Source organism: Argentina anserina, chromosome 3 (assembly GCF_933775445.1).
Source record: "Argentina anserina chromosome 3, drPotAnse1.1, whole genome shotgun sequence".
Classification (NCBI taxonomy): domain Eukaryota; kingdom Viridiplantae; phylum Streptophyta; class Magnoliopsida; order Rosales; family Rosaceae; genus Argentina; species Argentina anserina.
This window is the reverse complement of record NC_065874.1, coordinates 16,780,935-16,852,830: the sequence shown is the minus strand read 5'-3', so window position 1 is coordinate 16,852,830 and position 71,896 is coordinate 16,780,935. Positions and strand designations below refer to the sequence as shown.

At 38.3% G+C, this 71,896-nt stretch overlaps 6 protein-coding genes across 7 annotated transcripts; 3 read left to right on the top strand and 3 right to left on the bottom strand.

The window, feature by feature from the left end:
- Window positions 1-30,891: 30,891 nt before the first annotated feature.
- Window positions 30,892-39,239, top strand: LOC126788979 (heterogeneous nuclear ribonucleoprotein Q-like). Of its 2 annotated transcripts, XM_050515022.1 has the most exons (10): window positions 30,892-31,095; window positions 32,292-32,327; window positions 32,913-33,408; window positions 33,493-33,609; window positions 33,855-33,995; window positions 35,138-35,311; window positions 36,325-36,532; window positions 36,639-36,811; window positions 38,156-38,241; window positions 38,854-39,239. In XM_050515022.1, exons 3-10 carry the CDS (start codon window positions 32,947-32,949, stop codon window positions 39,053-39,055), a joined length of 1,563 nt encoding a protein of 520 aa, XP_050370979.1. In that variant the 5' UTR covers window positions 30,892-31,095; window positions 32,292-32,327; window positions 32,913-32,946; the 3' UTR covers window positions 39,056-39,239. The 2 variants fall into 2 exon arrangements, with proteins under 2 accessions (XP_050370979.1, XP_050370978.1); XM_050515021.1 differs by lacking the exon at window positions 32,292-32,327.
- Window positions 39,240-40,040: 801 nt separating this feature from the next.
- On the bottom strand, window positions 40,041-40,931 carry LOC126789007 (DNA polymerase II subunit B4). The gene is made up of 3 exons (XM_050515050.1): window positions 40,760-40,931; window positions 40,556-40,674; window positions 40,041-40,376 (listed from the first exon to the last, which is right to left on the bottom strand). Exons 1-3 carry the CDS (start codon window positions 40,921-40,923, stop codon window positions 40,180-40,182), a joined length of 480 nt encoding a protein of 159 aa, XP_050371007.1. The 5' UTR covers window positions 40,924-40,931; the 3' UTR covers window positions 40,041-40,179.
- A 916-nt stretch (window positions 40,932-41,847) lies between these two features.
- Window positions 41,848-43,714, top strand: LOC126788994 (probable calcium-binding protein CML48). Its single transcript, XM_050515038.1, has 5 exons — window positions 41,848-42,337; window positions 42,413-42,459; window positions 43,095-43,270; window positions 43,442-43,460; window positions 43,583-43,714. Exons 1-5 carry the CDS (start codon window positions 41,848-41,850, stop codon window positions 43,691-43,693), a joined length of 843 nt encoding a protein of 280 aa, XP_050370995.1. The 3' UTR covers window positions 43,694-43,714.
- A 4,701-nt stretch (window positions 43,715-48,415) lies between these two features.
- Window positions 48,416-50,650, bottom strand: LOC126788986 (glucan endo-1,3-beta-glucosidase 14). Its single transcript, XM_050515030.1, has 3 exons — window positions 50,365-50,650; window positions 48,825-49,864; window positions 48,416-48,736 (listed from the first exon to the last, which is right to left on the bottom strand). The coding sequence occupies exons 1-3, from the start codon at window positions 50,423-50,425 to the stop codon at window positions 48,680-48,682; spliced, it is 1,158 nt and encodes a 385-aa protein (XP_050370987.1). The 5' UTR covers window positions 50,426-50,650; the 3' UTR covers window positions 48,416-48,679.
- A 10,709-nt stretch (window positions 50,651-61,359) lies between these two features.
- On the top strand, window positions 61,360-63,018 carry LOC126787179 (probable E3 ubiquitin-protein ligase ARI8). The gene has a single exon (XM_050513101.1). It carries the CDS (start codon window positions 61,360-61,362, stop codon window positions 63,016-63,018), a length of 1,659 nt encoding a protein of 552 aa, XP_050369058.1.
- Window positions 63,019-63,294: 276 nt separating this feature from the next.
- Window positions 63,295-65,278, bottom strand: LOC126789008 (ferredoxin, root R-B1). The gene is made up of 2 exons (XM_050515051.1): window positions 65,131-65,278; window positions 63,295-63,905 (listed from the first exon to the last, which is right to left on the bottom strand). Exon 2 carries the CDS (start codon window positions 63,895-63,897, stop codon window positions 63,436-63,438), a length of 462 nt encoding a protein of 153 aa, XP_050371008.1. The 5' UTR covers window positions 63,898-63,905; window positions 65,131-65,278; the 3' UTR covers window positions 63,295-63,435.
- Between the last annotated feature and the right edge of the window lie 6,618 nt (window positions 65,279-71,896).

Sequence of the window (71,896 nt, the reverse complement as noted above, 5' to 3'; positions counted from 1 at the left end):
ATCATAGGTCAATTCATTATTGTAATCAACAAGACAATTTATAGAGATTTGATATTACAAAAAATTGAACCCAAAATTTTGCAAAATGATACAATTTGCTAAAATATGCATACTTAAAAGTGTCCCAAACAAAAGCACTGTAATAGCGATATGAGCAGGCAATAAGTCATCCTTAGCTTAAAAGATAAAGTCATATATAGTAGATGCCCGAGGTAGGGCTGGGCACGAATCGGGTCCGATCGAGTTTGACCGAACCTGCATTCAACCCAGATTGGCCAGTTCAAGCAAAATCACAACCGACAACTAATTTACTAATGTGCTGGGCCAAAAACTTCATGTTACTGAATTTTCGGATCGGCCCGGATTGGTTTCGGGTTAACTCCATCAATTTTCCTCTTTCTTTTATAATTTTTATAATTTTTTCCCATATCTAGTTAGTTTGTCAATGAAAGTAAAGTGAAAAAACTTGGAAAGCTAGATTAGATCGATCAAATAATTGTTATGGAAAGATATCAAAGTTAATACATCTTTTTCTTTCCTAGATCGAATCCAAACTTAAATTTCCGGCTTCATGCTGCTCCATATGACTAAATATGTGCTCATAACCTTCAAATCTAGATCTATTTTCATAAATCAAAAACCATAATTTTGGAATAAAAATAAAGATGAGCACCTATGAAAGGCAAGAGATTTGAATCTTAGAAATCTCTATGATGATAGAGAGGCGAAATATGGAAAGAATCCTTGGTATTTGATATAGAATCTGGAATGATGGAGAGAGTTTGTGAAAGAGGGAAGATGAGACGAGCATATGAGAGGGGAGAGAAGTATGGCAAGAAAGAAGGAATAATAAGTAAAAACAATTAGGTATATAATTAATAATTTAATTTTATTCAGCCTGTTCAATTTTATTCAACCGGTTTTGACTCTTGACTCGATTTAGCACTTGTTAAATCTGGTTCGGGTTGGAACACTGAAGTTTTACACCATATCTCATCCAGTTCGGATACCAAACTTATTTTTCGGTTCGGTCCGACCGGTTTTATGGCATGGGTCGGTTTCTACCCAGCCCTAGCCTAAGGAGGTTCTATCATAAAACTTTCCTCCAGCAAACTTCTGAAAAACTAAATTCATTTTGGCTTGCTTGTTATTCTCAGAGACAACAAATTTTGCAGCCTCTATTGCGTTGGAGTCGTTATGATTTATCCAGTCTCGTTCACACAGTCAGTAGCTGACCATAGAATTCATGCTCAACCACAATTTGATGTAAATTTAAGGGTTGAAAACAAAATAACTTAATTTTAAAAAGATTCTCCTTACCTTTGAATTTGTATCCAATGGTAGTTGAGCATGAATTCCATTATCAGCTACTGACTGTGTGAACGAGACTATGATCTATCAGTTGCCAAGGTTTGAATTGGGCAGCTACAGCGAGAGGAAGAAGAAGAAGAATGAACTTAAGGAGTTGTTACTCATCTTTGGCTTATGTTGATTATATAGATAGGAAAATGTTTTGCACCTGCACCACAATATGGTGTTATAATTTTATATGACATGTCACATCATCAAGTTAAATTAGTAATTAAAATTTCATTTTTAAATAAAAAGACAAGCATACCCATGTAAATAAATTAATTTTTCCTTTCAAAAAAATTTAATTTTGTATCCTTATGTATTAAAGATGATTTCAGCAATAATTAAGGAATAATTAATTGTCAAAAATAAAAGAATCTTACCAAAAAAAATTTCATCCAATTGACTAAGTCAATTGTCTTTGAATTTGCGTATCCTCTTAATTAAGAATCTTACAAAAAAAATCTTATTTTTCTGTTATTAAATATGTTAAGAAATTTTTCAAATTTAATTCATGACTTTTTCAATTTTTAAATTTTATTTACATTTATGAATTTTATTGATGACTATAGTTAATAACTACAATTACCATATATTCTCCATCGAATTATTTATTAGATTATAAAAATATGAAAAAAATTCTAACAAAATTATTTAGGATACACATGTCTATATTTTAATTGGATGAATTATTTTTTGAAAATATTGTTTGCAAAAATACACATACATATATATATTTCAAGCATACTTTCGTAAATATTAAATTTTAGGCAAAATTGCCAAAATACATCCCAAACTTGGCTGAAATTGTCAATTTGCACCCCCAACTTGCATTTGAGTCAATTTACGTCTAAAACTTAGTATATATTACCGATTTGCTCCATATCCGTTAAATTTAACTGTTTTTATCCAATTTTGAGTCGCATCTCAAACACATGAGGGGTAATGTAGTCATTTTCTATTTATATTTTTCTTAAAAATAAATAAAAATATTCTTTAAAAGGAGGATTATTATTTTTAATCAAATTATTTATTTATATCTTTTTTCTACATACTTAACCATACTTCGAATTATATATTCAACATACCCACACATTTAAATATAGTGTATTGTGTATATGTGTATATATATATATATATATATTTTATACGTACACATTTATTTTTAATTTTCTATGTATTTATTTATATTTTCTAATATGTTTTAACGTACTATATCATGTAAAATAATAAATATAAAAATTAATAACATGTTTTGAAAAAAAACAAAAAAAACATAGTAGCAAGTGTTCCTCTTAAGTAATTTTATTAATTTATTTCATTATTAAATATCAATAAATATATAATGACAATACTACCCCTCAAATTCATGACATGTGATTTAAAATTGGATGAAAAATATTAAATTTAACGGATGGCGTGCAAATCAATAATTTTTACCAAGTTTAAGAAGTAAATTGACTTAAATGCAAGTTCGGGTTGCAAACTAACAATTTTGACCAAATTTAGGCAAAAATGTCAATTTACACCCGAAATTTGACATTTTGCCTAAATTTAATTATATTTTGAAAGCAATATCGTGATGAAAAAATAAAATAAAAAAGAACCATAAAATATAATTTTTATAATGATTTAGAGTCATTAGATGAATAAGAATATGATTTTATTTTCATTTAAAAATGACATTTAATAATTATTTTAATTACTGACGTGACAAAGTGACAGTGCATGCCACATAAGATTATGACGCCGAATATGACGTCATATTGTGGCGCCCTAGCAGTACTCTATATAAATATTGATGGTCATTAGTATGTGGTATCACTGGTGTGTAATTAAGGGAAGGATTCGATTGTATGATTAATGATTTATTCATAAATATTCACCGTACCTTTATTTTAAATGATCCAAATATTCATTGTACCTAACGGTTCCAAATCTCATATTCGTATACTAAGTACATCTGGCTATGGATATATTTACTTCAAAAAATTTGCAAATTTGAATTAATTCTTTAAAACATCTTAAGAAAGATGTAAGTCATTTACAAACAAGAAGAAGATGTAACTTGTAAGTCATTAATTGTACCGAAAACAAAAATGCAAGTCATCATCAATCTCTACTTGTCGGCGAAGTTCTGTCATCTCCACTTTTACCAACACAAAAATTAATAGATATTTTTAACATATAACATAGAACAAAACATAAATTTCTAAGAGTCTCAAATACAAGCTGACACAAATACTAAAAATATATTAAAGCACTATAAGGGCAACTCCAACAATGGCCTTAAAAATCAAAACTAGTCTCATAATCAATTTATTGATCTCCAACAACTCAATATAGAGGGACCTAGTCTTATAATTATAAGATCTAGTTTTATTTCAAGTCTTATATCAAAATATTTTCCAAGACCAAGATTTAAATAGTGATTTAGGTCCCACGACAATTTTTTTTTACATAACACTCAAAGAATCACATATATAATTAACTATAGTGAATATAACACCATTTATAAGACCCTATTCTTGGAGATGAGATTTATAGACTCATGAATAGTGCAATAAAGGGGTTCTAAAATAAAAATAGCACCCTAAATAAGAGTTATTGTTTGAGCTGCCCTAAGAGAACCGAAATTGATGACCAAAAGCAACAATATCACGGTACATGTGGTAGTAGACGGACCAAACCCAAAAGATTAATTATTGTATATACCCATAATAATATCTACTTATTCCCCCCTGAGCCTTATGCAATGTAACAAAGTTCCAGAGCAAATGCTAGAACTAAAGTTTGTATGTTAAAATCAAACCTGTGTATAATTTGTTGGAGCAAACCCAAGACGCTCGGAGCAAAAGCACCATCATGGAAGTAGTAGGGTGCGGGATTATCAAGAGGCGCAACTCGTTGAGATCTTTGAATTCATGAAAAATTTGTTGCCGGATTCAACACAAGCTTCGCCCCACCTTCAAACACTCAGCTCACTTGAAGGCCTTTGTAGCACTACTAGCGATGTTGGCATGCACACATCAAACCCTGATTTTGGGTCCTTCAATGGCTCCAATTAGGATACCGTTCCGAAAAAAAATTGTAGATTGCTCTCTTCGATGGCTTGTAGGCTTTCTCTGGAAGAAGAGTATACGACGAGATGAGCGTGTTTATTAAAAATTGCTTCAGTTAGATCTTCATAAGAACATAAATGACAGTATTTAATCATTATACATGAAATTTTTCGATGAAGAGAACCCTCCTTTTATAGGGTTTTCGAGTGGTTGAACTTTGACGTGGAAGTATGGGCTCTGTTTTTCCGGGCATGTGTTTACTTTCTGACACTTTTCTTACTCACAACGCCTATTATATATGGTTTCAACTAAAATTCTAAAAAGTGCTAGGCGGTATGCAGGCGGACAGCCAGCTCCTAGTACCTAGATGGTTAGGCGGCCTCCTAAGCGGCGCCTAGGCGGTTTCGAATTATTAAATATTTATTTATTTTTATACATATATTTAAACTATTTTAATGATTAAAAAATATTAATTTTAAAAATACTTAAAATAGTCTAAATTCACAAAACTTAAGTAGAAAGTCCATAAAAATATTTGAAGAAAAGATAAATAATGAAACAAATGCAATAATACTAAATCTCAAGTTCTTTCTCTCCAAATTATTTCTTAACTCATTCAATATCGGACTCAAACTTAATATTCATATTTCTTTCCTCTTCTTCTGTTGATGAGATTTAGTTTTTAGAAAATAGATAAAGAGTGAGAGCTGCAGCCTCTTTTAGTTTTTTTTAATGTCAAATGATGGTTGACCGCCTAGGACTGAATAGGACCACCTATGACCGTCTAGGACTGAATAAGGTTGCCTAGAACCGTCTAGGACCGCCTAAGCGGCCACCTAATTCACAAAACGCCACAGATGGCCGCCGAGGTAAAAAACGCGGTGATGGGTGACCTCATAGCGCCTAGACGGCCGCCTAGACCGCTTTTTTTTAGAACACTGGTTTCAACAGAAGTGGTGAGAGATGTCACAATCTCATGACTGGCCCAGACTTCCCATGCCTTAATCATGGACATGGCCATGCAGAGAACAACCTCCATAGGATTTGACTTGAGCTAAGTCCATAATTTAAAGGATTGCTAAGTCCTTGATTGGAAGAAAATGACACACTTTTCAGAAAGTTCCATGCTTTGACTAGAATTCGTCTGTCCGATCGATCATGAGCATACATTTGCTTGAAAATTATAGTACTGACCTAGGAAACTACCGAGCTCGATGAGCATCGTTCCGACCTTAGAACCCAGACGTGCGTCGGAAGTGAAGTAGGAGTTCTGATTTTAGCCTCCACATGCCAAGGATTACAAAGTTTATATTTTGCGTGCATCATTTGGGTACTTGACTCATCACTCGGAGTTGAGCCGTTGAAAAGTCCGAACGGGAATTTTCAACACGTCTTACGTGTTCAGAGCTGAAAAGTTATAAATGTTACGGATATATTCCGACACGAACAAGCCCCCAGCTCCCTGTTCGACATTACTTCTAATGTTGGACCGGGTGCTTCACCTTGAGGAATTAGGTACCTACTTTCAATTTTGTAAAAATTAAATGTAAATTACACTATTGACTACCGAGCGTAAATGACCTCCAGTACATGCATGGATGAATGTGTTTTCATGGAAATAAGTAATAGAATAAATGAATTTCAAGAGCCTTCTTGTACACCCACACACAACCGTACACAAAGGGGAAAACTAGGCCAATAGGTTAAATCATATATGCATTTTTTTTTTTTGCAAAAGAAACAATGAATTCTTGAAAGTTGGGGGACTCAAGGAGAAGGTCGAGAAGCTTAAGCTCATACTCGAATCTGAGCGAGATTGTGAAGGCCTTCCAGGAATCAAAGGAGTACCAAGATTCCTAAAAGGCAGGCTTGAAGAATAGTTACTCTGAGGGTTATGCTGACTTACTTAACTTGTGCGAGCTACACTTCGGCGTGGGTGGAATGGACTAGGTTAACTTTAATGGCCTGGAGAAGACGCATTCGGATGACAAAGGTGAACCTACCAAGGCAGTTATTGGTACCATGAATGGCAGTGAGGGCGTTCGTGGGCATGAGGATACTGTGGTGTTGGAGGCTGAACTCCTTGTCGACATACCTGACATGGCTAGTGCCCAGAGAGATGCAAGTATCCCTGGAGGTGGCGAATCTTTGGGTGAGAATGCTCAGGCTACTGAGGTTGATCCTTGAAAGCTCGCGGGTTAGACTCGTGCAGCTTCTTATATTATATTGAAGTTCTTTTAACTTTGTACAAGTTACGGACATAAAACCCTTAATTTTGCTAGTTTAGAAGGTCGACTAGCTCTTTTGTAATAGGGTAGGTAACTTCAAATACCTATGGTATCCTATGTAACTCTGATATGTATGAGGATGAGCAATTAAACTAGTAGTGTTCATCCTTAGACATATTTTGCTACCTAATTAACTTAGTCGTATTTTAAGTTTTATGTTATGGCTTGGTAGACTCGTGACTTCTTTGATAGCTGGACGCTAAGTATATACCAAGATTATTTTGTTGCTCTCCAGGAGTTTATTAACATACAAGGAGTTTATTAACATACAAGGATATATTCCTACATTAAATCACTTCAAGGATAGATAGACTTTTGTTGAGATAGCTATACCTTCGTGTTTCTGCAAAAAATTTCTTCTTTTTGTATGCATAAAGTTGTGTGGAACATGTACCTCGTTTGGTCCGCGTCTGGGCATTGACCCTAGTTCAACAATGATGAGTTGACGTAACTAGAATTGATTGGTCATATGCTTAGTATGGGAATCTTTGCCGAATTGCTTAATTTGATGGATATGATATCAAACTAATTCGATTATTGCAAATTTCAATCTCAACACGATTATGACATGCTAACTTAATTAAATACCATAGGCACAACAAAAATAAAATTAAAGGCTTGATAGATATGATAGTAGCATTACATGAACTAGTGTTCTCTCATACAAACTATCAACAGGGGCTGGGACACGCAAAACCTGAAAATACAAAAGCGAGTAAAGTCTCCTCCTTATAAAGGTAGAGGGTGCATGAAGGGAGTCTAGCCTGGTAAAAACGAAGTAGCGAAGTCTATTCGTGATGGTAGATCTTCAAGTTCTAGATGTTCCAAGGATGAGCAAGCCTCTTGCCAGCTAAGTTGGCTAGCGAGTAAATCCCTAGACGATTGATGTTGAAAACTCGATATGGTCCCTCCCAATTAGCACAGAGAGTTCCAGTGGGTTTATATTTCGAGGCGAGCGTGACCTTTTTTTTAGACCAAGTCCCCCATTGAAAGCTTCGCTCCCTAACTTTACTATTGTAGAACTTGGTAACACGTTGATGGTACGCGACATGGCGTACCTCTGCGTCCTCCCTCTTTTCTTCTAGTAGGTCTAGACTGAGACGTACTTGCTGATAATTTTCCTCCACATTAAATGTTTTGACTCAATGGGTTGGGGTTTTTAGCTCTATCGGGAGCAATTCTTTTGAGCCGTAGGCCAATGAGAAAGGTGTATCTTTGGTGGAGGTGCATAGTGTTGTCCTATATGCCCAGAGAGCCCGAGGGAGTAAGTCGGCCCAAGCTCCCTTGGCTCAACCAATGCGCTTCTTGATAATTTTTTTTGATGATTTTATTTATAGCTTCTACTTGGCCATTAGCTTGTGGGTGGTATGCCGCTGCATAACACATCTTGATTCCTAGTTTTGAACAGAAATCACATAATGATGCCCAATCAAATTGTTTACCATTGTCCATGACCGACGCATATGGGACTCTAAAGAGACAATGATGTTTCTCCAAATGAACTTTTGGGTTTTGAGGGTAGTGATGGTGGTCAAAGCCTCGCCTCTGCCCACTTGGTGTTATAGTCAACACACACTATCGCGTGGGTGGCCTTGTTGGTACTTCTACGCATAGGCCCGAGGAAGTTGACACCCCAGATTGCGAATGGGACTGATGAGCACATTGGTGTTAAGAACTCTCTTGGTTGGTGAGGGATTGTGGAGTTTCTCTAACGAGACTTTCAAGTTTGGACCATCAACCTTGCATCTCCATTTATGGTAGGCGAGTAGTATCCTTGTCTAAGTGTCTTTAGAGCCAAAGATCGCGCACCAAAGTGGTTTCCACAATGCCCCTTATGGATGCTTGCCATGATAATCCTTCCTTCATCCAGAGTGACAAATCGTAAGTTGGGGGCGGAATATCCCCGTTTGAATAGGGATCCATTAACTATTAGATAGTGACCGACCTGATACTTGATCTTTCTTGATTCGAGAGGATCATTTGGTAACTCTCCTTTAGACAAAAAAAAAATCATAGATAGGATCCATCCAGCTTCGTGCATTATTTATTTCAAATACCTCTGGCTCCTCCTCGATCCTTGGCCTGTTCAGATATTCGATTGGGGTATTTCCTCCCACATCATGATCAATAGCCGAGCTAGCCATGCCAGCGAGTCCGCCCTCTTATTTTCTTCCCTTGGTATCTAAATGATCTCGTATGACTTGAAGTTTGTCAAAAGAGATGTTACTTTCTTAAGGTATGCTACCATGGCAGGGTCTTTGGCTTGGTATTCCTCCAAAACTTGATTTACTACAAGTTGAGAATCGTTGTGCACTAAAATGCGCGTTGCTTCGAGCTCCCCTATGATATACAAGCCGGCAATGAGAGCCTCATACTTTGCTTCGATGTTGGAAGCCTTGAAGTTAAAATGGAGGGCATACATAAGTTCATCACCCAACGGACTTGTGAGAACTAGGCTAGCACCATTCCCAGCCTGGTTAGACTATCTGTCAACGTAGAGCGTCCAGGGTTAACCCAAGCCATCACCTACTAACGCAAAAGCATCCTCTCATGGTAGCCGAACCCAATCTCTTGGTAGGTGGATAAGTTTTTCAGCTTCTGTGAGAGGGTAAAGTGGGTGAATTCCAAGATGAAGTCAACGATTGCCTGACCCTTGGTGGCAATGGACAATAATGGATGTCGAACTCCCCCAATTCAATCGCCCACTTACTAGCCTGCCGAACATCTTTGGCTTCCAAAGTACATGCTTCAGTAGTTGATTTGTTATCACTTTGATGTAATGAGCTTGAAAATAAGGTCTAAGATTCCTTGTCGACGTAACAAGGGAAAAAGCCAATTTTTCAATCTCTGGATATCGAGATTCCGCATCCGCTAGTGCTTTATTAACATAGTAGATCGCCTCCTCCTACTTCTCTTCCTCACGGATGAGTACGGAGCTGATTGCCATGGTAGACACCAAAAGGTATATGGGAAGTACCTCGCCAGATTTTGGCTTAGAGAGAATGGGTGCCTATCATATGTGTTCCTTAAGGCTTACGAAAGCTCTTTCACATTCGTCGGTCCATTCCACAGACTTCCCAACTCCCCGTAAAGCTTTGAAAAATGGCATGCATCGGTCGGTGGATCTTGAGATGAAGCGATTCAAGGCCGCTACCCTACCGGTGAGGCTTTGAACCTCATTCCAAGTTCTTGGGGACTTCATGTCGAGTAGCATCGGGATCTTCTCGGGATTTGCTTCAATTCCCCTTTCACTGACCATAAACCCCAAGAACTTTCATGAGTGGACACCAAACGTGCACTTCTCTGGATTTAGCTTCATACCATATTTCTTCAACATGTTGAAGGCCTTCTCCAAAATTTCCACATGATTGGTGGTGAGTGTGCTCTTGACAAGTGTATCATTGACATAGACCTCCACCTCCTTACCAATTAGGTTAGTGTACATGTCATTCACAAGGCGTTGATATGTTGCACTTGCGTTTTTAAGCCCAAATGGCATCCTAACGTAGCAATATAGCCCTTTGTCAATGATGAAAGCGGTATGCACTTGGTCATATTTTTGTAACTAAATTTAGTTATATCCTGAATAGGCGTCCATGAAACTCAAAAGCTTATAGCCGAAGCGTCTACAAGCTGATTGATGCGTGGAAATGAAAAGCTATCCTTAGGGCATGTCTTGTTTAGGTTGGAATAATCCACGCACATGCCCCATTTTCTGTTTTCCTTTTTCACCATTACAAAGTTCGATACCCATTCTGGATAATCGACCTCTCTTATCGATCCGTTCTTTAGTAATTTGTCCACTTCTACTTTTACTGCCACATACCTTTATGGATTAGCCAATATTCATCATTGTTTGATGGGTTTTGCCCCCTGTTCAATGCTAAGCTTATGGGTGATGATTATGAGATCAATGCCTGGTAGGTCATGAGGGGACCAAGAAAACACCTCACTATTTTCGCTATAGGCAATAAATGATGCTCTCCCAAACTTCATCGTTGAGTTCAGACCCTTATCTTCACCATTCTCTCGGGTTGATCGTCCGAGAGCGCGACCTTCACTTGCTTCTCCATCAGCTCAGGTTTTAGCTTTCTCTTCTCCTCGTATACCTCTTAGGGTGGGACAACTTAATTTGCGTGTTGCTCACCCTCAGAGGATATCATCAGAATATCTATCATTTCGGGTCCTGCGTTAATCTTGGAATCAGAGGCGTAGCAAGCTTGCGCTACCGCCTGGTCTCCCCTTATAATATCCCAGAAATTTATAATTATTGTTCGGATATATTTAAATTGGTGGTGATCCGATTATATAGTACGAGGGAGAAAAAGAAAGTGTTTGAGCGATTTATACTTAGAAATATTACCATGAGGGGTCAAGAGTTGACTTTTTATCTGTTAGGAATGTCAGAAAACTTTAATCATGAAAGTCGTAGAGTTCGTCAATACGATTTCGTGGACATGCAGCACACCTAAATCGGAGTTCGTATGAAGAAGTTACGAATCAAAAGTATCTTAAGATATTATTAAATGATATTGGGTAACAGATGTGTTGCCCAGTGTCACATGAGTACACATATCTTAAGATATTATCTGTTATATTTCCCTTGTATGTGATGTATTTTATAATGTTAGTTTACTCATACGAGCTGCAAAACTTATCGGGTTTGTGTTTACAATCCCGGTGCACCAATACGATGGTGTAGGGGGTAGTCCTGCTGTTGGAGATTAGCTGGTTCAGAGAGCTTATTCGGAGGATTATTGAGGGTTTCATTCTTCTGTTTGTGGTGAGGATTGAGTGAATATTATATTTCCAATTGTTTTAATACTTGAGTGTATAAACTGGTAATGTATTATTCAAGTCAACTGAGTCGTACTGTGAACTCAGTTTTCGATACACTGTTGTTGTAAGATGATTTCATTATATTTGAGATTATTTTAGAGTTATCATAGCTTCGAATTTGAATTTTTATTATTCGAAATTTCGGAGTTGTGACACCCCTAACCTTCCTTATGTCACCGCTTGTCGGGAATTTCAACGTTAGGTGACAGTATGAGACTCTAGCCATGAGATCTCCCAACGCCGGACGACCAAGGAAGACATTGTAAGCAGACAGACAATCACTCACCACAAATAAGGTCGTGCAGGTGCCGACATTGGGCCATGTCCCTAAGGAAAGTATTTGTTACGCCCCCAAATCCGATACCATTATTATATGGAAATATAGTTCCCGAATTAGAGGTGTGACCTTAAAACAAATAAAATTTCCTCAATAAAACTGATAGAAATATATGTCTGAATAATACTTTTATTAAGAAACAAAATCAGAGTTATTTAACAATACAACGGATCCGTCATTTTATTTAGTAAATTCATCTTATTCCCAAAACATCTACTCATTACCTGAAAATAAGAGTGTAGCATCACGAGTAACACAAACCCAATAAGTACATAATACATTCTTATAATAATTTGGCTAATGAGAAATTCAAATATGAACAACTAAGTAAAATGTACCAAGAACCAGGTTTATTTGGTCACAAAAATTCTTACTTATGCATATAGATATACATATCAGCATCAATATATTCAATCAATTGTGTGAATTTTCAAGAAAACTGGCAATTAATCACAAAGTCACATGTTAGGGTTCACGTTTACCCAAAACACGGATAACGCTTAACATACCAAGGCCAACACCAAAGTATGTATAACCAAGGTCAATTCTCTTTTGTGTATAATAGTGCACTATCGGTAGGGACTAGGGCCCAATGATAACTTACAAAGCACAAAACAATTTTATCAGCAATTCACTTAAGCACGGGGTAGTACTAATCACCCAGCTTCACACCTCCAACTCAATAACGTCAATAGAATATCACAAAGTTTAGTAATTAAGACAATATTTAAATACTTAAAAAAATATAATCGTACACCAATATATAAATACTTATCAATAATTCAATGTATGCATGAAATAAACAAGTTAATAAACTTCAAAGTAAGTGTGCAAATAAAGTAAATGTACTTTAAATTAAAAGTAATTTGATAATATTAGTTAGTAGTCAAACGATTAGTAGTCATTTCTCCTATAAAAAGAAAGTCTTTGTCCAAAGTAGCAATTGTCATTCAAATAATAGTGTCAAAGTCCGTCAACTTTCTGTATCGATAACTCAATCAATAAACATCCAAATTAGGTAAGTGAGGAGTCTATGTTCAAGTATTTTTTTGTAAGGAATCCAATAGGATAAGTCATACAGTCCAGTTCAAAGTAGTTTAGACACAGTAGCAGTGCAGAAACCGATCATCCAGTTATCATCTTAGATGTCTATATATTATACTTGTAACAAAAAATTTATCATTTCTTCTGAAATTTTCCAGATTAAAAGTAAAGGTCTTATACTTTAATTTGATATAAAGTTTGTGAAAAATGGTTAAGAAATGAGTGAGATAATAGTTTTTAAAGTTATGAGTGCTACAAAAGATTTTCAGTGAGTTTATTAACTCTAACTTTGATTAGCCATAACTTCTCCATTTCTAAACATTTTTGAGTGATTCAAAAACCTAAATTGAAGCATTGTTTTTTGTGGAATTTAATGTTATTGTTACCTTGAACAAACTCAGATGGTATAAAATACGAAAATATATCTCTTACCAAAACATGGTCTTTTCCATTTTATCCGTAGCTATGCACTTTGATAAATCTAAAGAGGCAAAAGATTATAAGGATGTAATGTACTTACCTTGAAGTTTCAGGGGTGAAATGAAGGTATTGATGTGGATCCAAAGTTGAATTACTTTAGTAATGAAGAAACTTGTTTAAGAGATAAATGGTGAAGGCTAGAATTTTAGTTTGAGAAACATTGGATGGTTGAGTTTTCTATCAACTAAGGGAACTCTAGACTTGCATGATTTCTGATTTTGAAGTGTGAAGAAAACTTGAGGCAGCTCACAACTATAAATAGGCCAAGAAAGAACACAAAAATTCAATTCTCACCAACCATTCTCAATAATTAATATTGAGTGATGGCCTAGCTAGTTAGTGTGGTTATTGGCAAAAAACAATTGTGTGATGGGGTAAAACATAAAATAAATCAGCTAGGTTCAGAACATATTGACATAAGGATTATATATATATATATATGTAGATATAACAAACATATTTATATGTGTTTTTCTAAAAAGTAAAGGAATTTAGTATATTCCTTTCATAAGGTTTTCAATATGTTTGCACTATCTAATACTAATATAATGCATAAAAAATAATACTATTAGTGTTAGTCTTAAACTCAAGAATGTGAACTAACGTATTCAAATCGTGACCTAATACTTACAAAAATAAATTATCTATCTTTAAAAGTATGTATCTTAGCATCATTGGTTTCTAAAGAGAAATATTAGAAGAAAAATTGAATTAATTCTAAGTTAATATAAAGTTAAAGTACTAAATAGTAAATAATAAATTTCGGGGTATTACAGTATTAACGGCATATGACTGACAAATTGAACCCTTGAACCTTTATAAGCAGTTACTAATGTGGTCCCCCTTGTTAACATTGATGGATCCACGCCTAACTTGGCGATGTCGTGGCTGAGATAATGTTCACTCTGCTGCCTCCATCAACCAACACGCGTGCTACTTCACAATCAACGATTAAGGTGGTGATAATGATTGGGTCATTTTAAGGGTAGATGAGGCCTTCACCATCTTCGTCGGTGAAAGTGATTGGCTCAGGAACTAAATGTCTTATCCTAGCTAGTCGAAAATTCACTAAAAAGATGTATGTATTTGTAGAGCGAGCATATGCTTTGCGAGCACGATTTGAATATCCTGCCAAAGTTGGTCCTCCATATATCGTATTGATGACTGTCTAGGGATTGTTTAGGCGCACCTCTTGGCCAACCAGCCTTGTGTTGTCAGTTTGACCTCCATCCCTCTTAATGAAACGTTGTATGCTTGGCGTGCCTCTATCAATCAAAAATTGATACGCGTCCGCTAGATGTACGCACTTCTCCAAACTATGCATGTACTCCCTGTGATATCGGTAGTAGAGCGACTCATCAACCCTTTTCTTTGTTGGGGTCTGATCTTCCTAGGCTCGTGGAGATCACGAGAGACGACAACGAAGATTTCTGTTTTGACCCAAGTAACGGTGTGTACTTCCCATAACTTGATAATGGCACCTTCTGACATGACCTGCTCTAAAATATACCCTAATATCAAGGCAGATTGTGCGGGGACCACTATCAAAAGAGATATACTAAACGTGTCGGCATAGTCTCACTTGAAAGTAGCCAACCCTACTTACACAAAAAGACACTCCCTATATCTCAAATTCAACCTCAACACCTGGGGCCTCCGTGCTCCCCACAATTTCACACCCTCCACAAACACAAATCACAAATATAATTCAAAATGCATGACAGAGTATGCAATGTTCGTTACCTAATCTCATTGGACCCCTGGAGTTCGTAGCTCGTCTTATACCGCAACCGCTTAACCCACTAATACGACGGGGTCGATAACAATCATACAATGTTCTACAAACACTAAACCGTATAAAATATATTTAAAACAACGTCCAATCAGGAAGCAATTATGAGAACACACACGCTCAACGAGTCACCCATTCTCTCTTTTCTAAATCTCTATCTAGTGATTTGGTAACATCGCCACCGCTTCTGATTCCTCCCCTCTCTCTCTCGGTTCTACCATATGCAAAGACCAATAGTACATCCCCTCTCTTCTAGTGACTTGGTAACATCGCCACCACTTCTGATTCCTCCCATCTCTCTCTCGGTTCTATCATATGCAAAGACCAATAGTTCATCCACTCTCCCCTAGTGTCTCAAAAATCTGCCGGTTCATCCCCTCACTTCTGGTTCTCCCGGTTCATCCCCTCTCTTCCATTTTCCTTCAGTTCATCCCCTCTCTCTTACTTCCCCTGGTTCATCCGCTCTCTTACGGTTCTCCTGGTTCATCTCCCTCTCTTCCAGTTTCCCCCCGGTTCATCCCCTCTCTCCGGTTCCCCCAGTTCATCACCTCTCTTCTGGTTCTCCTGGTTCATCTCATCTCTTCCAGTTTCCCCCAGTTCATCCCCTCTCTCCCGGTTCCCCCGGTTTATCTCTCTCTCCCGGTCCCCTCGGTTCATCCATTCTCTTCCGGTTCTCCCCTAAGCAGACTAGCCCCGCTAGCCTGAAACATATCTCATTGTACCCTGAGTCTCACTCATGCACACATAACAATATTGCCATACCCCGAGTCCACTTGTAAATGCCGAAGCCAATTAATCTGACTAACTGAGGTAACCAAACCTACAACCCGAACGATCACACTGCACTCGACATTTACCCGCATGCCTTTACCTGATAATAAATCTCATGATCCTAACACTAATTCCGATAGAAGTCAAAATTAACGTCATACTAATTATCTAATGATATAAACGATAATAATCCATATTCTAATCTAGAATATTTTTGGCAGCACCCAAACCTCAGTTTGGCTGCCTACGTACCCTATAAAAGGGATCAAGTCATTCGTAGTTCAATTATTCACCATAACACGCAAACCTCATAACCATTTCGATTCGTATATCACACACATCATCATATCATCACATCCGACATACATAAACATCATCATAACTATCATCCATCAAACACACAACACCATAATTGTTATCAATCAACACAATCACATAGCCACAAACATCAAATGAACACAAAGCTTACGTCAATAAGACAATATCTCTACCAACGATAATCTAAATTAACGACCTTATACGATAACCAAATTCAACAATTAAGACATCAATAAGTTCGTATCGACGTATATTACATGATGGAGTGACTCACTACTCCAAAACTGGCAACACGCGCCACCGCACGCGCTGCAACAATGGTTGTGCATGGGCCCCACCCGCCACCACTCTCCAACCTCTCCAAATCAACTCGACCCTAAGATGAAAGTTATAGATCACCAGAAAACAAACCTTTTTCACGACGGCGTCGAAGCCTAGATCGGCCGGGAAGTGGCCGGAAAACGTAGAGGAAGATCAGAACAATACACCGATTTCAAGATCGTGATCTAACTCGATTTTTCGCCCAACTCCGATCGAATTCTGCCTAGAATGAAGGATCACGTCGACTAGTGGCAATCCTGAATTCCTGAGTCGCCGGAGAATGGCCGCACAACGATGTTGTTTTCCGCCGAAGCTTGAGACCGTGGCTGCGCCACGGCAGTTGGCGCGGTGTGAGACTGGTACCAATCGACGGGAAATCTCTAGAGTTATCTACATTGTACATAGTCCTAGAAATCTCTAGAACTAGCCAAGTAGGATGAGGAGGCCTATAAATAGCAAGGCACCCCTCTCATTTGCTCTATCAAGCAAGAAGCAAGCAATCAAGCTATCAAGCATACTTGTAAGTTTTCTTGTTCAATATAAGTTCTCTTTCGAGATATTCTCTTTGCCTTTCAATTGTTCTAGCAGGGCGTTTGCAAGATTAAGGTTGACTTAGCACAAGGGAGTTGCTAAGGTCACACGAGTTGCATAGCGAAAGAGTAAGCTCGTGACAGTTGGTATCAGAGCCAAAGTTCGATCAAGAGCTAGCTCAACACAATGGCAAAGAATGGCAATCCTGTTGGTAGTGGTTCCGACGGCACGCAAGAGAAGGGTCATGAAGAACTTGTTAACCCGACGGTTCCAAAGAAGGAACGAATGAAGGACATGTTAGCTGCAATCGACTCACGACTAACTCAAGTGGAAGAGAGCGTGAGTGGCATGGGAGCCCAGGTGGAAGACTTGGAAGCGGAGGACGCCGCAATCCACACTGTGATCAAGGGCATGATGCTCAAGCTATAGGAGTCCTTGCGGGGTGAGATAGACAAGGTTCGCGAGGAGTTCATGGGGGAACTCGCCCGGATGCGTGAAGTGCAAGAAAGGGAACACAATAGCATGCTTGCATGCATGGAGGAGATGCAGGCAGATTCTGAACGCATGGAGGCAATGCAGGCAAATCTTGCCCTATGCAAGCGCGCACTAGCCGTGGGGGCTAGCACCAACAGTAGCGTAGAAGCCAAGCGGATCGAGGTGCCAAAGCCAAAGAGCTTCGGAGGCATGCGCAACGCTCGAGAAGTAGACAAATTCTTATGGGGGTTAGATCAATACTTTGGGGCCGTAGGCATCATGGAGGAGGATGCCAAGATAAAGACCGCGACTCTTTATCTCACCGACACCGCCATGTTATGGTGGAGGGAAAGGCGAGGAGATGTCGAAAGAGGTATGTGCACCATCTCTACATTTGATGACTTTGTTAAAGAGCGCAAGAAACAATTTTATCCTGAGAATGCCGAGGATGAGGCAAGAGCTCGCTTGCGAAGGCTCAAGCACACCGGGCCTATTAGTGATTACATTAGAGATTTCACTAACTTGGTGCTTGAGATTCCCGACCTATCCGACAAGGATGCTCTCTTCAATTTCATGGATGGTCTCCAATCATGGGCTAAGACGGAGCTTAGGCGACATGGAGTACAAGACCTTGCTACCACCATAGCCGTGGCCGAAGGCTTAGTTGATTTCTCAAGTCCAAGAGAGTCCACCAAGCCCAAGGAGAAGAAGAGCAACTATGCCAAAGGTGGGGGAGACAAAATCCAACGCAAGGAAGAGCCCCGCCGTGAGAGCTACTCGGCAAGGTTCAAGGATAAAGGCAAGTCAAGGGACATGCAGAGCTCGGACAATCCAAACGACAACAAGTGCTTCCTATGCGATGGTTCGCATTGGGCTAGACATTGCCCACAAAGGAGAGCACTAAGCGCGCTCTTAGGAAGTCATCAAGGCGAGAGTGAAGCCGAGGGTGGCAATGGAGGTGCACACTTGGGGTCTTTGCAGGTGCTTAATGCAATCCGTTCTACACTTAAGGTCCAAGCCAAAGGTTTGCTCTTCACAGATATCAGCATAAGTGGGAAGCCAACAACAGCCATGCTCGACAAGGGGGCAACCCACAACTTCATTTCCATTGAGGAGGCACGCTTGCTAGGACTAAAGACAAGCAATGGAGGGGGTTCCATCAAGGAGGTTAACTCACCTGCCCGCCCCATACAAAGAGTAGCTCGAGGACTCAGGACAAGCGTGGGAGCTTGGTGTGGGAGCCTAGACTTCTCGATAGTACTGATGGATGACTACAAGGTAGTCTTGGGGTTGGAGTTCCATGATCAAGTCAAGGCATTCCCGGTACCATTCACCAATAGCTTATGCATTATGGATGGCGAGAGGTCATGTGTGGTGCCAACAACCCGAGGAGCAAAGCAAGACATCAAGGTCTTGTCGGCATTGCAATTCAAGAAAGGCATCAAGAGGGAAGAGGAAAGCTACTTGGCCATCCATAGTGAGTTTGATGATGAGGAGCCAAGGCCACAAGATAACATGCCCAAGGAGGTAGCAGCAGTTCTTGAAGAGTTCAAGGATGTATCACCCATGGAGCTGCCCAAGAGACTACCCCCAAAGATAGAGATCGACCACGAGATCGAGTTGGAACTAGGGACAAAACCACCCACCATGGGTGCATACCGCATGGCGTTGTCGGAGTTAGCGGAGCTAAGGAGGCAGTTGAAGGAGCTTTTGGATGCGGGGTTCATTAGACCTTCGAAAGCCCAGTTCGGTGCCCCGGTGTTGTTCCAAAAGAAGAAGGACAGATCTCTACGTATGTGCATCGACTATAGAGCACTCAACAAGATCACGGTAAAGAACAAGTACCCTATCCCTCTCATTGCCGATCTCTTTGATCAATTAGGCCATGCACGATATTTTTCCAAGTTAGACCTTCGTTCGGGGTACTACCAAGTGCGCATTGCGGAAGGAGATGAGCCGAAGACCGCATGCATCACAAGGTACGGTTCTTATGAATTCTTGGTCATGTCATTTGGTCTAACTAATGCACCGGCGACATTTTGCACGTTGATGAACAAGTTATTCCACCCCTACCTTGATCGGTTTGTGGTCGTCTACTTGGACGACATAGTGGTGTATACCAAGACCTTGCAGGAGAATGAGGAGCACTTGCGGAAAGTGCTTAAGGTATTGAGGGAAAACCAGCTATACATCAAGATGGAGAAATGCTCATTCGCCAAGCCGGAGGTGTCGTTCTTGGGGCACAAGATCAAGGACGGCAAGCTTATGATGGAGGATTGCAAGGTGCATTCCATCCAAGAATGGGAGCCACCCACCAAGGTGCATGACTTAAGATCTTTTCTTGGGCTAGTTAACTAGTACCGCCGCTTTATCAAGGGATATTCGGCGAGGGCTGCACCATTAACCGACATTCTCAAGAAGAACAAGGCATGGGAATGGACAACGGAATGTCAAGAAGCATTTGAAGACTTGAAGAAGGCAATATGCGAGGAGCCCGTGCTTAGCTTACCGGATCACTCCAAGCCATATGAAGTGCACACCGATGCTTCCGACTTTGCCGTTGGCGGAGTACTAATGCAAGAGGGACATCCAATTGCTTATGAGAGTCGGAAGCTTAATGACACGGAGTGGTGCTACACCGTGCAAGAGAAGGAGATGACTGCCATCATCCATTGCCTTCGAGTATGGCGACATTACTTGCTTGGGACCAAGTTCCTTATCATGACCGGCAATGTAGCAACAAGCTACTTCCAAACTCAAAAGAAGCTAAGTCCAAAGCAAGCAAGGTGGCAAGACTTCTTGGCAGAGTTTGACTACACCATGGAGTACAAGCCCGGGAAGGCGAACGTGGTAGCGGATGCACTAAGCCGCAAGACGGAGTTTGCAAGCATTTTGCAAGTCACTAGCCCGCTGATAAGTAAGATCAAGGAGGGACTAAGGGTAGACTCTCAAGCACAAAGCCTCATTACCTTAGTGAAAGAAGGCAAAACTTGGAGGTTTTGGCTAGACGACGACCTTCTCTACACGAGAGGCCGCCGCATCTACGTACCGAAGTGGGGAAGCTTACGAAGGGAGCTAACCAAGGAATGCCACGATTCCAAATGGGCCGGCCACCCAGGTATGAAACGCACACTTGCCTTGTTAAAGTCCATGTATTATTGGCATAGGATGCGAGACGGGTCGAAGAGTATGTGCGGACGTGTCTAGTTTTCCAACAAGACAAGGTTGTCCAGCATCAGCCGGGGGCCTTGCTAGACCCCTTACCCATACCTGAGAGACCATGGGAAAGTGTCTCTATGGACTTCATCACATGCCTACCGATGTCCGAGCAGTTTGGGAGCATCATTGTGGTGGTGGACAGATTCAGTAATTATGCAATCTTCATGGCCACATTAGCTGACTGCACCGCGGAGGAGACATCAAGATTTTGGATAGAGACTCGCGCTTGTTAGCGATAGAGACTCGCGCTTCACGGGAAGATTTTGGACGGAGCTGTTCAAGATATTGGGGTCAGACTTGAACTTTTCAACAAGCTTCCATCCGCAAAGCGATGATCAAACAGAGCGCGTCAATGCTCTCTTGGAGCTATACTTGTGGCATTACGTGAGTGCCAATCAAAAGGATTGGGCCAAGCTTCTAGCTGTGGCGCAGTTTTCCTACAATCTGCAGCAAAGCGAGGCTACCAACAAGAGTCCCTTTGAGATCGTGTTGGGACAGCAGTCTATTACCCCTCTATCCCTTGCCACTCACTATGAAGGGAAGAGTCCAGCCGCATTCAAGTTTGCCAAGTCATGGCATGAGAAATCGGAGTTAGCTCGAGCGGCATTGCACAAGGCTGCCAAGAGGATGAAGAAGTGGGCGGACAAAAAGAGGGGGCATGTCGAGTTCAAGGAAGGCGACCTTGTACTTATGAAACTCTTGCCGCAACAGTTCAAGGCCTTTAGAAAGGTGCACAAAGGCTTGATCCGCAGATATGAAGGGCCGTTTGAAGTTATTAAGCGCATAGGTAAAGTTTCATACAAGCTCAACCTCCCACCCAAGTTGAAGATACATCCGGTCTTCCACATGAGTATGTTGAAGCCCTACAATGAGGACGAGGAAGACCCATCGAGAGGAATATCACATCGGGCACCTACGGCGGTAATCACCAACTTCGACAAGGAAGTCGATGAAGTACTCGCAGATCGGGTCACTCAACGTCGAGGCGTACCAAGTTATAAAGAGTACTTCATCAAGTGGAGAGGTCTGCCCGATACGGAAGCAAGCTGGGAGTCCGAGGATACGCTTTGGCAGTTCAAGGACAAGATCCAGCAATACAACGAGGCGCGATGAGGGCATCGCGGGATTTGGTGGGGGAGAATGTCACATCCCGCTAACTTAAGCCAAATTTTACCTTGAGCATTCTAGATGGATCCGGAATATGGCGGAACTCTTTGGAAGAACCTAGAAGTTGTTAGAAGTCTCAAGAAGCCTTGAGACATTTCCGGACATCTCTAGAACCTTGGAGAGGTTAGAAGAACTATACCACTCAAGAATTCTCTAGAACACTCAAGGTTCATCTTAGAGTTGTATAAAATTGTATAGAACTCTCTAGAGTCATCTACATTGTACATAATCTTAGAAATCTCTAGAACTAGCCAAGTAGGATGAGGAGGCCTATAAATAGCAAGACACCCCTCTCATTTTCTCCATCAAGCAAGAAGCAAGCAATCAAGCTATCAAGCATACTTGTAAGTTTTCTTGTTCAATATAAGTTCTATTTCAAGATATTCTCTTTGCCTTTCAATTGTTCTAGCAGGGCGTTTGTAAGATTAAGGCTGACTTAGCATAAGGGAGTTGCTAAGGCCGCACGAGTTGCATAGCGAAAAAGTAAGCTCGTGACAATATGCTATCTTCTCATCCCTTCCCTCGCATCGGTGGTACTCTCCCTGGAAATGAATAACATAGTCACGTAAATTTTCATTTGGACGCTGGCATATCAGAGTTAGATCATTTGGAGTGTAGACTCGATCTAAGACGATCATAAATTCATCAAGGAACACCCTTTGCATATCTCCAAAGCTCTAATGGTACATGTCGGATACGGCGAAACTAATTGAGAACTGAGCCCTTGAGTGTTTGTGGAAAGACTCGACACCGATCTACCTCGGTTGCATTCTTGGCATCCATGGCCAACCGAAAGTTGTCCAAATTATCGTACGAGTCACTGCCTCCGTCGTAAAGATCGATCTTTTGGAACTTAGTGTTCTTAGAAGTCTTGTGCTCCTGACACCTTACTGCTAGGTGCCTCTGATCATCCTCAAACTGTGACTCCTCATGTCTTGACGCACTATCTTCGGGTTCACTGATCTATTCATCATGCGCTTCTGACTCTGAGGCTTCCTCAGAATCTTTGTTCTTGTTGATTTTTTGCTCCATGTGTCAAGTTCTCTCTTGATGCGCAAGGAGTCCCTCCTTAGCCTCCTCCCATTGCTTCGTTAGACACTCATTCTAAGGGCTTGACTCTCACATATTTGGTTGATTAACACCATTTGAGTTTAGATGTTTTCTAATACTTTGGAGAGAGCTCCGAATTAACCCCTTAGGACTCTCGAGGAGCGCACGTTTCTTCTAACCCTTCGAGCATTGGGGACACTTTCTTTAGTGGGTCATTAGGTCAGCTGTATCCTTAACCTCCATCTCGGTACTCACATGCACATCGGAGGCTGGCTCTCGATCAAACCCTTGATCTGGTTCTGAGGCGTAATCCGCCATGCTTGGTATTGAAAGGGAAGGACAAAAGTACACCAATGGAAAATTCAAAAAGAAATGAGAAAAGACTTCAACCATTGCAACTTAAGCATGTCGGGGCACAGTGCTAAATATTCATCGTTCCCACAGACGACGCCATTTTGTTGGTGCAAAATATTTGCCCCAGCAAAGTCAACTATCACTTGTTGATGTATCACGTTGAATATGGGATTGGAGATCAGAATTCGTTTGTCCGATCGATCATGAGCATACCTTTGCTTGAAAATAATGCTACTGACCCAGGAAACTACCAAGCTCGATGAATGTCGTTCCAACCTTAGACCCCAGACGTGTGTCAGAAGTGAAGTAGGGGTTCTGATTTTGGCTTCCACATGCCAAGGATGAAAAAGTTTATATTTTGAGTGCATCATTTGGGTACTTGACTCATCACTCGGAGTTGAGCTGTTGAAAAGTCTGAAGCCTGCGAACGTTTGGACTTTCCAACGCGTCTTACATGTTCAGGGTTGAAAAGTTGTAAATAATGTTACAGATAAATTCCGACACAAACATAGATGCCGGAACCCAAGCCAAATTATGGTGTCGTACGTAGAGCTTATTAACATTGAGAAATATAGTTTATAAAAAACAACTATAGTACTGGTTTGTATACAAAAAAGAAAAACTCATACAAAAATTAACAAGTTTGATGCAAGTTGTGAGGTATGTCTTATCATTTAGCCTGTGGATCTGATAGCCATGGAGGCTTGTAAGCCTGATGAACTTTTTCCTGGCCCGGACCACGAGGAAGACTACCAAAGCCTAATCTGTGGGTAGAGGACCGAGATTAATTTAGAGGTGTGAAACCCGACACGGCATGTAAAAACACGCCAAATAATAAAATATTATATATACATATTACATAATTATACATATATCAATTATATATGTCCATAATACAATATTTAAAATTTTTGTGACATTTATATTATAACTTTATACTTATTTTAAAATAAACTTGTAGCATTATAAAACAACTATATGAAGTAAACTTCTCTGTATCGATCGACACCAGCCGATGCGATCGATATATATTTAGTGATCCTGTAAAAATTTCATCCAATTCAGACATCGTTTGACCGTCAGAATTTCTGGTAAACCGAAAACACCACTGGTATATAAATATATATACCGATCACATATACTGGTGTCGATCAACCATATTTTGAACTAGAGTTGTCGATCTCTGAAGTATTTACTAATGTATCATAACCTTTATATTTGGTTTAGAATAAAACTATCGCATTACGAAGTCATTATATGAAGAAAATTTCTCGAAATTAATCGACACCAGTCGATGTGATCGATATATATATTTAGTGACCATGTAAAACTTTCATCAAATTCGGACCTCGTTTGCTGTTGGAATTTCCAGTAAATCGAAAACACTACTAATATGCCATAAGGGATGACCCATTACAAAAGATGCGAAAGCCGAAAGCCGAAAGCCGTTTGCATATTTGAAATCACCTAAATTTTCTCATCGATCATGCGTGATCGCACCGAGGAAACTTGTTTGGTAAAGTCCCGGTCAATAGAGTTTTAATATATCCAAACACCTTTTTTTGGTTGACCGTATGTACGAACGGTCAAACAATGTCCCAAATGGACGAAATTTTTACGAGATCCCTAAATATATATACCGATCACATTGCTGGTGTTGATCGATCATATTTCGAACTAGAGTTGTCGGTCGCTGAAGTATCCACTAATGTATCATAACCTTTATATTAGGTTTAGAATAACATTATCGTATTATGAAGCAACTATACGAAGGAAACTTCTCGGGATCAATCGATACCAGCTGATGTGATCGGTATATATATTTAGTGACCATGTCAACATTTCATCAAATTCGGATCTCATTTGATCGTCGAAATTTTCGGTAAACCGAAAACACCATTAATATGCTTTAAGGGAGGACTCATTACCTAGATGTGAATATCAAAAACCATTTGCATATCTTAAATCACCTAATTTTTGTCACCGAGCGTGCAAGGTCGAATTGAGGAAACCTATTTGGCAAAACTCAATGTGGTTTTAATATGTCAAAATTATTGTAAATGAAGTATCCCATGTTTTGATTCGGCCTCAATCAACCTCTCCCTTCCATCATCTTTTTTTTTTAGAGAAATTCATAAATTCATTTATCGAGGGGCAAACCCAAATACAAGACCCGTACATATGCTAGGCTAAAAATAGACTAATGCAAAGAGCATAGTTCACCAACCCGATCAATCTAAAAAGAGTGAGAGGAAACCAACAACTCGCTAAACTATGGATTGAAGACCCTACAACTGGAAAAATATAAATACAACAATGCTAACAAATCTACAACACCCACCACTGATAATTATTAATTTGATGTCACCATCACAGTCAACAGTAATAAGGTAATTAGGAGTACTGAATCAGAGCCAATTGGTAAGTGCACATATGCACTTTAAGTATGCAGACACAAAAGGCTCACATGAGAGTATACTATGGTAGTTGTCGAGTTGTTTTGATGTTGATTAACCAATGATTAGGAAACAATGGAGACAAATTGACACCGGTATAAGGGACCGATCCCTCATGAACTGGACAACGCTAGTAGCATCCACATAAAGATGATGAAGCACCACACAACAGGTGAAAAATGAACCACCAAATGGGTAATACAATTAGAAAACATAATAAGCATTAAAATTAAGATAGATACCTCATCGGAGCCAAATACCCAGACCCAGGCCAAGGCCAAAGCCCATGCTCTCGACTCATGAGGCGCAAGCTCAAAGCCTACTGGAAACAACCTGGCCCAAAGACCCATGCATCAGACCCATAAGTTGCCTTCCCCGTCGTTGGTTGCCGGACCAGAATTGACGCTCCACCACCATATTTGAAGCAAAGTTGTGAGAGAACCTCCATAACATGCACTGAGTCTCCAACCAAATAGCATACCCATCGGCCGTTGACGAAATTGGATGAATAGTATAACATCAGGATCGCCGCACGACCACCATAGTGATCGTTGCGTCCACGGGATCGGTCACCCACCACCAGATTGGATGCGTAGAACCACCCATATAACCAGCAATCATCATCCGAGCCCCAAATAAGATCCAAATCTATATCTGGTGATAACCTAGAAAACCAGATCTGAGCACCAACAGAGTTGAACCACCAACCTTGGCAAGTCGAACTCTTATTCGTCACTGTAACAACCACCACTTCTGATCTTACCATGGATCCCAGCGATTGCAAATCGCCATACCACTAGATTGGAAATCAGCCACAAACAAATCAAACAGAGAGGGCAACTACAATAAGATCTCCGCAATTCCTTCCACCAAGCCATAGTGATGTTATCCCGTCCGGACACACACCACGTGCACCGGTAAGGCCATTGGCCATTACCAACGCCGACGCGCAGCCGGACGAGAGTTAATGAAGGAATAGTTTTTCTTTTTGAGTTGTGTGCGTGAGGCGCGTACTAACCTAGTACCTTAAACGAGTCTTACTAGTTATGTTCCCTTCCATCATCCACTTTACTCAAAAACGAAACCATCTGGTGAAGATGAAGCTTTATGGGGAAGCAATTTCGTTGCACAAAACAAGTGGTTCAAATGAGTGTTCATCCCGATTCGTTTAGTCTCAATATGATTACTAATTATCATTGTCATTTGAATTTGAGATTTGGTTTATCGGTGCTCGAGACTTTTTCAAAGTTGGGCTCTACCAGACATCCCAAATCTCATCACTATAATCAATGACTATTTTGTTTGTGGTTGACTGTGCGAGGTTGGCTGAGTTTGTCACAAATAAATTGAGGCAAGGATGAAGCCAAATGCAGTTACATTTGGAACACTGATTAAGAGGTTTCTTAGGAATGCATGGAATGTATCTTCAAGTGGTGCAATTGCTCGACTATATAGAGGGAGGCACAATAGAGAATCATGTCATTGCATACAACACCATCTTGTGCGGCCTTTCTATGGGTAAGTTGATTGCCCTTCACAAAAAGTTATTGATAGAAAAAGAAAGAAGATACAAAATAGGGAAGATTAAGTGACTTTAGTATAAATGACACACCAAAAGATTAAACCAAAGAGAGCACAAAAGAGGAGTAACAAACAAGTATACAAACAAATTAAGTGCAACAAAAGTAAATTGAAGGACTGAAATTACTTTCATATTCATCTCTAATGAAGTCAGGGGGAACATTCCACCACCACTATCCAACATTATTTGCTCCATGGACAACCAAACGATCAGTCACTATATTTCTTTCTCAAAACATATGTGAGATTCTAATATTTAATTGTTTAACGGTGTGCAAGTAGTTGAGCCAAGAAGTACTAAGTTTCTAAGAAACTATGGAAGGGGATTTATGATGATGCAAAACCATAGCAGATTTGTTTCTAACCAATATGAGTCCAACGATGATTTATTGCTAACCTCATTGCCTCAATAACAACCAACAAACTTAGTTTCAAGAGCACCTAATTAAAGCAAGAATGTGTGAAGAGAAAACACATTTTAAAGTCCTATTACTATCCTTGAAAAGTCCCAAATAACCTGCAGTATTATCATCCCGAAAAGACAATTTGCATTAACCTTCGAAACTTATTCCATACACGGCCCGTGTATATAGGCGGGGCATCCAGACCGTGCATCTTGACACGTCAATTGTTTTGTAGAGATAGGCTAACATGGGCTTCAAATAGCGCGTGGAGCGTGGGGGTAAAATTTTCATTCATACCCTCGAAATTATACACCTCTATCATCTTCCTCAGTTCCTCGGTGCTAATTTCCTTTCTTCCATGATTTCCAGTTATTCCAACTCACAAAATCGGGCACCAAATCGGGCTAAACTGCTGAAGAACAGAGCTGTCGTCAGGTCTGTGCTCCATGTCGAGGGAGATGAAGTCATAGGCAGAACGAGTGGAGGGTGAGGTCGTATTCGTAGAGCACCGCCTTCTCCAGCTCAATGACGAGTAGCGGATGGGTGAGGATGAGGGATTGGAGGATGTGAGTTTCGGTGAGTGATTTGAGTGGGGATAAAGATTCGAGAGGGAAACGCTTTGGTTGCCCAAGCAGAAGACCCATACCCAGTATCAAAATTCTTTAATATATAGATATGGTACTTGAAAATTTTCTTAAAATTTATACAGACTACTCGTGAAGCATACTTTACTCCTTGGTCCTTAAATTATATATTCTTCAACAAGAAAAAATCGACAAAATTTGACGAATGTCTTAAACAGTCTTGGTAGCTTTTGAAAATTCATAACATATGCTTGAGGTTCCTGGAAAATGTTCCAAGAATTCCTACTTACGAATCTTACTTTATCATTTACAAAAAAAAAATCTTACTTTATCCAGAATTTAAATTAAGTTATTGAACATCAATAATTGAAAATAAAAGAATTAATGCAACTATTCACCAACAATAGAATTACTCTATATTTAAAAAACGAAATTCAAACCCGATACCCGACCCACAACCCATGCTCATGGCCCTAATTTTTGTCCGAACCAAATAACAAAAATATTTTCATTTTCTTCCCTCTTTCTGGAAACGAGGTCTGCAACTTTGCATCTCTTTGCCATGGCTTCTATCTCCTCTTCTGCTTGGGCAACCAAAGCGTTTCCCTCTCGAATCTTTATCCCCACCCAAATCACTCACCGAAACTCACATCCTCCAATCCCTCATCCTCACCCATCCGCTACTCGTCGTTGAGATGGAGAAGGCGGTGCTCTACGAATTCGACCTCACCCTCCACTCGCTCTGCCTACGACTTCATCTCCGTCGACATGGAGCACAGACCTGATGACAGCTCTGTTCTTCAGCAGTTTAGCCCGATTTGGTGCCCGATTTTATGAGTTGGAATAATTGGAAATCATGGAAGAAAGGAAATTAGCACTGAGGAACTGAGGAAGATGATGGAGGTGTATAATTTCGAGGGTATGAAGGAGAATTTCACCCCCACGCTCCACGCGCTATTTGAAGCCCATGTTAGCCTATCTCTACAAAACAATCGACGTGTCAAGATGCACGGTCTGGATGCCCCGCCCATATACACGGGCCGTGTATGGAATAAGCTCTCATTAACCTTCAACCACAAAACTAGAGGACGTAACCAATGAATAAGAGTAAAAAGCGGAGCCCCAGCCGTCACATGCGTTATCCGTAGAACCCATAAGTTTGGAACGACATGTAGCCTCATATTCAAAACATATGCATGTTGAATTTTTTTTTTAGAGCTAGAACAATAGACTGATGAAGCCTCACATAACTGAAGCTAATAGCATGTTCCTTTCCCCCCAAAGCATTAGAGAACATTACAGAAAACTAAGGTTTGAAAAAGCACTAGGCGGTATGTAGGCATATAACTATCTCCTAGCGCCTAGACGGCTAGGCGGACTTCTTGGCGGTGCTTAAGTAGATTCGAATTATTAAATATTTATTTATTTTTATACATGTATTTAAACTATTTATATGATTAAAAATACATAATGATGCTCAATATTAATTTTCAATATGGTCTAAACTTAAAATAACTTAAGTCCAAAATCCATACAAAATAATAAAAGGTAAATTGTAAAACAAATGTAAGACTAAATCTCAATTTCTTCTTCTCCAAATCCTTCCATAACTTTTCCAATATCGAACTCAAACTCAATATTCATTTCTCATCTTCCGTGCTATCATCTGAAATAAAATATTCATTATGAAGTTCTTTTACTTTCATTGCATTTTAATTTTAAAAGTTCACCGATTTTAATTGCTATGACCGCTACAAACCACTGAGGATTGCTTAGGCGGCCGCCAAATTCCTCGAACGCCACAGATGACCGAATAGACAAAAAATGTGGTGATGACTAGCCTCCTAGCGCCTAGGCGCCACCTAAGTGGCTGCTTTTTAGAACATTGCATAAAACTAACCTCCAAAGTAATTTTCCTAAGTTGGTAAGTCTAATAGTGAAAGCTTTCCCAATCAACTCATGTAAAAGACTAAACAGATGGACATTGCAAAACGAAATAGACTCGTACACTGACCCCATAAACTTTTAGGCACAAGACATTAGAGAAATAAATGATCAATCATCTCAACCTTTGAAACACAGAGAGAGCATTTGGAACATAAATGAGTACTAAGCACTGTTGTTGAACATCCACAAGAACACACCTATGCAGTACCTTCCACGCTAGAGCATTCTTGCATCACTCTGGTTGATGCAATTGACTGAATAAATGAGTTTTTTTATTTTTTTGCACAGATGATCTCTTTTTAAATTTATTTAATTTTTAAATAGTTTAAATTTGATTTACATTACGAAAAGTATACATTCAGAGAGACTTCAGACGTATACAGATGAGACCAAAGTATTTTCTTATAAATAGATCTCTTCATGGTAGGTTATGAGTTATGATATCATGCAGTATGAAAATGGAATAAATGAAAAATGATATTGTCCACAGCGAAATATTGAAGTACGCGAAAGGAAAGCCCCCAGTTGGCCATTTTGGTTAAACGAGAGTGCATCTTTTTCCTTAGCACTGAGTGGCTCTTCCCTCTTCTTAGTTTGTTGCATCCCTCCTCTTACACGCATTTGGCCTCCACCCAAGTTCGGATTCAAGCTTCTCCAGCTTCCTTGTTTCATTTGCTCCTCAAAACCCAGAAGAAAGAACACTCAATCTCGAAGGTTTTCTGGGTACTTTTCTTCACTTTATACCTCTCTATTTCTCATGCTTTACTGCTTTGTTCATGTAGGAACTACGTGTTTCTTGAATCTATGTGTTTCTTTGTGGCTGGGTAATGTGGTTGGGAATATCTGTGTTGGGATTTGGGATATAAATCTCTTTTTTAATGGAATATAACTCTTTGGGGTTTGTAAAGTTTCGATCTTTATAGATATCCCTATTCACATTTCTTACTGGGTTTGTTACTGATTTGAGCTTGCTGTGCTTCAAAAGCTAAAATGATAGAATAAAGCTGATAATATGTATCCCTCTAGACTTTAAAATCATGGTGAATTTTCTATGCTGGGATAGTCAATTTTAGATTGATTGAGGGATCCCGGTGAAGGTTTTGTAGTTCAAGTTCGTAATTTGGGGGATTTAGAGTAAAATTTGAGAGACAGGTGGAAAGGAGTTTAAGAGAAAAGATGATCCATTATACCTGAAAACTTTGCACATGGTTTTCATCAGTCACCCGTTTTGTTATTGAACATTAGATTGTTACCTATTTTGTAGCTTCGAGTTGTCATTGTACTCATGTAAGCTGTGTTCATGTAGGTTTACGCTAATTCAATTGGTACTAAAATTTTCATAGGACTTAAAATGGCTATATATGGTTGAATTTACAGGAAAAAATAGAATTTATAGTTAATATGTGGTATGCGATGCATTCAGTATTGAACTCGAAATTTCCGAACTTATGTTAGATTTGCCTGATAAAGACAAAAATTTGAAGCTTGTAACACACAATAACAACACAATGGTGATCAAAATCAAACATATTGCCCATTTTGCCATCGTTAGGTGGATCTGATTTGAAATTTTTTCCTACAATGACTTCAGGATTTCTCTTTCCTATTTTATTATGGCGGAAAAGACACAAGATTTATTATACTGATAGGGAAGATTAGTATTGTGATATTGAATTTCTGAAAAAGTTAAAATTTGGCACCAAAAGTGAAAAGAAAAAAGAAGAAGAACAAAACGCTTCTTTATATGTAATATCACGTGTATTTTTTTTGAAATGTCACTGGTTCAAGTCCTTTGTTTTTGTAAAGGATGGGAAGGACTGGAGAGTATGTATTACTGCGCAGTGAATTATGATTATGCATGATAAATGTAGCTTCAAAGTCCAACCCCATCTCAGAAATTGTATGTCAATTTATTGCAGGGAGGTACCCAGATTGGTAAATTTGTGTGGGAACTGGTATTTCCTTGTCAAATTGGACTATATTGTTGCTTTGTTCCCCTTTTTTTTATCAGCAGTCTCATTCCATTTATATCTGACTGATCTAAATAATAGGATCTCAGGCATTTTTTTTGTCCCTCTGTTTTGTTGACTTGCTCGCCAATGAATCATTATATATGTCTTCATATGACTCATCATCTATAACAATTGTTCCCTAGATCCTATGATGCTCCTTCATAACTTTTGTTGTTATTGCGCTATATATCCTTGGAGATGGTTAAAGTAGCCAATGTATCTTTTTTGTTTGGACTGCAGTCTCGTTGTGGCTTCAAGAAAGTTAGTTTTTAAATAGTTGGACCACCTTCATATTCCTTTTGATAAATCATTCATTAATCAGTCAGAAAACTCTTTCCTTTCTCAAGTTATCATCATCCCTTAATAAAAGTCTATCAACTTGAAAACCCTTTGATTCTGACCTCATGAACTTTGCTCAGTTGAGAGTCATACTAGGAAGCTCCTTTTGGCCATTCATTGTGTTTCCTCCTTTCAATATGTGTTTACTTCTTCCCATGAACTCTTCTGGCTTCTGTGTCTTCTTCACAGTTGCCTTGCAAGCTTATTTTATTAGATACATAAGATGCCAAGGGAAGAGACAAATGCATCATCAGTTGGACCAGAAAAGTCAATAGCATCTGATGAGAAGGTTGGTATTGATGAAGACAATGATCCTGATGAAGCAATGGATGAAGAGGTTGAGTATGAAGAAGTTGAGGAGGAAGAAGAAGAAGTAGAAGAAATAGAAGAAGAAGTAGAAGAAATAGAAGAAGAGGGGGAAGAAGAAGAAGAAGAAGAGGAAGAAGAGGAGGTGGAGGAGGAAGAAGAGGAGGAGGTAGAAGAAGAGGTCGATGATGAAGATGCTAATATTGCTACTGAAATTGATGTCAAGAACTCAGTGAGCAGTGAAGAAGAGAAGAAAAAACATGCTGAACTTCTTTCCCTTCCTCCGCATGGTTCTGAAGTTTACATTGGTGGCATTCCTCATGATGTTACTCAGGAGGACATAAAGGTCTTTTGTGAAGCTGTAGGAGAAGTTACAGAGGTTAGTAAAGTTGCTTTTTATAAAGTACTGCTATTGAGCTCTTATAAATACAAATTCTTACACTGCTACCTTTTTTGACAACAGGTCCGGATTATGAAGGGGAAAGATTTAGGTGACAGTATGGGCTTTGCATTTGTGACATTCAGAAACATGGAGATGGCATCTACTGCTATTGATGAATTGAATAATACTGAATTTAAGGTAGCATACTCTCTCTCTCTCTCTCTCTCTCTCTCTCTCTCTCACACACACACACACACACAAGTAGATAGCTCAGGGAAGTCATATATGATCCTTCACCTTTATTTGACCATATGCAACAAACAGTCTTGAGAAATCAAATTTTTTTTGTTTTTGTACTTTTTCGAAATTCTTCTTGTTATTTATTACTAATCTGCTGCTGTGCTTTTATGTTCTCTCCCTGTCCCTCTCTCTCTCTCTCTCAGGGTAAAAGAATAAAATGTTCAACATCTAAAGCAAAGCACCGGTTGTTCATCGGTAATGTTCCAAGGAGTTGGGGAGAAGAAGATCTAAGGCAGGTTGTGATGAAGGTTGGTCCTGGAGTCACCGGTGTGGAATTGGTCAAGGTTAGTGCATTATGGTTGCTCATTGTGGTTATATTCTTGTTGCAACTTATGTGTTTATTATCCCTTATTCTCACCCTGTTGAACTTTCTATCAAATGAAAAGTTTTCTGGTAAATGTGTGATGTTGTGTGTTCCCTAGGTTTATGTGGGGCCTAGATTAATATATATATATATATATATAGGGCCCTTCCAATAAGGGATCCTTTTTTTTTTTGGTTAAAAAAAGGGATAGCTCATTCACCAACTTTTCGATTACATTTTCACATTTCCGTCGTTCAATTTTTAGAGTCTAATGTGTAGATCACCTCTGTAAAATTTCAGCCAAAATGGAGGTGTTTAAGACATTCAAAATTGGAAATTAAACTTATAACATGAACAGTTCAGGTTTGACAGATTTGGTGCGTTCATTGCTTTCACCAAATTTAATACCTTAACGATCACCATTTTGGCTGAAATTTTACATAAGTGATCTACACAATAGACTCTAAAAATTGAACGGTGGAGATGTGAAAATGTAATCGAAAAGTTGGCGAATGAGCTATCCCTTTTTTAAACCAAAAAAAGGATCCTTCATTGGAAGGGCCCTTTATGTATATATATATATATATATATATATATTAGGAAGTGAATTACGTTTAGTTAAAGAAAGGATGAAAGAGAGTAGATGCTAGAAAAAGATATTAAGGCTTTAAGACATCCGATTTGTTTTTTAAATACGTATCTGAGTTTCCTTACAAGATATGGCCTTATTTATAAGGCTTCTGATACATCTATTTAACAGTCCTCAAATACCAAAGTCCAACATACTTGTTAAAAGAGCTGGTAGATAACAAGATACCTAGGGAAACAACAATAAAAGTTCTATTTTCTTATAATAAAAGAGAAACAAATACATATATAAGAAGGAAGCCTTAATTTTAATTCTGAATCTTTCTGCTTGAATTGCTGCGGAGTCTTTTTTTTTGGGACCCAAAAGGTCTTAGTTCTGGGGTTACACCAATGGGATTGGTTCTGGGTTTCTAATTTGAAAGACACTACATTTCTAACCAAGCTGAGGCTACTACATTTTGTTGTCAGTGATGGCGGTTGATTTCCTTGATACTTGACTTCTTCTATTCATTGATTATTCAAATCTTGTCACAGGATGTGAAAAACACAAGCAATAATCGGGGGTTTGCTTTCATTGACTACCACAACCATGCATGTGCGGACTATTCAAGACAGAAAATGATGGACTCAAAATTTAAGCTGGATACTAATGCTCCAACAGTGAGCTGGGCTGACCCTAAAAATGCCGAGTCTTCTGCTGCTTCTCAGGTGTCATTTAGTTACTTTTTCTTTTCCCTTTTCTCCCTGTGTCTTTCACATCTGATGGTTGAGGATTCAACACTAGCTGGAGTATTAATAATATAAGGAATTGTCACTCTTTTAACCCGGTGGATGACCAAATAAACAACAATGTGATTTGTATTACGGAAACTGACATCTTCAGATATAGGAAAAAATTCATAATTCTGCCTATCAGGGCACCAAGACAGGATTTCTATAGGAGTTCTATAGGGTTTAACGTCAAAAGTGATCTGGTTTGACTAAGGTGAGCAGGAGTACAGGACACCCTTCTGGAATTCTGGGAGACCCTGACTTCTATAATGAACTGCTGCAACTCACCTGTAAATCTGTAATTATATGTTAGGCCTTAATGCCTTATAACCTTACCTATATTGGGGAAACACTGGTTATGGTGGTATGGTCTGTGCTTGATCTGAATTTTTTTCCTTCTTTTCTTTTCTCTCCTCTTGGATATATTTTCCATTCCCATTTTATATTGATTTATTTTTCTGTAGAATCCTGTATCGTTGTTACTCGGTAGTTGCCTCACAACTTGGTGGGTGACCAATTGTCTTTTCATAGAGCTTCAATCTAGAAAATAATCATCTGAAAACTTGAAGTTTGTGTATCATATTTTGTAATCTTATGTTATGTACTTGGTCTGTGACTGGGGAAGTGTTTTTGCTTTGTTTTCTTTTCGTACCTTTCCTTCTGTGGGATCCTTGTCCCCTGCTGTTGTATGCTTTGTTATATTGAATGGAAGTTGTGTTTCCCATAATATAAATAAACAAATAGGACACAAGAATTTTAATCTACACGATAATAGTCCAGAATTGAACTTCTATTGTCATATTTCTCAATATTTACTTGGTCTTTGACTGGTGAAGTTGTTGCTTTGTTTTTGTATGTGCTTTGCCTTCAGTAGGATCCTTGTCCTCTGTTGTCGTATGCTTTATCTTTTACCCAAAGAAAGATTTGTTCTCATAAAATACAAAACACAGGTGAAGGCAGTATATGTGAAGAATTTGCCCAAAACTGTGACCCAAGAACAGTTGAAGAAGCTATTTGAACACCATGGGAAAATTACAAAAGTGGTTCTACCAGCTTCAAAATCTGGACAGGAGAGGAACAGAATTGGTTTTGTACATTTTTCCGAGAGGTCAAGTGCTATGAAAGCATTAAAGAACACTGAAAACTATGAACTTGATGGTAATAGGTTCTATAACGTCTTTATTCCCTTATATGTGTTCCCCATTTTCCTTTTCAAAGATGTTTGAAGACGCTTGTAAATTCTCATGGGACTCACTATTTTCAGGCCAGCTGTTGGAGTGCTCTCTTGCAAGGCCTCAAGCAGATCAAAAGTCAGGTGGATCGAATTCCCAGAGGTCAGGGTTGATTGCTAATTATCCACCCCGTTCTGCTTATGGTGTGCCTGGGGGTGCGTATGGGGCTCTTGGTTCAGGATATGGTCCTGCAGGTTTTCCACAGGTGAGATATCTGCTGACTTGTGCTGATTGTGTTGGGTATTCCTCAAATCCTCTAATATTAAGTCCCACTAAAATGTACAGTTTACATAAATTGCTCATATAATTTCATAATTTAACAATAAATGGATCTCATATTGCACATAAGTTTTACCGTGGCCTGATAACTATAATATTTAATTTGTTAAATTGTTGATCACTGATATCTGTCGTGTCATTTTTGCAACTTTCTAGCTGTTTGGTACAATGCAAATACTAATTTCTTGGATGGTAAAGTATATATCATGAAACGCCGAGCCGCAGGAGTATCTAATCATCTTTGCCCGAGACATTTTACACTTGTGGTCAATTTTTGTTCATTTTCATACTTTTTTTGCTTGAAGAAAAATAAACTATCTATTCTAGTTCACATTTAATGATTCCAACAAACCAAAAGGGAAATATATGTAAGAGAACGTAAACTATGGGAGGGAAGCCTGCTGGGGTTTAGGCATCAACTTTTATCTATATCTCACTCCTTGTGCAGTTATAAAGTTGAAATGAAATATGTAAGCTCTGATTGTGATGTTGACAATTTGGGGTTTACTTCTTCTGCTTTTACTGGATACGGAATGTAAGAGGAAAATCTAAACCAGCACATAAAGTTGAAAAGGAGTGAGGGCATTGACATATCTGTCTGTTTCTCTGTGTTGTGCATGTGTGGAGAAAGAGAGAGACTCCTTTTAATCATGACCAATCCAATTCAAAAACAATAAACCTTATTCTTAAAAGTCATCCTAAATGTTTTTTCCAATGTTGGAACAGTAAATCCTAGTAGACATTGTAAAAACTCCAAAATACTGAAATGAGCATTCTAAAATTAATCCTAATAAATATGTGAAACCAATCTCAATCTCCTATCTACTAGAATACTTAATCCTGATAAGCCATCTGTATGTTTTCTAATTAATGGATCATCACACTGTCTAATTCCTTGATTGCTAATATACATATTAACCTTAAGGCAACTCACTCATAGCAAGGCCCTACTCCCAGAAAAGTGTTTTCCCAATTACACGTCCATCTCTTTAAATAACATCAAGAGTCTTGCAAAAAAAAAAGGGACACTTTTCTCAAATGTGTATGAAAGTTCAAGCTTCACTTGTATTTTTCCCAGCATATCACTCTAGGGTTGGTATGGAATCTTCCCTCCCTGCACGTGTCATAAATCTTTATAAAACACTTCTCTAATTTTGGATTCTTTTGTTCAGAGCATATGACATGCCTTGGTTATCTTGTGCCACATAATAAAGATTCAGTCTTATTGGGGACAGGCTTTTGTTCATATTTTCTGAATTTCTCCTTGCAGCCTTTGATTCCTGGACCAGGACCGGCTCCTCCTGGCATGACAATGATGCCGATGCTTCTGCCTGATGGACGGATTGGATATGTTTTGTAAGCACTATTCTCCTTTTAGCTAAGTACCTTTAGTTGCGTACATATATTACATTACGTTTTTCATTCTATGTTTTACACTTGTAGAAGAGAATCAATTCATACAGCTGCAGAGTTTTATACTTATGAGCTCTAGTTTCAAGTAACAGTTTTATCAGGCTCGATGTGACGAGGATAATTCATAGAAAACTAGTTTGCTGTTTTTTTGGTTGGGCACTTTTTCTGTTGGAGCTTATAAGTATGAGCAGAGGAAGTTGTTAATTTTTCGTTTACAAAGTTGTCTTGGTTTGTTCACTCTTTTAAACATGCCTAGACCAACTCTCTGTTGGGATCATTCGAACAACAAATTCATTACAAGAATTGCTTTAGGAGTTAGCCTCTCTCTATTAACAATTGCTTTAAAATGGTTGTGGCATTCAAAAGAATTTCATACCCCATGCATCAGCTCTCTAGATGTGGGGCCTAATTTCTTAAGGGAAGTTTGTTGCAGGATATAATTAATGTCCCTACTTTTCAATGATAATTTTGGATCTGGTTGATGTATATGAGCAGCTTTATCACACTCGAGTTAATGCATTTACTAACTAGATTCATTGATTGTCCTCATTGCAGGCAACAACCAGGGCCTCAGCCATACCCACACCCACACCAACACCCACACGCACATCAACATCAACATCCACACATGTCGCACGGGCATGTGCGAAATGGTGGGCGGGGTGGTGGGGGGAGCGGTACCAAGAGTAGTGGTAGTTCACACAAGGGAAGACACAACAATGATGCTGGCCGTGGGCGCAGGTATCACCCATATTAACTGTTTTAGTAGTTGTTGCAAGTTGGGAAGTTCTGCATTCTCGTGTACTCTTACCAGTCCAGGTTGTAGTGGTTATACTGTTGGACCAGCATGATTATGTACCCAAATGCGTTGAGGATTCTGAGTCTTCATTTGCCAACAGATATATAATATTGGTTGGTCAGTTGGTTTAGTTGCATAATTATTATTGGTCAGGATTGATTCATTTAAATCTGATGTTGAGCTTGCAAGTACGGTAAAAGAGAAGAGAAAAAGTGCAACAAAGGCATTATAGCAGAATGAACTTGTCAGTTCGGTCGGTTGATGAAAATGCCATCATGCCACTCTTCTACAAGTAATGTGGAGTGGGACATTGTGTGCTGTATTGTGTATCATGTGTAACGCTCTCGAGTTTGGTTATCCATTTATGATGGATGAGATAATCGTGTACAAGTGCTTGTGAGGCAGTGTGCGTAACTCGGGTAAATTGTGATGAGCAATGTCTTATTGAAGCCACACTCCATTTTCCTCTAGTATACTAGAACCAGGTTCTGGTTCATTCCTGCAACTGGGATCATAATTGGGGCTCTCCTTGCCTCAATTATCAGGCCAGCTTACATGTACATAGTACAGGAAACCACGAACACTGAAATCGGAACACCGAAATCGGCTGTTCCCATATCAGCGAGCGTTTTCCGAATTCTATTGCCCACTTGAACATTTTCAAACTTCAAAATAATAATTGACTACCGGTGCAATTCTTCCGCTAGTAATGTGGAGTGAAACAAGTTTTGTGCTGCATTCTGCATCATGTTTGGCGCTCCCAAGATTGAGTGCCCATTTATGATGAATAAGAATAGTACGACATGGATCATGCGTATACAAGTTCTTGCGAGGCACCTGCGTGGTGTGAAAACTTTGGTTAATTCAGATGAGCTGCTCACCTCTGTTGCCTGGATTTGAGCAGCAGATTATGCAGTGTAAGAAATGGCTATGTTCTCAAGTCTTATCGTGAAGCATGATTTCTGATTGCGAATCGAACGAGTAATTGTTCAGGAAACCATTCTAACAAACATGAACTTCAATTCAGATCCAAACTACAGCCCTAAAGATAAAAATCAATACGAATAACTAGCAGAAATTGATCACTCTTTGCTCGAGCTTTCACTACCATCACTGCCATCCTCATCTCCATTTTCTTCCTCTTGTTCTCCTTCTTCTTCTTGCATTTCCTCTTCCTCTTCTTTGGGTGGCGGCTCTTCCAATTTCCTCTTCTTGTTCTTCTTCACTTCCTTGGCCTTCGATGTCCCCGCCTTCTTTCCGGCATTCTTCTCCCTCAGCTCTGCAACCGCAAACAACAAGCCCCGATTCTCTCATACATCCAAACAACCAATGACATTAAGAAAAACACCCACACCCACACGCTGCATTTTACATCTATCCAACAATTCACTCGAGCATTTCACCGAACACCTTATGTGCACCCGAAAACTCAAAATTAAAAACACCAACTGATCTAACCTTCGAGAACGGCCGTGAGGGGCTCGACGAACTCAGGAAACTCGATGTCCTCCAACGCTCTCAGAACGTCGTCGGCGTTGATCGTCTGCCTCTTCGATCCCCGGCATATGTCGTTGGCTCTGCAGCAGCAGCACCAAAATGGGAATCTAGCGAAAGAGAGAATTGAAATTGAAGTAGAAAGGAGGAGAGAATTGGGGGAAATACGTGGCGGAGAGGTAGTGGATGAAGATGCGGGCGCTCTCGGAGAAGGCGCTGAGAGCTTCTTTGTGGACGTTGAGGTCGGCGTCGCCTTTGGCGCACCGGGAGAGCTTATCCTTCACCACGCGGCGCACGATTGTCTTCGGCAGCTCCGATGCCACTTTCTCCATTCCCTACCCTTTTTTTTCTGACTAACCTGGAGAGAGGTGTACTCGCCTTTTGGGTGTAGGGAAGGGGTGGAGGTCAATATTGTAATTTTAGTCGGTCATTTCCCGCCTTTCTTCTTACCCTCTGACCCGCCATTTTTGAGGCTCCTTTCAGTCCTTCGCCCATTATTCGATTCTCCTCGGTGCTCTTATATTTTTGGTCACAAGCTCTCTTGTCTTCTAAGGTCCTTCAAATAATAGTAAAAAAAATGTCATCGATATCTAATAATACGATTCTTCATGCATGTACTGTGGACACAGTTGATCAGCAGGTTGCGACGGCGGAACCATGGAAGTGACATGGTTGATGATCAAACCCCGTCTGAGTAGAGTAGTCGATCTTTATGAATAAATTAAGGCGGACTTAGACACAGAAGATCTAACATGTCTTGTTGGTAAATTATGTTTGACACTAGGGTAATTACATCTGAATTTGTCTAGGGTGGTCTCACACGACTCAAATTTGACATATTTCGCATAAGGTGGATCATGATATGTTGCTACGTACGTACATACACTTCATGGTTTGACATTTGAAAAAAAGAAGGTAAAACCCAAATTTGGATATGGATGCAGAGGCATGTAGATGATGTAGCTGCTAATTTGGGTGCAACGGCTCAACGAGTTATATCTGAAATGAAAATAACGATCACCGGAGTATTTTTGGTAACGCAATAACGCTAAGGCATTAGGAAACTGCATGAGAAGTGGAGAACGTTCATCGCAATATCCCCCACGCGCTTCCGTATTCATTCACACGCATCGCCTTGTATGATACAAACCGCCTCAATCTTTTGAAACGCATAACATATCCCCTGACGACGAGCTTCTCCTCTCAATTTTCACCCCAAATCCGACGGAAAAATTCCACCTTCTTCTTCTTCCTCAATGTCTTTTTCTGATGCCAACTATGGCTCTGAATCACACGCTCCCTCTGCACCATCGTTACCTGACTCCTACGGCCACCAGGAACCAGAAGTTTACGGCACCACCATTTCTGACGGTGATCCTCATCCTCCTCCTCCTCCTCCTCCGGCCAGTACCTATTACTATGGTAAGCCTCACTCACAATACGGCCGCAGTTTCGCACGTAGTTACGCCCGGAGTTACGACCAACCGGAGCAGGATTTGTCTCCTTCTTCATTAGATCAATCGTCTTCTTGTTCATATGAGGGATTGGGTGGGGATTTTCCACCCGGGACCGACCCGGCTGTGATTAGAAGCTTTCAAATGGTGGATAAGGACGGTAGTGGCTTCATTGATGACAATGAATTGCAACAGGCTCTTTCTTCTTCCTACCATATGTTTAGCCTCAGAACCATTCGTTTGCTCATGTTTCTCTTCAAAAACCCAAAGAATCATTATATCCTAAAACTTGGTCAGTGTTAAGTTGTATGTCATTGCAGGAATTATGACAAGAATATATCTAATGCTTCACTTTTTGTTGATACAGCTCCTCAGGAATTTGCCGCAGTCTGGAGTTGTCTTGGGGAATGGCGAGTAAGTGCGACATATTTGCAATATATATGTTCCTATTGATGATCATTATTACAATGGCCTGCTAGAATCTTCAATTTCTAATTCTCTAAGGAAATAGAAAACAGCATAAGAGGGATTTGCCCCTATTTGTCTTTGGCCTTTTCATTTCAGTCATTTGAAAGTACATTTCGTAAAGGGATCATTTCAATGCTACTCAAATGTTTGATATTTGAACGCACTCATGAAACTTTTAAGAGTCGTGTGCAATAGTGAAGCTTTGTTGCAGCTAAGCTGATAATTAAGAAATGAATCTATTAGATTATAATTCATGGCGATAATATTGGTTCCGGTTTTCTACTATATAGGTAACATATGGGCCGGTGATAGTCTGATACATGATCATACATCTGATCTGATACATGATATTCTTATACAGCCAAATTGCTGCTTTTACTATTCATTATCTTGTTACAAAATAGACGACCTTCTACTAATCGTCATTGGCTCTTGAATTGATAAAGAAAGAATTGGCCACTGGCTTGTGTTAAGCCCTTTTGTTGTTCTGCAAACGTACTGCTCTTAGATAACATAAATCTGATGTAATTTTCTACTAATTGCAATGCTGAAGTACGTACTAATTAAACCTTTGCTTGCAGACCATGTTTCAGAAATATGACACAGATAGAAGCGGGAAGATTGATGTGATAGAGTTGAGAGATGCACTCTTTGGTCTAGGGCTTGCAGTCCCGCCTACGGTTCTTCAGCTTCTGACTTCCAGGTACGAAGATGGAAGTGGGCACCGAGCTGAACTTAACTTCGACAGCTTTGTCGAGTAAGGATTCTTCTCTCGTATAGAACTTGTAGTGTAGTTAACAGTCAGGCATCCTTCCATTAAGTTTCAATATCATTAGCCTAGCTTCAGACACAACATTGTTTTGTTCTCTTAACGTACAATCCTGTGAGTGGTAATTCTGACTTAATTAATGTTATGTTTGACATGCAGATGTGGGATGATTGTAAAGGTAAAATTCTAACTGGTTTGATGCAATTTCTTGACCAAAAAGATAGTAAGCAACCTTTCTATTTTCTGAAATGATCAAATTATTGCCAGATTCTGATGAAATCAGTATTATTATGGTTTCAGGGCTTGACTGAGAAGTTTAAAGAGAAGGATAAGCGATGTACTGGTTCAGCCACATTCAGTTACAACGCATTTATGTCTATGGTCATCCCATTTCTAGTGTCATATAATTGATTTGCTCTTGCTGTTCTAGATGTATGTATTTTAATGGTTGTGTAATGTACATTACACTTTAATTTTAGAGTAGTGGTTTTTTTTTTAGAGGAACTTGTATATCTGATCAGTAAGAGGAAGAGATGTATCTTTCTGTGAATGTAAACTAAGACCATCTGTCGGCATGTTCTCCGTAAAATGTCATACTTTACACAAGGGTTATGTAATTGAACCGTGAAAATGTGTCCCCATTCCTAAACGTCGAGCCTTCCACATTTGGAGTCTAAAAAAAAACACGACGAGTTCAAATTTATGCTTTCTGTCCTCGCCTTATTTTTTTGATATAGGGAGGTTGTAATTACATTTAATTCATAAATTAAAAAAATGAATTAAAGTAAGGGTAAAAACTCAGAATTATATCTGAATTATCATGAAAGGTATTTTTTTGTACATACAATTTTGTTTTTTACCCAAAATAGTCCCTGAAGTATTACACCGTTACTATATATGGTCCATCCGTTAGTTTCTCTAATAAATTGATGATATGACATATATTTTGACTTTTTGACCAAATAAGTAATAGGCAAAACAATAATTTTAAAATTAATTTTGTTATTATTGCTAAATATATATATATATACTAAAACTTGTGTTATGTTTTTTATACAAGAGTTGATTTTCATCTTTAATTACAAATTTCATAAAAAATAAAGAAAATTACAAATAATATGAGTATGATTTATCAAGTCCACCAAATTTTCAATCAATTTAGTGAATTTATGAGAATTTTGGAGGGAAAATATAAAAAAATTAGGGAGAGAGGGAATAAAGAGTTTTTTATATATACCATTTTGTTCTTCTAAATACATGTTACGTCATTAATTTAACGGAATTTAGATACCAAATTCGATAACTATACAATAATTTAGATACAATTTCAAGTAATAAAAATTTGTGAGTATTAAAAAGTATCTTTCTTGACAGTTCAACTGCTATTTTGGGTTTTTACTCTTAAAGTAAAGGATAACTAATATTTCACACAGATGGGTCCATGTCTGCTGGATTCTGGAGTATATTATACATGTTGGGTTGTATGATCTGTTCCCCGACGCAGATGCAACAACATCATGAATCGCATATTAATAAGGAATACAAAATCATTGACCCTTCTCACACATGTTCACTATTAAATGCTGTGGTCCTCTAATACCAGAATTTGCTAGCTTGAAAAGCTTTTCAACTAATAACAGATGCCCTACTCTACTAGTTAGCATGATACCACGTTTGATTTTTTCTTGCCATTAATTGTCTATTCTCATTTTCAATCCCGCTTCTGCTAGAAGTTAAGTAGATATATGTTTTTCTTTCTCTAATATAATTATCCCAATAACCCTGCGTTTGGTCTATAAGCTATGGCTTTTGATTTGTCATGATCATTTTTGTTCATGGTTATAAGTAATGATGTTCTTCTAGTTGGTAACATATGGTAGTGGGAATGTTAGTTGACACCCAACTATACACTTGATCTTGATGGTTTGCTGTATATGCCTATGATTACTCTTCAACGCAGACTGACAGTGGGAAAATACTGTTAAAAAGTACAGAGTACATTGTCTAATACATGACCATGGATCAAAATAAATAACGTACTGACAAGCATTGACGTCTAAGACCTTTATGAACATGTCTAATCAACAACAAGAATGACCTGGAGTAGTGAAGGAATACTAGGTCTCCTCTTCCACCTAGGAAATGAACTCTATTCTCCAAACCTTCTCCAATCTTAGACATATGACCCGTTCAATAGATCGATTAGTTCATCATAGCAAGGAAAGTGAGAGTGTGGATGGTGAAATTGGCCCAAATTGGGAGTGTGTTCACTGTCCTTAAGAAAACGCAACATTTTTGTTGAATTTGTAATCTGGGAACAATATTTGAATAGGTTCTGTCCACTGGATGTCTGGATTTGCTTGAATTGCTTCAGTTATGCAAGAAAAAGCATATGGCTTGTACTTGGTTTACTTTGGACCCGATCACTTAGTCTTGCCCATATTATTGAAGTTGAAGAAGAATCTCAATTCCAAATTGAGATGTTAAAGGTTCCTATCAAGTTGTCTAGCGGATTTCTAGCTACTACTATTCAAGATACAGTATGTAATTTATACGTATCCTTGCAATCATTTAATTATTCGCTAAAATGATGGCAGAAAACCTTGCTAACTACGGTCCTTGGTTAATCTTCCTCCATGTATCTTATAAATTTCGTTGTTTGATACCAAGTGTCTTAGATCCCACAAGGATCTTCCCTTTAATAGTTTAATTTACTATTTCTCTATTAAAAAAACATGAAACTAGATGTTCAAACTTTAAAAAATTGCCCCAAAAAGTTCAAAAAGCACTGAATTACGTGACGCACACTATTTTATTCGGTTAAACATCATAATAATAGAAATTAAAACCTGTCATTGATCGATCAATCCATGCATATGGGTGATATTGCTCCACACTTTTGAACAAAGCTGTCATATAAGGACCGATTTTGGTCGTAATTAAAGTTGGTACACATCCGATCCAACAGCAGCAAGATGTATAGATTAATATCGTAGTACTCCATGAAACATGTGGTTTATACATAAACAGAGTATTTGAAAGATCGATCTATTTAGACATTTAGTCACAACATTTATATTGTTGATTAATTCTCATGATAAGAGTGGGTTCCTCCTCTATGTATACATCTGTCAAATACTCAATCTTATCCTACACTTGGGGCCATGCTGATTAGAGAAGGCAAACCCTAATGGTTCTTACAGTCCGATTGCGACTTCCACTTTTTAGCTGAAGCTTTTTCTTGATGTTACATTTGTTGTATCAAGTAGTCGTCCACAAACGCCACTATTGTTTTCACCGCACTAAACTAGAAAACTTGATTATCAGGTTGAATTTTCGTTTACAGAGGATTAATGTCTGCGCCTGCTTTATTGACAAACCTGAAGCTATCCCCCAAGATCGAAATGCCTCCATTTTAGTCGTAAACATTTGTTTAATTTGACCAATCATTTTCACAGAAATAGGGTTAACCGGATCAATATACTACTTGTATTCAAAATTCTATTAAGCTCATTTGAATTAGGAGTTTATTAATCATTGCGGCTGCATGCTTCGTTGATAGACCATCTACACTGGTTTGAAAAATATACCTTCTGATCCTTCAAGTGTTATACAGTCGTGTTAACTCAACTAGTCTCTCATGCATCTGGCTAGAGTTGTAAAAATATGACTTATGTAGAACTTAAGCCTTTTCAAATCAAACGTGGTCAAACCCCATCCGTTTGTAATAGAAAGCTTAATTTTTTAAGTTAATTTAGTGACACACACTTTATACTTTTCTAGCTAGTTCTGGTTTAATGTATTTCTACACAACTTGTTATTAAATTATTAATTTATCTGTAAGCTTCTGATTTCATGTTCAAAAATATTAAGCACCAATTAACATTTCCTTATATTAAGTGTACAGATGTTTGCAACGTAGTAGCTAGCCATGTTTTTTTTAAAAACAATCATCATGAATTATTATATGTTTTCGTCATTTAACTAAGGCTAATTCAGAATCATTCTCGGGTGACAAAGATAACAAACAAGGTCTGAGAACATTAACCAAGTGAAGCTAATGTTTGAGTTGAGGGAAACTCTGTTCTGATGTAAAACAAGGCAAGTAATCTCAAAGCATTGAAAGAATTATCTCTATATATCAAGACGTCGACAAACTTGTGTACGTACTCTTGCTCCATAACCCTAATCAAGCTAAATTTGAAAACCCGGATACTTATTGGATTAATTCGTCTCGTTGTTCATAAGGATCACGTTTCTTTTGCAATTCAGTCCAGGAACTGAAATGGGAACTAGCTAGGTACCTCCAAAGCCTCATTAAACAGAGAAAATGCATGAAGATAGAGCCAGCTATAGAAGCAGACAAACAGCCGTAGCTATTCTAAGCGATAAGAGTTCGCCGTTCACATATCGAAATGACAAACCAAATGCCGGTGACGATAAGGTTCAATATGAGTGAGCAAGAGAGAAAAGAAAGATGGAATCAATCGGGGTTTTCCTTTTCCTTTGATGGAACCCATTTTGGACTTTCGTCAAGTTGAAGCCACACAAAAGTTTATTCCCCATAAAAGATCCACAGGCATGATTACAAGTGGAATGATAGAGACGATGGAGACTCGTTACCTTTACCTTGGTAAACAACAATTTATATGACATTGACACATTGTATTCATCGAATTGGGTTTGTTTTGATACGCATGCCAGCCTAATGTATTGGTTTACAATATTTGTCATTTTGTATTTGATCAAACTCAAAAAAAAAGTCCACTTGTGCACGTATGAAGTGGACAGAACTTGACAGCCTCCTTGTGTCACATATACCAATTCATTTGGAAGCTTACATTAAAGATGTAATTACATATTTCCCACTACAGTACCTATGGCGATAACGTAAGAAACCGGTTTCAAATCTCACTACATAACAATTTTGATTATCTATGGTTCTGTGATATTTATGATATGAAGTTAAACGGAAGTTGTGAGAGGAAATGTAACGACGGTGGAGGTAAGCTACCATATAATTCCAATGAACCCTCATCCACTAATTAATCACCGTGAGGTCCGTGACGCGTTTTGTGCCGACATTAGCCCATATCGAACGACAATATATGAAACAGTGGTGAATCCCAAATGAAACAAAATGCAACATAATTCTCATCAATTCTCTTCTATTGTTCAGCAATGTGTATATGCTTTAGTGAGATCAATCATACCTTTTTTGCTATATAAATTAATGAAAATCAATGTGAAAGAAGGTGCATATACAGTATAAAAATTAGAGCTAACCCATAACCTATTCATCAGAATTCCTTCTGCCTTCCAAAACAAATCTTCTGGAATTCGTATGTTCCAGTCTCCCTCCTTCCCCAAAACTTCACAAATGTATGAGCTTGCCTTCTATTTCCATAACAAGTACACCGTAAGAAATATCAGAAAATTGAAGATCGACAATGCCTGCGGAAATATCCAAACAAAAGTATCAGTCAATATTAATTCACCAGAGAAATCACACAATATCGTAATTCATAACCAATTCACTTACGTTGATATCATGAGCTGATGAAGAAAAGATTAACTCGGGAAGATAACCATTTACTCCAATATCATACACCGGAGTTCCATTGGGATAAAACAACCCGTAATTCCTCTCCGACGCCGGATCGGGCTTCAAGTTCTCATTAAACAGAGCAAAAATATACGTATCAATGGGAACGTCAGGCTTGGCCGGAGTACCTTTCTTCTCCTCAATTTTCTTGAGTAAATTCCCATTGTAAATCCCGGCATTCTCCGGCGTGGCACCGGCCTCGTTCTCGTCCCCCTTCGATGGCCACCCTGTCTCCGATATCCGAACCTCTATGTCCGTGTGCCCCATCACTTTCATTGCCGCGTACACTGCGTCAATCTGTGCATCGAGCATGTTATCGTAGTGAAGATTACTCCCGGAGTCATTCATGCCGGAGTTTGGCTGAAAAAGTACGTACTCTATTGGAACTTCATTGGGACTGCCCTTGTAAGCAAAATAAGGATACGCGTTTATGAGAAATGGGGCTTTGGTTTGGGAATGGAAGTTGAGAAGCGGCTGGATATATTGTGCGAGATCTTCACGGAAAGTCCCCGCCGACGGCGGGTACGAGTTTCCCATGATGGTGAGGGAATGCGCGGTGGTGACAGTGACGGTTTGGGAGAGGCCGAGGTTGACGAGGGCGGTGTAGACTGATTGCATTGCGGTGAGGAGATACGACATGAGCTTGGTGTCAGTTCCGCTGAGGATTTCGTTGCCGACGAGGATGCAGGAGATTTTGGTCTGAGGGAGGTGAGGTGTGACATGTTGTTGGATCCAAACCTGAGCCTTGGAAGGGTCTGTCATGTTGGGCAGGAACTCGTTTCCGAGTCCGATGATGAAGTCGACCTCGGAGTTTGAGAAGGCTTGGAGGACGTTGGGATCGGCGTCGTAGAGTTTGACTCTGCTGACGTTGAGGGACCGGAGGAGCACCGCTACTCTGGGCGGTGATGGGAGGTTGTTGGCGATTTGGCCGTAGTTGATGCCGAAGCTTAAGCTCTGCACATGGAACAGAGCTGAATCTGAAACATAGTTTATAACAGAGAGGTCATAAATCTAGTACATAAAAAACAGAGAGAAAATCAGAGATCCCCATTTGAATGCCATTAATAAATCTGTGACAATCCCACTCTAATTTCATCGAATAAACAAAGATGGCGGTGGTAAAGAATGAAAATTTGACTTGTTTTATGAGAAAACAGAGGAAAATCTATAAACTCATTGTAGATTAGTGACAAGTTGAAATGAATTGACCCCCAAAAAAGGAAAGTTGATGAAAGAACATATTTTGGAGTAGTTGCTTTTGGAGAAGAAAGCCAAAAAGGAGATATGTAACTGTATATAATACCCAGTTGAGGAAATGAAATTTAAGGAGGACCCAGAAGGAAAATCTGAGACTTTAAGCTGAAACTAGGATCTGTTATTCTTTATCTGCTGCACTTTCTCCTCGGGGAACCAAACTGAAAGAAAGAAAGAAAGAAAGAAGAAACTTGGGGGAAAGTAGTTTGACAAAAGAACGAACCTGAGAGACTAAGAAGGACGAGAATAATTCTGAATAAGACAGTGTAGGTGAAGCTTGCCATTACTGATCGGATCTCCAGAGCTTCGCAGCTTCACCCACTGACTGCTGTTTTGCCCTGTAATCCCAGCAACCGCGTATCGCTTTTGCCACCAAACAATGGAGCTTTGGATTTTATGTATACAAGGGACAGACTGTGCAATAAATAAAGCCTCCTCTGCTTTTCGTGTCAAAATGAGAAGCTAATTCTCTGCATTTCTTTAATGGAGAATGGTGGCTGGCTCTGTTTTCGTTTACACGGTGGTGGATCTCTACCGGTTGTTATAGATTTATAGTTTTTTTTCCTTCCCATTTTTGTTTTATTGAGGAGTTTATTTTTATTGTAATTTCGAGTTGTATGTATACACGTACAGTACAGTCATGTTTGATCTTTTGGTTTATGTTTACCGACATGGAAGTGATGGCATGTGAGAAACTTGAATGAGAATGTGTGATGGCATGTCAAGCTGCTTCAAACTATGAAGCAATTTTTTCGAATTAGGAACGAACTTCTCCGTGGTTTTTCTGCATGGTTTCTTGCTTACTTCTAATCAAAGGGGTTTGATTTAGAAGTTTAGATTCAATGTGGTTTTTTGCATCAATTCATCTGAATTGTATTCTCCATAGGACCATATCGTTGAATGTTATCTTGCACATGAAATTCAATGGTAAACAAGGAACAAGATTCCATAGTATCTTCCTCCTCTAACGTGATGTCCTTTTGTGAACGTTTCATGTCATGTCTGTAGTTGAGGCAAGGCCCAGGAAGCAACCGCCTCAAGCACCAGATTAGGAGGACACCAAATTATTTTCATGATCAATATCTCATTTGATTATACCATCTGTGAAAGTTGAACTCAAAACCGAAGACTAAAATGAGAATGAATGATCGAAAGGAATTGAAAATAAGAAACCGCTAGCTTAAACTAACCCTATGCAAATGACGTCTGGGTACCTTTATCTTGGCTTCTTTTTGATGAATTAGTTTGGTTCTTTTCTTTTAGCAACATGGAAACAAAGTGATCAAAATTTCCTATGCCTCTTTTCTATTTGATGCTTAACCTTTTTTGTTTATGTTTTTCTCTTTCCAACTCTTTGTTCTGCTTAATAAAAATCCACGTTTAATGTGTAAAAAAATGTTTAATATGTGTATGAATTGGTATTTGTATAAAGAAAAAGTAAATTTACGTTGAGTTTTTTTTTCTCGTATGATTTGTTAAAGTATTTTCAACAGCTCTAATTAAAATTTATGTTATAGAGAATCAAAACACAAAATCTCTAAAACAAAATAGGGCTCAACTCCAATAGCTCATCTATTATATTGTATAAAATTAAATACAAATTTGTATAATTAAAGACAAATAAAATTAAATCACGTAATGTCATAATTTATACCAAGACGAGAGAAAGAAAGATAAATAATTCATTTTTTCGGGTTATTTTTTAGGATGGAGAGAATTTGTTTTTGGTAAGAAATTAAGTTTAGAGATTGTTTTCAAATTTATACAGATTTTTCAAAAAATCTATAAATCTAGAGATTTTGTCTCTCTCTTTCTCTATTATAGATGATGGTTTACATGATCTGTTTGAGCTAAAAATTGATGTTTTTCCTCTATAATAAATATTATTTGAGTTTTAAAAGAACTGTTGGAGATGCTCTCACCATTTTTGAAACTCAACCTATGTATTAAAATCTCAAGCCCTGTATTTTATTCAAAATATCATTAATTAACTTCAACATTTGGTCTCCCTAATGGAGTCAACATGACACTAGCAACATTTTCTTCTTTTTCATCATAGAATTCATGATCAGAGTCATTTGCATCATCTCCCAACCATCTTGTACTGTTAACCCTTCAGGCCACCCAAAATTCTCATACGTATCTTCCGATCTTCATATACTAGTGTCAAACTCTCAGACTTCTTGTGAAGTAGAACATGGATTGATTTGGGAGTTTGACACTAAGTATATTGGTCTTAACTGGACACTTGGCTGAACAACTCATCTTGGATTTGAGAGATCACGTCATCAAGAATAATATCCCAATTATATATCAATGAATCATTACCCTAATTACGAATGTTGGTCCTTGATATAACAAATACAAGATAAAACCTTTAATTTTTATATAACTTACCTGAACCTACGCTCTTTTTGCATATTTAAACATTATCAATACATCATCACTGGAATCAAATGCTAAATTGATATTAGGGTTCAATCTTATTATTAGCATTCAATGTAATCAAGTTTTCTTCCTTTGTGACTTTGTCCACAAATATTAGGATATCAGCTATTACCTATAATTGATTACCCAATAATGCTAAATAAAGCTGACACATCCAACAGTAAAAGTGCCACAAAGAATCAAGGTTAGCACAAAGAAATAATATGATATATTTGAAATTTTAACCTGGCTGGCTCATGAGGTCGTCTATCGGCCACTTCATCTCTTCTAAGAGTTTTTTTTTAAAGGTCATCTCTTCTAAGAGTTACTTACGAAAGAGCATAGCAAGAGAAGTTAATTCGTTTGGTTTTTGTAAAATCAACTTCTGAAGATAAAAATGGAGAAAGTAGAACGTGCATCAGTTAACAAGGAATGAGTCATTGAGGTTTAAAAGCAAAATACATAATGACTCCAATATGTGATGGGCACATGCCGATAATAGTGTTAGACCAAATGTTATAATAAAAATATCTGATTTAAGTGATTTATGAAAGATAATTCCTTATACAATAAATCACGGGTGCAAACATAGCCGTAACCTAAAAGTTTGAAACTAATAATACCATTCATAAGTATTAGTAGCGTACTCAGAAATTTTATTAAGAGGGGTCAAATTTATATATAGCTATTCTACAAATTACATGAGTTAAACCGTTTTTTTTTTTTTACGAAACATGAGTAGAACTATGCCTCATCATTTAGCCCGCGGACCCGAAAAGCCCCTGGAGGCCCGCAAGTCCGACGGGCTTTTACCCGGCCCGGCCCGCGAGAAAGCCCGTCAAAGTCCGCTTCCGTGGGTAGAGGGCCGAGCTTAAATTAGAGGTGTGAAACCCGGCCCACCCCGTGGGCCCGGCCCGCCAAAAGCCCGCCAAATAATAAAATATTATACATACATATTTATTAGGTTTAGAATAAAACTATTGCATTATGAAGCAACTATATTAATAAAACTTCTTGGGATCTATCGGCACCAATAGATATGATCGGTATATATATTTAGTGACCCTGTAAAAATTTCATCCAATTCGGAACTCATTTGACCGTCGGAATTTCCGGTAAACCGAAAACAACACTAATATGTCATAAGGGAAGACCCATTACCAAAATGCGAACACCAAAAGTCGTTTGCATATCTGAAATCACCTAATTTTTATCACCGATTGTGTGTGGTCGCACCAAGGAAACCAATTTGGCAAAACCCCGGTCAAAGAGGATTTTAATATGTCAAAACGTCTTTTTCTTTGTTAACCGTAGGTACGGACGGTCAAACAATATCCAAAACGGACGAAATTTTTACGGGTTCCCTAAATATATATACCGATCACATCTACTGGTGTCGATCGACCATATTTTGAACTAGAATTATTGATCGCCGAAGCGTCAACTAATGTATCATACCCTTTATATTAGGTTTATAATAAAACTATTACATTATGAAGCGACTATATGAAGGAAACTTCTCGGAATCGATCGACACCTATGTAGCACGGACACGGACACGAGTGTCTGTATTGGACACGATTCGATACGTAGACACGGTATATAGAATTTTTTTTGGACACGGACACGTGGTGGACACGTCAATTAAAATTATTTTAATATATATATATATTTATTTAAAAAATAATTTAAAAATTTGAAAGTATTTAGATGTGTATATATATTAAAGTGTGCATAAATATAACAAAAACTGAATCTGTTGGAATGGTTGAGGATTTGTTGGATCATTTGGATGACTAAGGTTCGAATCCCACCACAAGCATTTTTATTTTTATCATGAGTTTCTCTCCTCATATATATTAAAGTGTGCATAAATATAACAAAAACTGAATCTGTTGGAATGGCTGAGGAGTTGTTGGGTGCCTTGGATGACCAAGGTTCGATTCTCGCCATAAGCACTTTCACTTTTATTATGAGTTGGTGCGTGTCCGATTCCGACACTCGCGTGTCCGGGCCGTGTCCAAATTGAGTTCGCGTGTCCAAGCGTGTCCGAGCGTGTCCGTGTCCGTGTCGGACACGCAATACGGACGTTTGTCCGCGTGTCCGTGCTTCATAGATCGACACCATCCGATGTGATAAATATATATATTTAATGATCATTTTAAAATTTCATGCAATTCGGACCTCGTTCAACCGTCGGAATTTCCGTTAAACCAAAAACAACACTAATATGCCCTTAGGGCGGACCAATTACCAAGATGCGAATGTGGAAATTTGTTTACATATTTGAAACCACCTAATTTTTGTTACCTATCGTGCGCGGTCGAACTGAAGAAATCTAGTTGGCAAAGCCCCGGTCAATGAGATTTAAATATGTCAAAACGCCTCTTTTTTAGTTGACCGTTCGTACGAACGGTCAAACCATGTCCAAAACGGACGAAATTTTTACGGGTTCCCTAAATATATATACCGATCACATCTACTGGTGTCGATCGACCATATTTTGAATTTGAGTTGTCGATCGCCGAAGTGTCCACTAATGTATTATAACCTTATATTAGGTTTTATAATAAAAACTATCACATTATGAAGCGACTATATGAAGAAAACTTCTCGGAATCGATCGACACCATCCGATGTGATCAATATATATATATAATGATCATTTTAAAAATTCATGCAATTCGGACCTCGTTTAACCGTCGGAATTTCCGGTAAACCAAAAACAACACTAATATGCCCTAAGGGGGGACCAATTACCAAGATGCGAATGTGGAAATTTGTTTATATATTTGAAATCACCTAATTTTTGTAACCTATCGTGCGTGGTCGAACTGAAGAAATCTATTTGGCAAAGCCCCGGTCAATGAGATTTTATTATGTGAAAACGCCTCTTTTTTTTGTTGACCGAAAATTCCGACGATTAAACGAGGTCCGAATTTGATGAAATTTTTACACGGTCCCTAAATATATATATCGATCACATCTATTGGTGCCGATCGATATTATTTCGAAATTAGAATTTATTTGTGATTTTTGTTTTAGAATGTTTTCTAACAATTCTTTTATTGTTTCAAACTCTTAAATTAGAGTATTATATTGTTTTTCTAATACAAGCCCGTAAGGCCCGGCCCGTAAAAGCCCGCAAGGCCCGACTTAGGTGGGCGGGCTTGGATCTTTGTATTTTTGAAAATACCCGGCCCGCCACTTATTAAATTTATTAAGGCCCGGGCCCGTTGATGTGCCCTAAGTAGAACCTATATAGGTTCAAGTTAATTGTTATCACCAATAATTCTTCAAATAATAAGAAGTTTCAAGAAAAAAATGAGGAATAATTGGGATAAGTTTTTCTTCTATTTTGAATAAAGAGTAGGTGCGACGATGGCTCGTTTCCTCCTCCCCTTGGTAACCCTAGCCATCCTCTTTGGTGGTGATGGTGGTTCTCGAGACAACGAAGATGGTTAGGGATGACAACCTTGACTCTACTCCAGCATCTAGGTGGCTCCGGCCTCCTCATCTTGTTCTCCCTTCCTATTGTGAGACTACAGGTGAAGGGGTGATGGTGGATAATCTATGGGATCGGCGTTCCCTGTCTCTGATCGGATCAAAGGTGGAGTAATCTAGTGGCGAGATCTTCTAGTGGTGGCGTGTTGGGTGGGTTGTTCGACCGGCTGGGATGTTGCACGCGTCAGTCATGGGAGTTGTGGCGTCCAGGTGTTGTGTAGTGGATTTCGATCCGCAACGATCGGCGCTTAGAGCATAGCTTTGAGTCCTTTGACGATGGCTATTCCTTGATGGCTCTACATAGCATTGGTGACTTTCAAGAAGTGGAGGGTGGCTAGCACTGCAAAGGTGGTGGTGGGGGGTGACAGCTTATGTTCCCCTTACTTTCTTTTGGGCTTTGGGCCTCATCTACTAGGTTTGTTTTGGTGTTTTTGGGTTTTGGGGTGCCTAAAAGTTGGGTGAATTTAGTTTGACTCAATTTATTAGGGCTTTTTAGTTAGTTTAAACCCCAGGGATACCCCCTCTACGTAGGGTGGTCCTTGTGGTCATCTAATAAGTGAGCTAGTCATGCAAACACTTTATTTTGGTTACTGGTGAACATTTTTTTTTTTAGGTTCATGCTAGGGTTGGGTGCACTTATGTAACATCCTGAAAGTTTGTAATTCTGTTTTTGAAATAAAACATAATTTTGAGCTATTTCAATTTCAATTTCAATTTCGTGATAGTAGAATTAAAGTAGACATCGTTACGAGTCCGTGAATTTTTACAGAGTATCGTTCGGACATCGAAGCTATTTTAAATAATTTTTGGAAGTTAGTATTATCCAAAGAGATTATATAAAAATAGAATTTGAAGTTATTAATCTGAGCCGTTGACTTCTTAAGTCGGTTAAGTTGGTCAAATGTGGGCCGTTGGATTGTGAATATATATAGTGCATGGATCAGCTTCGACCATATCGACAAATGCCCAGACCGACCTTTGGTCTTGGGCGGTGCTGCAACGATGGAGCTCAGTTCCTTCTCCGTCGTCCGGTCAATTCTTAGCAACGCACCGGTAGTCGGAGCTGCGTCTAGATTCAAGTAACCTCCCTATATGTACTTATCTGCTCAGGTGAGAAGCCAGGGGCAGAATCAGGGGCGGATCTTAGTGCAAAGTTAGGGATGCTCAAGCATCCCCAAGTCAATTAGAAAGACAAAAAAAATTGGTATTAATTTTTTTAATTAGGGCTAGCATCCCCTATTCTCTCCCACACTCAATCTCTCCACCAACACCTACACATACACACACCCACATCCAATCTCCTCCACTCTCTCTCACACTCAATCCCTCCACCAACACCTACACATACACACACTCACACCCAATCTCCTCCCACACTAAGCTCTCTAATCTCACACGGACCACCAAATTTTTTTCTTTTTATCTCTTGTGTCTTCTTCTCCTTTTTTTTTCCCATAAAATTAAATCTATAACCCTAAAAACTAAAGCATAATTCTTAAATTAGAGTGATAAATCGCATTTGAGATCGGACTCACTCCACCATTCCATTAAGAAGTTATGTGCGGCCTCTACTCCTCTAGTGAGCACGGGATATCATGATTGAATTGGAGATTTTCCCATTTGGGATTTCTAGCTTTCTACGTTTGTTTTCCATCTACCCTCGGTTACATATGTTTGGATATATTTTGATGCAGATAATGTAAAACAATCAGTTCAAAAGTGAATCACATAGTATTTTGTCAAAAAATTTTTTTTTACCTTCGGCCAAATTTCAAATCCTCCATAAATTACAATTCTAGATCAAGCATCCCCTATACACCCATCCAAGATCCGCCACTGGGCAGAATTAAAGAGGAGAAAGTCCTATGTTTTCTGGTGAGTGTTATCCAGTTTCCGATGGCCTTCGATTTCAAGTAAGACGTGCTCCTCCGTGTGTGGTGGCGGTACTGACCTTCTGAGGTCAACCTTGAATAGGTACTTGCTTAGGATTACGAGATGATTGGAATCTTTGTTTTCAATTATAGTTGAGGATTGAAGAATCAAAGGGTTTGGGTTTTCTTGTTGTTGTTCCGCGCGGCATAATAGTGGTTGTTTGTCTATTGGTTATCTTATTTATTTGACTAGAAGCTTTGGAACTGGAATTGATGTTAGTTATGCTTAAATGTCGGTTTTGGTGGATATATAAAGAGCCAGGAGCTTGGGGTCTTTGTAGTAGAGTTGAAGTTTATTGGTTCTGTAGTGGTTTTGGACTGCCTTGTTTTATTTGCCGATATGAAGTTGTTCTCTGGAAATCGAACTGATGATTGAGGTTCTAGAATCACAGAAAATGGGAAGAGTTGGAAGGAACTCGTGAACTTTGGTGATTGAGTGGAATATTATATTAGGAGTTAATTAAGATTATGGGTTGTTTGTAGCAGTGTTACGGTGGTGGTAGTAGTTGGTGATTGTTGATTGAAATGATTATGGTCTCTGCTTTGATTAAGTTGAGGTTTGGATGACCTGGGAGCAATTATGTTTTGGTGGAGAGGTTGGTTCAGTTGATGGCCTTGCTTCATAGATCCTCGTGAGCTCGCAAGCTCGTTTAATAAAGAAGGTAGAGTGATATGTAGGTTTTATTACTTGGTTGAAATTTAAATGAGCTGGAAGCTGGTAAGGGGTTGTTGCTTTTAATTGTTAAATGGAGGAAATGGGAGAGTGTTGATTAAGCTAATGTCTAGCTGGAAGTGCCGGTTGTTGCTAGCATAGTTGTAAAGAGTACTTGAAATAGGTGCATGCAGGGAGTAATTGAAATGCATGGAGCACCATGATTCATTTTGGTGCTAGGGGTGGTAAATTTGGATTAGATATGCTACTCACTGTTGATAAGGAAAGATGATTGGTGAAAGAATATTGAAGCAAGAGGAGATGGGTGGCGTTAGTAAATTAAGGACTCGCACCCAATGTGGACATTGCCCTCGATCGTTGAGCAACCGAGTTGATTACCGTGTTGATTTGAAGTAGTTCACCGACATTCTCGGATTAGCGATTATGTACAAAAACTCCAGAAACCGAAGAACAAGGATATCAGATGCATGTAGCTGTGTCAGTAATGTTGTTTAACGTCGGAGCTAATTCGGATTTCAGATAAGGTCTCACAGAGAACCTCTATTTTAAATTATTTATTATATTACTATTGAATCGGTGACTTGTATGATCTTGTATGATTTAATTCTTGCTTGTTATCGCTTTTGATATAAAGCATGTGTGATCAATATGATTTATATGATCAATGCTATTGCTTTCCTTAAAAGTATTATTTAAATTGGCATGCATAGTGTATTGTTAGATGCGGTGACTATACATTTGAGAGAGGAGAATGTCGAAAGCTGAGATTGAGTGAAAAGAATACAATTTGCGTAGTTGAGTTTTCTCATGGGGCACGCTAAGATCTATGGTCAGCCTAATGTGCACAAATGTGGGGAAAGTATGCCCCTTCGACGCAAGAGTCAATAAAACGATATTATCGGGTTTCGGATTTAGAAGACTATGAGATTAACAAGATGACTAGTGAAAAAGGAACATGCGATGAGATCTTACTAGCGGTTAGTTTATGTGTCACAAACATTGGAGTCACCCAAAGTGGGTAAAATACGTGGTATGGGACGCGTAGGCTCTTGATTCTGATATATGGGCTAACATCCGGTAATGAAGTGACAAATTCATTTAGTCATGCATTGCATCATTGTTCCTCATTTGTTATTATTTGATATCATGTGCTAGTAATATTGATAAGATTGACCTTAAGAGGTTGGACCCTACTGATCGTAAGCTCACCCCTATAGATTTATTGTTCAGGTAGTTACGAGTTACACTAGAACGAGAAGACTAACTGCGACAATTGCGAAATGGTCGAGCTAGATGTGAGGAGTTATTTTCTTTGTAATTGATTTTTTTATTACAATTATTTTATTTTAAAAAGATTTTCTGTAAATGTATTTCAACTTCTTTATTTTATTTTACTATTTACGCTCGCGCCTCAGATCCAGCGTTAAATATTTGCATTCCACCGACATCAGGTCAGGGGCGTGACAACTTAGTTCTTTAGGGTTTTTTCTTGTTTTAGTTCTTTGCCTAATTCCATATGACGGGCCCCTGAGGGGTGAATTAGGTTGTTGTATCATTCTCTCATTCTTGAATTCTATATCAATGACAATATCGTCACGTTTCAAAAAAAAAAAAGAGTAAAAATACACTGAGTTATTAGGAAGAGTATGAGTTATTAGGAAGAGAAAGAATGAGATGAAACCTCTATTAAGAAATACTTTGATTTGCTTTAATCTTATGAAATAATTAAAAGTAAGTAGCTAGGTATGTTGGGGGCAAAATGATTAAAATTAAATGGCTTCATTGTTGTTCTAAGATCCAAAAAAATCTAAGGCTGAGGAGGGGCAATTGACCCTTCTGGCATGGTCTCCATGTACCTACGCCCCTATAAAATGTGCCCTATTTGTTCCGCTTAGTCTTGCCCGAAACCACGAGGGTATAGTAAACACCCTTAAACGAAGAGAGATAAAATGTGCCCTATTTGTTTGGTATGCCCATAACAAAGAGAGAGATATATACGTATATGGACTGCTGTCTCGCTAACCTTACGAAACACGTACGATTCTTCAATTCTTTGTTTATTAGAGAGTGATTCATAGAACTTATGGAGAAGTCTGTTTTTAATTGTATAATTAATACATATTTTTCCTTATTAATCAGACTTTCCTAATTTGAATCAGGGCATCTCCAAAAAACTAGTTATCTTGAAAAAAAATGGTTTTTTTAACAAATTTATGATAATTTTTACCTCCATTAGATTAGTTATTTAAAAATCAGATTTAGCTTTAGTTAAAAATTTTAGTTAAATATAACTGGGGAGGAAAGAGAAAATAACTCTAGCTAAATTATATTTATATGTTGAAAATGAGTTTAAAAATAACTTTCACTACTGAAGTATAATTATGATATTGAGTAGCTAAATACTATTTTTAGTTATTTTTAACTATGTATATAGCTAACACTATTAGAGGTGTGTTTCCATGTGTTTGTTTTGTCTCTTGGTAAGGAAACCTTCCACGATTAGAATTCTTGATTTATTAGGATTGATTTTGGATTCATTTCCCTATATGAAATAGAAGACTGGGCTCCGAAGGATTGCCATACACGCCGATCACGTAAACCCTATATAATGGTGCTTCACCACTTTTTGACCTAGGTTTATTGTACAAAGATCTAGCTGGCTGACCTTAGCTTCTTTGCTCTCATGGACTCCGAGGACGAGATGCTAGGCTCCGAGGACGAGATGCAGTACTACGATTCTGAGGATGGAAATAATACGGAGGACTACGATGAAGACGTTAACTTCATGGAGGAGGAGGAGGAGGATGATTATAAGCTCTCTCCGAGGGAAAAAAACTATAAGGTGTTGAATGAGTCCGATATACGGGAACGCCAAGAAGATGATATCACTGCTGTAGCATCTCTGCTTTCTCTATCAAGACCTGCCGCAAGCCTAGTTCTTCTCCACCAAAGCTGGAACTTGGAGTCATTGAAGGAGGCATGGTTTGAGGACGAAGATAAAGTCCGAGAAGCTGTTGGCCTGTTACCTGCATCTGGACCAGTACCAGTTGTTGAGTCGCCGGAAAAGTCCGGAGAAGTCAAGTGTAGGATCTGTCTGGAAGCCTGTCCAAGGGGGAAGATGAAGTCAGCTGGCTGTGGCCATCTCTTTTGCTGTGTATGTTGGGGAAGCTACATCAACATATCCATTGCTGACGGTCCGGGGTGTTTGTTGCTGAGATGTCCTGACCCTCCTTGCCGTGTTGCAATCGATGGAGAGATGATTGAAACGTTCAGCTCCGAGGAGCATAAGAGCAAGTACTCTTATTACTTGCGTAGGTCTTACATTGAAGCTAGCAAGAAAACTAAGTGGTGTCCTGCTCCGGGGTGCGAACATGCTATTACTTATTGTGGTTATGATGGAAACTGCGATGTGTGTTGCCACTGTAAATATAAGTTTTGCTGGAATTGCACCGAGGAACCTCACCGGCCGGTGGATTGTCAGACTGTGAAAGAGTGGATTTTGAAGAACAGCAATGAGGCCGAGAATACGAACTGGATATTGGCCAACTCCAAGCCATGTCCAAAGTGCAAGCGAGCGATTGAGAAAAACCAGGGTTGTATGCACATGACGTGCACGCCGCCTTGTAAATTTGAGTTCTGCTGGCTATGCCTCGGTCGGTGGTCGGAACATGGTGGCTCGAATGGTGGTTTTTATGCATGTAACAGGTACGAGAAAGCTAAGAAAGAGGGTGCTTACGATGAGGAAGAGAAGAGAAGAGAGATGGCTAAGAATTCTGTAGAGAAATATACACATCATTTTGAGCGCTGGCAGAGCAATCATTCCTCGAGGCAGAAAGCTCTTGAGGATTTAGATCAAATGCTGACTGTGAACATGGACAAGGTGAGAGGGAATCAGAACACGAGCCAGGCTGCTGTCGATTTTTTAGTGAAGGCTTGGGAACAGATTGTTGAATGTAGGAGAATGCTGAAATGGACTTATGCGTATGGGTACTACCTACCTGAACATGATACTGCTAGGAAGACACTTTTTGAGTTCTTGCAGGGTGAAGCAGAGTCTGGCTTGGAAAAGCTTCATCAATGTGCCGAGGAGGAGGTAAAGCCCTTCCTAGAGGAAGGTGTCGGCCCGTCACAAGAATTCAACCCATTCAAAACAAAACTAGCTGGACTGACTTTAGTAACCAAGAACTACTTTGAGAACCTCGTAAGGGCATTAGAAAATGGCTTATCAGATGTGGAGTCTCAGCAAGCTGGCTCATCAGATAAAGCTGGCAAGGTCGTGAAAGATCCGAAAAAGATGAATGCAGAAGTGGAATTAGACAAGGAATTGGACGTCTGGAACTAGCATGAAGATTCAAAACTTCACTGAAATAGTGCTTTAGCTTGATTTCACTTCACTAGATAATGTTCTGTATTATAAAAGGTGAAACCACATATTAACGCATAGCACATATTGAACTTCAAGCTTCATTTTCACTGTTTTAATGAAAATGCTAGAATCGCTTCTACTTTTGAATTGAGAAAATCACCAAAATGTGTATAGGATTAGTGGATTACTATAAGTTCATCCTCGAATGTGTAAAGAGGGTGGGATCAATCTACTAATATTGACGCGGTGACAAATATGATAAACTGCTACTGAATTCCACAATAAACACTAGAACAAGGTCCAAGGGAGCCTTAGAACAACATGAGATTCATAAAAATCCTGGAAATAACGAACCAAGACTTCATAACACTATTCAATTCAACAATAAGGCACCTAATACAGTTCACTTTCCTTGTGAGTGTGGATCACACAGTCTGATGATGGGTACGACACACAGGTCAGCAAATAACCCTCCTTCATTTGGTTGTCATCGAGGAAGGAGCCATCAGACTGGTCCACTGAACCTGCTACCATCTTTCCTGCACAAGTGGAGCATGCCCCAGCCCTGCAAGAATAGGGCAGCTCAACTCCTGCATTCTCTGCTGAATCCAAGATGTATGAGTCATCTGGAGCCTCAAACTCGTTCTCCTCACCGTCTGGCCCAATCAACTTAACCTTGTATACTGCCATTGATGTTCTAGAAGAGGCGGATGCTTTCAAGCCAAAAGACTTGGAGAGAGTCTTCACAGATCCAAGTGGAGACGAGAACTTAATGATAGAACTGGTGAATCGAGTCTTAGGTGCATTTCTCAGCATGCACTGAGAGGGAACGTTAACAGCTGTCATGGTTGACATGTTTAAACCTGAAACCATATACCATCATGGAAGAATTTAATAACTACCAATAGATGCTGTTCTGTTATACGAGGCACAAAATGGAAATGAGTAATAAATATTCAGCATCATCTCTTTCAAAGAGACACAAAATTGTGGGCATAACGTACTCTCATGGAAAAGCATGATACACAGAATATATGCTGTCCATTTACAGTTTAACAATATATTCGTGAACATTGTGTTGAAGACACTTCACATGACCAAAGAATTACCCAGATAAAGCGGGACTATCTGCTGTTAACTTTTAGATGATGACTCATATCCCTACTGGATAAGATAAGTGTATTAAAATCTCTGAAATGCCAAGGCAATCTATGTCTGACTATCATGGTTCTCTGCTCTTCACTTGAGGTTCCATTATGTTTAATCATCATATAGATACTGCAATCCATACTATTTCATAAAATGTTTTGTAGAACTAGAAGTTCCACTCGAATAGGGTCTTAAATTTTTAACTCAACAAGATCCCCAACAACTCTAAATCTACCACTGACTTGCAAGATACCTATAACAAGAAATCATGCATATTTATCAATTTCTAAATACCACAGTTAACTTTGTATGAAATCCATTTTGATTTGTCCAATCCATCAAAGCATCACAAGCCCGCAAACAGGATTAAGAGAGCAATGGTAAGAACAATCGAAAAAATTATTCCTTGGGCATTAACCTTACATAACCTGACTGCACATCAAAACTCATACCATCACTAATCATATGAACACCAACAGGATACTCCAATAAAACAAAGCATCAAAACCCAGCAAGAAAAGAAAAACAATGAATAAATCACATTTTACGCAACTTGGGTTTTTGCCAGAATCAAATTCTCAGCTCAAAGCATGCATCTTTACAATTAAAACCATATAAAGACCAAAACTTTGACACACTTTGGTGCAAAGTACACTTCAAAAGCTAAAACAAAACAATAAGAATCGTTTATCCATCAAAGTCTACCAGAATCAAACACAGAACCCAAGTTGTTAACCTTTCTTCTTTTCTTCTTACACAACAGTTAACAATAACAACAAAGTCCCAATCTTAAAAGTAAAAACCCAGATTCATAAGACCAACAACGAAACATACAAACATTAACAACAAATCAAAAGCTACAACAGATCCAATATGGCATGAATCTGCTTATTAAAACAAAACAAAACAGACAACGAGAGATAAAGAGAGAGAGCTTACGGAGAGTGACGGTTAGGTGAGGAGGGGAGATGAGAAAGCTAGTGATGAGGACTCTGGGAGTAGTTTAGTTTCGACAGGGAGCGGAAAAAGCAAGGCTGGTGGGTGGTCACAGCAACAAATGGAGTCTTTTATATATATAGACAAAGAGAATCTCAAAATCTACGACACTTGGAAATGTTGGGATTTATAATATGAGAAAGGGATGGCCCTTGGCATATTTCGAAAGACATTGAGCCAAGGACGCCAGAAAGATCCCTATTGCCACCAGCCAAAAGGCCATTAACACCAAATTGGCAAATTCCCAATTTGCTACTTATACCAAAAACGCATGAATTATTTTGCTGTTCTTGCACGAGTGTGTATTACCATTTAGGCAACTCTTACCATACTTGAGTGGCATTCCATTCGATAAATTTTTCGGTTGGTACATTGTCATTAAGGTGAATTACCATTCCGGTGAGTGTTACCATATAGGAAAATTTGATTCATTTTGATCTATTCAATTCATTTTAGAACAAATGAATCGGGTTTCAATGGTTTCATCGCGAGCAGAAGGGTTGTATCTCTGGAATGATTATGATCTGCCTATGCACAATCCTTGTGTGAGTTGTGTCAAATTTCATAGAGTTAATTGTTTGAAGTCAATATCAATTCATCATTTAAATATGCATTGCTGAACAAATCTTCCACTCAGAGTCTTCATCGCTAGTTCATCTAAGAACATGCTCTTCATACTAATAATTGTTTATTCTACCTATACCAACCGATGCCCCAACTCATAACACCACTAGGTGATGAACAAGAAGTCTACAAAAGTGGAAGAAAATTAGGAGCTCAATGAGTGTGTGAAGTTTGTCAGGGTCACCAAATATGTGTGTGAGCTAAAATGCCTACTTTTCAGTTAGTGGGGGTATGAACCAAAACCATTATGGGCAGGCACGTTTACTTGATGAGAATAAAATTGAAAGGTGAGAGTGATTACCGATTAGAGCATTGCAGCATTTAATTACACGTGATGAAATTATAATAAGTATGAATCTCACCTCTTAATTAGGAATTGAATTCTTAACAATCCGGATTTGAAAAATCCGGGAAGTGGGTTTAGGAATAAACCATCAGGAATCAAGATTTCTTCCAATAATACCCTTTATTTATTTCAATAGCTAATTAATTTCATGATATATATGCTACAAATTTCAATATATTTTTTTTGTGGCTTCTAGCATTTCTTTTAGAAGGAATAACATTTCTTGTATTAGAATCAAATAATTTTGACAAATTTTGGTATACAAAGTAGATGAAAGAAAACTGATGTTAATATACACAACCACATACATACGTAGCCTTTATATTAATATGTAACCTCATAATTAATTAAAATAGTACCGCTTGACTGGTTAATTTTACATAACTTCTCAATTAAAGCTATCAATACGAAAAATTAGAGAAAACTATATATATCAACATATAAGACAGTTTACAATGAGTGAACATAAAAATAGTTTTTAAGGTTATTTTAGTAATCAAACCATAATTCATCATACTCCTAATCATAATTTCATATGATAAGTAAACAGCTTAATGATAATGAAAATCTCCCTATTTATTTCATTTCATCTCTCATTCCTTTCGTCTTCTATTCTGATTTTTTTTTTCATTTCGAGTAAGTAAACGTGCCCTATAATATCATTGTCTAAATGTCAACCCATGCCACCCAAAATGGTCATTACAACGTTACCTCCTTCATGCATATTGCATTCAATGCCCCCCAAGGCTACCCAAGAGTCGTAACAGCTGCTATTGATCATGCACGTAGTCTTCTGAGCCTTTCTTCAAGTCTATTCATGAAGCATGGTCTGTACAAGGAGCAATTCTGTCTAAATCGATCCCTTCCTTAGTGATCTCAAGCATAAAGGTCCAAATGTTTTTACAGAAAATTTCATGTAATAGGGACGTCAAGGTGTACATGTTATTACTTATGTCCTTCCTTGATTCACATTAATTTAGTATGAATGTAAGTAATCATTATGTTGTAGTTCATACTCCCTCATAGTAGTCTATGCCGCATAGTAATCCGCCTCTGCTAGTAGTTCATACTCCCTCATTCAATACATGGAATGAATGAAATCAATTCGGACTTCTTAGGCCATCTCAAACCCATGGGCTATTGTGCCATAATTCCCACATTATGTCACATTTGGTCTCAAACCCATGGCTATTTTCTGACACAGTTTTGTGGTACACTACTAAGTTGGATGAAATCGGGTATGTTGAAGTGAAACGTACGGAAACGTAGAAGCAATTTTTTTTAAGAAGCAGATATGCTTTGAAAGCGTCAAAATAAAATAATAATATATATAAAATTATAAATTATACAAAAAAAACAAAAAAACATCATAGCAAATTTTTAGTTCAAGTAACTCAAATAATGTGAATAACTTAGTGTTCTACATTTGAACAATATATATCTAATAAAAACAATACTATCTAAACATCATCCTCATTTTCATTGTCCTCAATAATATCAAATAAAATAGCCTCTAATGACGGTTCATCAAGTGAAAGCTTCTGACCGCTTCCATCGAGGTTTCGCTTCGGAAGCGGGAAACTTGTGTAGGTGAAGGCAAGTTTCTATGCTGCATAAGTACACTAGTACACGTGGGTCCTGCCTCAAAAATTATTTTTATTGTTATTTTGGTGAATAATTTCATAAATACATAATAATTGTTTAGTGAATATATATGGTTTCATTATTTTTATTTAAAAAATAATATATTATATCACTAAACTCGAATTAAATTTGTATTTTTCTTTTTAGTGTAACAACTCCTTAAATAAACAACAACATTATCGAATTAAAACTAATTTAAGTAACGTGAGTTATTTCTACCATTTGATTATGGCTATTATCCAGAAATGCCTTTCGATACACCAAATGATCATGATTACTGATATTTTTAATAATTTAATTATAATTTATGTAACTTAATGTAATTTTAATTTGAGTTTTTTTCACCAACAGTCCCTTAATTCTGGTGTACCTACCAATGTGATACCTCAACTCTTAAGCGTACCAATGTGATACCCAGACTCTAGTATTGCTCTCATTGAAGTACTTCCGTCAGTTTTTTTCAACTTCTCCGTCATCTTGGTGACGTGGCAAGTACGTGAGGCCCACGAAGAGGGTTAAAAGACAAAATTAACCCCATATGAGAGAATCAATGTTTTTCCCGCCCTTTACCTTGAGAAAGACACCCAACAATTCCAATTTTGGCGCCAATTTTCCCTCCCTACTCCTTAATTTGTGTCTCTTATCTAAACTAAAGAACTACCGCCAACCAGTCGACCACAATCTGATAAAACCTAGATCAATCTCATTTTCTATTTTTACCCTAGCACTTGTTAAACTAACATAATAAATATAGAAACTTATATGGAACATCTCATTTCCACAATCTCATAAGAATATAGAAACACATAACTTAACGAAATTCAAATACATGTGTTAAGTACCATTAGTTGCCATCTTTTATGTTGATCTGCCATGATTTTTGCTTGTAAGAACTAATGGTACTTAAACATGTAGTTGAATTTCGTTAAATTATGTGTTTCTATATTCTTATGAGATTGTGGAAATGAGATGTTCCATATAAAATTCTATATTTATTATGTTAGTTTAACAAGTGCTAAGGTAAAAATAGAAAATGAGATTGATCTAGGTTTTATCAGATTGTGGTCGATTGATTGGCGGTAGTTCTTTAGTTTAGATAATAGACACAAATTAAGGAGTAGGGAGGGAAAATTGGCGCCAAAATTGGAATTGTTGGGTGTCTTTCTCAAGGTAAAGGGCGGGAAAAACATTGCTCCTCTCAGATTGGGTTAATTTTGTCTTTTAACCCTCTTTGTGGGCCTCACGTACTAGCCACGTCACCAACTTGATGGAGAAGTTGAAAAAAACTGACGGAAGTACTTCAATGATAGCAATACTAGAGTCTGGGTATCACATTGGTACGATTAAGAGTTGAGGTATCACATTGGTAGGTACACCAGAATTGAGGGACTGTTGGTGAAAAAAACTCTTTTATTTTTTATGAAATAAAAATTCAAGTTTAAATTTTTCGTAATACATTTATTAATTTTATCATTTATAAAAAGTAAAGTTGTAAGTAAATGATAATAGAAATTAAAAGTTACATAAAACATTTAAAATATATTAAAAGGCTATATTGTTGCACACTTAAGTTGAAAATTGTTGATGACAAATAGATGAATAATACCGATTTAGTGTACCACAATATAGCCAAAGGGATACAAATAACCATATGGGTTGGAGATGGTCTTAGCATCCACTCGAACATGTCAACCAATGGACAAACAAGGACATTACAAAAAGTAATCTGAATGGTAAACGAGTGCGCGTCTCATATGAAAAATTTAGAATGTGTGAATTTTACCGCGCTCACTATCAAGAATCGTTACATGAATAATCTTAACTCAATTATCTTACCTGATTTAATTTTCTCGTTCTTTCTTACAATTGTCTCTGATGTCTTTATATAATTTTCGTTCGGATTCTAGATGCTTGTTGTGGTGCATGTATAATTGTATAGTCTAAATCTTCAAGGGTGTTACACCGACTACTAATAGGTAGGGGTGTTAATTGAAAACCGAAAACTGAAAAAAAACCGAACCATAACCGAAAAAAACCGAAGAAAAAAAAACCGCACCAAACCGCAAAAAAACCGCACCAAACCAAAAGATTTGGTGTGGTTTTGGTTTGGGATGTTTGGAAACCGAAACCGAACCGAAAAACCGAATATATATATATATATTATAAAGAAATTATATTATTTATATATATATTTAATATACATAATTAAATATGTTATCGATCGAGACCCAAACTTTATCAAAATTCGGTAAATTTTTTACCATATCTGTATTTATATATGCTGATCACATCCGACGGTCGAAATTTAATAATTTGAATTTTAGATATTAGAACCACAACATATCTACTAATGTGGTATAACTTGTTTAGTGGTCTTTTTTGCAAATGTATGCAGTTGTGAAGCAACTATATCTTATAAATAGAATTTTGCAAATCTGTCCGCATGATGCGTTACGTATTGTGAAATATGGTTATGGTAAAAAAATCACATATTTTCGATAACGTTTGTGTCCCGATCGAGGCAGTCAACCCTTTTTACGCTTATTATCACCTATGGGTAGCCTTATCCCTGGAACGTAAAATTTTTGAAAATTTTACACTAGCTGCTACATCACATATATGTGAGAGTGTGTGCATGAAAAAATCCACCAAAACTAGTCAAGAAGGAGGGGGTAAGAACAAATTCACTTAATTAGATGAAATTAAGTTAATGTTGACCACATCGAACGAGACCCAAATATTATCAACATTAGATGAATTTTTTATCATATCCTTATTTAAATATGCTGATCATATCTGACGGTCAAAATTTAATATTTTAAATTTTAGACATTGGAACCACAACATGCCTACTAATGTGGTATAACTTGTTAGTGGCTTTTTACAAATGTATGCATTTGTGAAGCAACTATATATTATAAATAGAATTTTGCAAATATGTCCGCATGATGCGTTACATATTGTGAAATATGGTTATGGTAAAAAAATCACATATTTTCGATAACGTTTGTGTCCCGATCGAGGCGGTCAACCTTTTTTACGCTTATTATCCCCTATGGGCCTATGGGTAGCCCTATCCCTGGAAGGTAAAATTTTTGAAAATTTTACACAAGCTGCTACATCACATATATATGAGAGTGTGTGCGTGAAAGAATCCACCAAAACTAGTCAAGAAGGAGGGGGTAAGAACGAATTCATACTTAATTAGATGAAATTAAGTTAATGTTGACCACATCGATCGAGACCCAAATTTTATCAAAATTAGATGAATTTTTTACCATATCCGTATTTAAATATGCTGATCATATCTGACGGTCAAAATTTAATATTTTGAATTTTAGACATTGGAACCACAACATGCCTACTAATGTGGTATAAGTTGTTTAGTGCCTTTTTGCAATTGTATGCATTTGTGAAGCAACTATATCTTGTAAATAGAATTTTGCAAATCTGTCCGCATGTTCTTTTTATTTCGTTAAGAATCAAGTAGATAGACAAGGAAAGAAACTCCGATTTTCTTTACAAAATAACCGAAAGAAAAACCGATATAAACCAGAGAAAAACCAAACCGAACCAAACCGAATAAATAGAACGGTTTGGTGTTCGGTATCACCTATAAACCGAACCATTCACACCGATTAACACCCCTACTAATAGGCGCGTGGTGACATCCCTTGTCCACGTGTCCTTCATGATATATGATGGACCCCAGGATTTGGAGGGAGGTTTCCATAAGCAAACGCTCGTCCCTGAATTCTCGCTGATTCAAGGTTTGTTATATACCCTGCAACTAGTATATACTGGTGTTGAAATGATGGGCAGTTTCTTTCATAATTTAGCTTCAATTACCTTTGTGTTGGTGCTAGTGCTAGGTCCGGCCGGCCAAGTGGGTGTATACAATGGTCTAAATACCGGTTATCAGCATTGTATCAGTTTTGTAAAATAATGATATAATGGTGATATATCGAGATATATAAGATTATATCATATTTATTATTTTTACTAATTTTTAATTAAATTTAATATATTTATAAATATATACTTCAAAATATACCAAATAAATTTGAGAAATAAAAACTTATATTTTAAAATGTA

Bases quoted from the DNA above. Each gene is read 5' to 3' on its own strand.
- LOC126788979 (XM_050515021.1), top strand. From the start codon at position 32,947: ATGCCAAGGGAAGAGACAAATGCATCATCAGTTGGACCAGAAAAGTCA. The intron at 33,610-33,854 runs GTAGCATACTCT...TCTCTCTCTCAG, and splicing joins TGAATAATACTGAATTTAAG to GGTAAAAGAATAAAATGTTC. The intron at 36,812-38,155 runs GTGAGATATCTG...TTCTCCTTGCAG, and splicing joins GTCCTGCAGGTTTTCCACAG to CCTTTGATTCCTGGACCAGG.
- LOC126789007 (XM_050515050.1), bottom strand. From the start codon at position 40,923: ATGGAGAAAGTGGCATCGGAGCTGCCGAAGACAATCGTGCGCCGCGTG. The intron at 40,675-40,759 runs GTATTTCCCCCA...CTGCTGCTGCAG, and splicing joins ATCCACTACCTCTCCGCCAC to AGCCAACGACATATGCCGGG. The intron at 40,377-40,555 runs GTTAGATCAGTT...TTGCGGTTGCAG, and splicing joins CCTCACGGCCGTTCTCGAAG to AGCTGAGGGAGAAGAATGCC.
- LOC126788994 (XM_050515038.1), top strand. From the start codon at position 41,848: ATGTCTTTTTCTGATGCCAACTATGGCTCTGAATCACACGCTCCCTCT. The intron at 42,338-42,412 runs GTCAGTGTTAAG...TTGTTGATACAG, and splicing joins TCATTATATCCTAAAACTTG to CTCCTCAGGAATTTGCCGCA. The intron at 42,460-43,094 runs GTAAGTGCGACA...CTTTGCTTGCAG, and splicing joins GTTGTCTTGGGGAATGGCGA to ACCATGTTTCAGAAATATGA.
- LOC126788986 (XM_050515030.1), bottom strand. From the start codon at position 50,425: ATGGCAAGCTTCACCTACACTGTCTTATTCAGAATTATTCTCGTCCTT. The intron at 49,865-50,364 runs GTTCGTTCTTTT...ACTATGTTTCAG, and splicing joins CGTCCTTCTTAGTCTCTCAG to ATTCAGCTCTGTTCCATGTG. The intron at 48,737-48,824 runs GTAAGTGAATTG...ATATTTCCGCAG, and splicing joins CATCAGCTCATGATATCAAC to GCATTGTCGATCTTCAATTT.
- LOC126787179 (XM_050513101.1), top strand. From the start codon at position 61,360: ATGGACTCCGAGGACGAGATGCTAGGCTCCGAGGACGAGATGCAGTAC.
- LOC126789008 (XM_050515051.1), bottom strand. From the start codon at position 63,897: ATGTCAACCATGACAGCTGTTAACGTTCCCTCTCAGTGCATGCTGAGA.